This window comes from Rissa tridactyla, chromosome 1 (genome assembly GCF_028500815.1).
Source record: "Rissa tridactyla isolate bRisTri1 chromosome 1, bRisTri1.patW.cur.20221130, whole genome shotgun sequence".
In the NCBI taxonomy this organism is placed as follows: Eukaryota; Metazoa; Chordata; class Aves; order Charadriiformes; family Laridae; genus Rissa; species Rissa tridactyla.
Window position 1 is genome coordinate 77,763,384 of NC_071466.1, and position 72,089 is coordinate 77,835,472.

At 43.5% G+C, this 72,089-nt stretch overlaps 1 protein-coding gene across 4 annotated transcripts; it reads right to left on the reverse strand.

Annotated features, from left to right (window-relative positions):
* Window positions 1–19,381: 19,381 nt before the first annotated feature.
* Window positions 19,382–55,831, reverse strand: P2RY8 (P2Y receptor family member 8). Of its 4 annotated transcripts, XM_054183494.1 has the most exons (4): window positions 55,737–55,785; window positions 54,018–54,143; window positions 52,114–52,200; window positions 19,382–23,899 (listed from the first exon to the last, which is right to left on the reverse strand). In XM_054183494.1, the coding sequence occupies exon 4, from the start codon at window positions 23,834–23,836 to the stop codon at window positions 22,763–22,765; it is 1,074 nt and encodes a 357-aa protein (XP_054039469.1). In that variant the 5' UTR covers window positions 23,837–23,899; window positions 52,114–52,200; window positions 54,018–54,143; window positions 55,737–55,785; the 3' UTR covers window positions 19,382–22,762. The 4 variants fall into 4 exon arrangements, with proteins under 4 accessions (XP_054039469.1, XP_054039460.1, XP_054039485.1 ...); XM_054183485.1 differs by lacking the exon at window positions 54,018–54,143 and having other exon boundaries at window positions 55,737–55,831; XM_054183510.1 differs by lacking the exons at window positions 54,018–54,143; window positions 55,737–55,785 and adding an exon at window positions 54,825–54,849.
* Between the last annotated feature and the right edge of the window lie 16,258 nt (window positions 55,832–72,089).

Here is a 72,089-nt window from a genome sequence, read left to right on the forward strand (position 1 = left end):
CCCTGGAGGTGTTCAAGGGAAGGCTGGCTGGGGCTTTGAGCAGCCTGGTCTAGTGGGAGGTGTCCCTGCCCAAGGCAGGCGGCTTGGAACAAGATGATCTTTAAGGTCCCTTCCAACCCAAACCATTCTGTGATTAAAACGGCAGTTTCACAGAATCATAGAATTGTCTAGGTTAGAAGGGACCTTTCAGATTATCAAGTCCAACCATCAACCTAACACTGAAAAAAACACCACTAAACCATGTGCCTCAGCACATCTTAAATACTTCGAGGGATGGTGATTCCACCACTTCCCTGGGCAGCCTGTTCCAATGTTTGATAACCCTTTTGGTGTAGAAATTTTTCCTAATATCCAATCTAAACCTCCCCTGGCACAACTTGAGGCCATTTCCTTTTGTCCTATCGGCTGTTACTTGGGAGAAGGGACCAACACCCAACTCACTACAACCTCCTTTCAGGTAGTTGTAGGGGGTGATAAGGTCTTCCCTCAGCCTCCTTTTCTCCAGGCTAAACAACCCCAGCTCCCTCAGCCTCTCCTCATAAGAGCTGTGCTCCAGACCCCTCAACAGCTTTGTTGCCCTTCTCTGGTCACGCTCCAACACCTCAATGTCCCTCTTGTGGCGAGGGGCCCAAAACTGAACACAGTATTTGAGGTGGGGCCTCACCAGTGCTGAGTACAGGGGGACGATCACTTCCCTAGTCCGGCTGGCCACACTATTGCATTGAATAATCAAGTCTCTTGACATCAGTTTTATGGCCTGTATCTCCCATGGGTTGTGTGAGGGGTTGCCCAATCTGGTAGCCCAATGGAGGGGAGGCTGCAGCAGCTCCATGCCCCCAGGCCCCGCTGCTGGGTGTGCGTTGCCAGCAGGCACACACGTGCACACACCATGCAGCACGTGTACATGGATGCACGGCAAAAACCACCCAGAGCAACCGCTCCAACACGGACAGGAACAGCACCACGGGCCTCTTCCTGTTCCCCTCGCTGGCTGGTCAGGGTGAAGGTCTGTTGGTGGGAAATATACATGTACGCACATGTACATACCTACCTACCTATACACAGTGCGGACCCCTCCAGCAGCAGACCCGAGGCAAGGCTCCTGGAACAGGGGGCTCTGGAGCCCCTGTGGGGCTACTGTGCCCCCCCTCCACCATGGCCTCCTGCTCCTGTCACAATGCACGGGGATCGATCGGCCTTTTGTCACTGTAACCTAACAGGTTGTACATCGTTCTAAGTATCAGAATTTAAATTTTTGAAATTAGATTTTTTTTTTTTATGCGTGGCCGTGACTTGAGAGCAGAACTGAAAATTTATCTTTGAAGACATTTTTGCTTGAATAATTAAAAAATTCTAGGAACCTAGGGATAGTATACTGATTTGAAAGTGGAAATAAAATGCTTAGATTAAAAACAACTGTGAATGTGGACAACTGTCCTCTGCAAATCCATAATACTGAAAATAGTTCTGGGATAGCTGGAGAGCCAACTAGGAAAAAAGGGCCTGTGTGAAACAGAGAAAGGAATAGTCTGTGCTTGTCATAGAGCTTATCAGAACAAAGTCACTGCTCTCTTTTCAGGGCTGTGAACTGTGACGCTGCTCCTTGCCAACAAAAAGACTTGAAAGACACTACAGAAATGGAAACCAGAGTATCTTGCATATGATACTAATACAATTTTTGACTGAATAAAAACACAAGGATCTCATCAAGTAACAGAAACACATGTTTCCTGGCACACATAGGACAAAACTGTGGAGTTATATGGAGTTATTCCTCTTGGAAAAATATTACATCCCTACCCCTAATGCCTGCAAGTTTACATAATTGTAAATCCTAATACAAGTACATCTTCAACGGGACTGCAATACTAACCAAAGAAAATGAAATGGCAGTTGTATGGATGCTCCTAGAACTTGGGACGTACTTCTTATCCAAAGTCATCTTTCTATATTGTGCCTTGCTTTGTGTGGGATATAAACTAAATTCAGACACTTCAGAGGAGTAAGACGATAATGCAAAGTTTTCCAGCTCAAACCAATGGGCCTGATTTTCTTCTTTTTCTCATTTTATTCTGTCTTCCGGTAGTGTTTCACTGGCATAGAAACAAAGCAATGAAGTGGTGACTCCAGCCCAACGTGTATATGTATAAAGAACAGACTTGACAAAAAAGAATGCCTTTTGTTCCTGACAGCTTGTTTTCTTGTTTTGATAGACAGTAGCAGAACACGGATCTGTCTCGAGTCATCTGTAGAGCCTGTAGAGATGCGTGCAACATAACTCATCTTTCTCACACGTGGCATCCCATTAACTCCTGAGTAAGACAAGCATGACTTGCCTCCCTTGGCTGAATTTTACTTGTATACTGCTCCTCTGAATTACACAACAGACTTTTTGAAGGTAAAACAAGTAAGTAATTAATTAAATAAATAGAAGACATATGTGGAATTTCTATAGAGTCTTTTCCATGAAAGTTCAGACAATGTCCAAAAATGGTGATCACATAAAGAATTTTTGTTGTGAAGAAAATGAGATGTAGCTTTTTGATTATTATTTTTAATGAGTGGTAATTAATAAATTTGTTATTCTGATAAACTTACACAACAAAGAGTGATTTAGTTTATTTAAAAGGCAAAAATGTGGAGCTGTTAAAATACACATTTTCATTTACCTCTGTGTAATTTTTTGCTGGTCCAAATGTGAGTAAGCTAAACAAAATCCCATAAGCTACCACAGCTGTGAGAGGTTTGACAAGTAATCACTATTAACTGCTCCATAGCAGCCTGCAAAAGTCAGGCGGGACAAGTGTGAGGCTGCCGCAAGCTGACTGAGGTGAAGATCAATGACACCAGCAGTTATCAGAAAAGTTTCTGTCTTGGCTGACTATGCTAGTCAAATATTAGCTTGTCCAAGGTTGGTTATGAAACTGTTGACTTTTTCAAATATCTGAGTTATTTTGAACAAAAGCAAAATAGCAATTAGAGCTCTGAACTGCAGAGACCTTTCCTCGATATTTTTTTTCTGGACTTTTCCACTTTTCTGCCTACACATTTACACTATGGCCATCACAGTAGTACCTTCTAGCATGTAAAGAATACTGTGATAATCAAATTCTTGTGCCTACTTTTATGTATATCGCAATGAGTGTAGGTATTCAACCTGGATGTTTTATTTGGCTGAGTCATCTGTGCAAGCACAAGATCAACTTGTTTGGGGAGCAATTGTGAAGAAGTTAGCGAATCCCAGGGATATTGCTATGAAGGGAATGAATGTTTCACCTTCCACAAGGCAGCTTGGCTTTTCTAGGATAACTTCATTAATTCTGACAGCTCACACATGTTTTTCAAGGACCCTCTTTCTGCCGTTGAAATCCTTGCGATAGTCCAATGTGTCTGCAGAGTTCATGAATTAATACCTCTTGTTTCTATTACAATAGGGAAAAGAGCATTAGTGGTTTACAGATGGATTCTATTTCACCAGCTAATCACCAGGAACTCTCCTCTGTTTAAAAACATTATTGTATCATTTAACATCACCTGTGCTATGTTTTATTTTTGTCTTTTTATGTGCAACTGGTATTTAACTAGCAGTCTTCCGAGCAGAGTTACCTGCTTCATGTAGCACTATATCTCCTTGATCTCTTTAAGATTGCTTTACATGTTCAGGTAGATTTGTGAGTTATGAAGGGGGTATTCTAGGATTTTAAAAGAAATTCAGATCCTTGCAAGGTGTGTAAAATGGAAGTACATGTTGGCTCTCAAATTATTTTGTCATTGCTTTTTGCAGAGTACTGCTGAAGTTTTACTGGAAAATCATAAGACTTTCAAGAGCCATTTTTCCAGACTCGGGGAGTGCTTTCAGAGCGGGTACCCTAGATTTCTTTCACCAGTCTTATTGTTTAGCTCTGTGTTCTCATATTCCATTTTTAAGAACCCTTGTCAATTCAGTTTTCTTCAGCTCAGGTCGAAATTCTGCTTCCTCCTCTTTTATCCAGCTTGGAGAGCCTGCAAAAGCCTAGTGTGTCCACACAATCAGTTCTCATAACTTCCTTTCTATTTGAAGTAGAGTGGTGTTACAAGCCTATAGAGGTATTTTGGGGAAACCACAGGAGGTCAGATTAAATTAGATTTTAAGTTAAATACATGGGCTGTGTATTACGTAATGTCCCTGTAAATGTTTTTACATATACTTAATTGGAAGGTGTTTAACCTACATAGCTATCAAATGACATTATACCTTGTGTGTGAGGAAACTTCACAACTGCTGAGGGAGTGCTGTATATCTAGTACCAGAGGAATACCAGCCCGTCTCTCAGGCAGCTCCATGTCCTTGTCATGGGACAAGGAGAAGCAGCTACATCAAACATGGATGTAGCAATGGGCAGGAGGAGAACCTGACCATTCAGAGGGTTGTGATCAGCGGCACAGAGTCTAGTTGCAGGCCTGTAGCTAGAGGTGTTCCCCAGGGATCAGTACTGCATCCAGTCTTGTTCAACGTATTTATCAATGACCTGAGGGGGCAGAGCGTACCCTCAGCAAATTTGCTGATGACACAAAACTGGGAGGGGTGGCTGACACAACAGAAGGCTGTGCTGCCATTCATGGAGACCTGGACAAGCTCAAGAGTTGGGCGGAGAAGAACCTAATGAAATTCCACAAGGACAAGTGTCGGGTCTTGCACTTAGGGAGAAATGACTCCACACTCTGGTACAGGTTAGGGGCTGACCTGCTGGAAAGCAGTTTTGCATAGAGGGACTTGTGAGTCCTGGTGGACAACAAGTTTACCATGAGTCAGCAGTGTGCCCTTGTGGCCAAGAAGGCCAATGGTCTCCTAGGGTGCATCAAGAAGAGTGTGGCCAGCAGGTCGAGGGTGGTCATCCTCCCCCTCTACTCTGCCCTGGTGAGGTCACATCTGGAGTACTGTGTCCAATTCTGGGCTCCCCAGTTCAAGAAGGACAAGGAACTACTAGAGAGAGTCCAGCAGAGGGCTACGAAGACCATCAAGGGACTGGAACATCTCTCTTATGAGGAAAGACTGAGCCATCTGGGTCTGTTTAGCCTGGAGAAGAGAAGACTGAGAGGGGATCTCATCAATGCTTATAAATCAAAGGATGGCTGTCAAAAAGATGGGGCCAGACTCTTCATTGGTGCTCAGTGACAGGACTAGGGGCAACAGGCACAAACTGGAACACAGGAAATTCCATCTCAACATGAGGAGGAACTTATTTACTTTGAGGGTGGCAGAGCACTGGAACAGGCTGCCCAGGGAGGTTGTGGAGTCTCCTTCTCTGGAGATGTTCAAAACCTGCCTGGATGCGTTCCTGTCTAGCCTGCTCTAGGTGAACCTGCTCTGGCCAGGGGGGTGATCTCCAGAGGTCTCTTCCAACCCTTACCACTCTGTGATTCACAAAGCATCTCTTAGCAACACAGAAAGCATTTTCCAAGCCCCGGTGAAGTATCCTTGGCCAGCATATTTAAATAGTGTAAAGAGGTTCCTTCCAAGAATCATTAAAGAAAGGGTGTCAGGGATTCATTAACTGCTTTGCATCTGGCCTCTGCCACAAGAGAAGGTGTTGCAAGTTGGAGAACCCTAGAAATCTCACTGTGAACACAACTAAATCCTCATGAAAGGAGCACAGAATGACAGGTTTTGTCCAAGAGGATGGGCTGCCAGGTCCATAGCAGCAGCACAGGGCAGAAGAAAGAAAAGAACTCTTCCTTGCTGCTAGTTTCCTCTGATATCAAATGTGGCCTATAGCCCCTATATCCCCCTTCTGGGATGAAACGATGTGCTGCAAGCACATCCCAATATTTGTGACATAGAAGCAGTATCGCAGTTACACGTGCTTCCAGGGCTGTCTTTTCCAGCTGTTGCCACAGCCCAGTGTCTGCGCCGAAAGCAACTTCTGATCTGTGTCTTGCTTTCTCCGTGCTGTTATCTTGAGGCCAGCAATCAGCCTCAGAGGAAGAAGTCCACGCAGTGCCTAATAACCCAGGGACAGGAGGGTAAGTGTTTACTGACAACATCCCTAGTTATCCGTGTCTTTGAGGGGCAGCAGATTATATTGAATCCCTCTCTTAAAGTCACCTGTCTGGCTGTTGCTGCAGGGATAGTTCCACCTCTAATCTCAGCATTGCCCCAGTCTCACTCCGGTTCACACTTATATAATCTCTAGAGGAAAATAAATAGTTTATCAAACCATAAAGACCCCTCTTTCTGAATTGTTTATATTTGGAAAACACATAAACGAGGTCATAAAATGTTGGGGGATACGGCGGGTCCGTAGACCCCTTGTCAGAAGACACAGAGATTGCAGTGTACCCATAAGAAGGCCACGAGTTGCGTCATATAAGGACAATGTAACAAAAAGGAGAAAGAAGAAGATCGCTTCAGAGAACAAGGAGAGTTAGGCTGTGAGAAAGCCAGATTTTGAGCAATGTGAACAGGGTTTCAATAACCAATCGTATTATAGCTACGAGCGCGTGTGCTATGTAACCTAACCAATTGAATGCGTAGAAAGAACACGTGAACGGAGCGTGAACAAAAGATTAGATATATAAGAAAGCCAAGTTTGTAATAAAGAGGGAGCTTAACTTAACCCTTCAAGGAGAGTCTTGTCGTTTGTCCGTCCTGACTGAAACGACAATAAAATATTTTCAGGAAGTGTGTGTGTGTACATAATTGCATACACAACATGCACATGCTATATATTTGTGTGTATTTATAAAAAACACATGTATACATATATAATGTAAGATACAAATACGTATTTGCCTGAGTATGAAAACCAAGGCTTTCTACTTGTACAGTATAATGATTACTGCAAAGAAAACGGTATAATGTTAGGGAAAATGAAGATAAGATTCCGAGAAGAGAAGGTTTGTGGGCTCAGTTGGAATCCCAGCTCTTCCAGAAAATTACTTCCGAGGTCAAGAACATTTGTAGAGCGCTTAAGAATATGTTCATTATTTAAATCTCCACAAGAGGGCAGTACATCCCAAATTTTTTCTCCGTATTTGCTCGCATACTTTAATTTACAAGTAGCTGTAGAGCTGTGACTTGTAAGGACTACAGACCACTCGAAGTCCTGGCTTTAAGTATAAAGATTACTTAATATAACTGGGTGTGCATGCATGTGGGAACTTATAGGGATAACCATATATATATATATATATAAAAAACCCAACTATATAGGGATAATGTTAATATCAAAAGGTCTATCAATATCTTGAAAGAGATGCATTCAGATTGGAGCTATAAAGGGACACCATAACCCTATTAATAGGTGCTAATATATGTTTGTAACAGAGTTTAAGGCCCCTCCAACAAATTTGCATGGTTTTAAGAACAGGAATAATTCCACCCTGTGACCCAAATTGAATACTAAACTAAAAATTTAGAGCAAATATTGTCAGATTAAAGGCTTTATTTTTCTCTTCAATCTTGTCAATCATCTGATCAGATTTATCAATTGAAGAAAAGTTATTTGCTGTTTCTTGTCTTATTTTTGTACTCCTTTAAAGGTTTAGTTTTAGCAGCACTATGTGGGAACACTTGCCTTGTTAAAAAAGCTCAAATATATTGACATTTTAGGTAAAAGTGTACAGAGTGGTTTACATCAGAATGAGGTGAGATGCTGCTGCATTCTGCATATACTATGGAAAGCAAGGTGAAATAGGGAAAGGAAAAATGTCAGCCTGTGGACAGTAATGAGGAACTGAGGAAACAGAACCATCAGTGTTGCAGCGCTGAAACTTTTTGAAGGAGAAAAAGCCATTGCATCTCCACAGAAGGTTTCTAGATGAGAAGGTGGTACAGTCTCTTTGTAGAGGTAAATGATAGTAAGAGTCTTCCAGTCACTTAACTTACATATTTGCCTTTATTTTCTGAAGCCATGAGTCTGGGGAGGTGAGAAAGACCTGCAGCCTATTTAAGTGTTTGCTGATGTCCCCAGGAGTATTATTTCCCAGGTCATGGGCTAGCATGGCTTTCCCTCAGATGAACAAGCTGCTGTTATGAGCATGAAGATGGCAAAGTCCAAAGACAGCTGTCAAGAAGAAGGTGGTAAGAGTACTGGGATACCAACATTGCTTTTGTGGTGTGGGTCCATGGTTACACGTAAGTCTACCAACATTTGGATGTGTGAGTGCAACCAACAGCAGCTATCATGGAGGTTTCGGAAATGGAGGAGGCAGTCAATATGAACACTGCCAAGCAATAAGATCCTTAGCACAGAACTTGATATCTACTTTTGATCAGAGAAGTTGCACTTTTTGTGCCTGGCAAAGCCACATTTCCAGAGATCTGAGTCCCTCGGTACAATGTGTACTCAGTACCTGAGTAGTGGTTTATTTGTCTGTTAATCACAGCAGAGATCTGGAGATTTGCAGCTGCTTCCAGCTTTCACACTGAAAGGGCTCCACGTTTCTAAAACAAAACTGCGTGTTTATGAAGAAAACTATTTACAGACATTTTCTAACTGCAGTTGGCCTCTTGCAGAGACTGACTTTCTGGATTTTTTTCCAAACTGTCACTGTATTTCCCCCACACACATCTCCCGCCCCGGCTGCCACAGAGGTTACTTCTTCAGTCTCTCTCCCGTCTCTATTTTGAAACTGTTTTTACCTCCCTTAAGTCTGTTGTCCTTTCTTCTTTGATGAGGCTGCTCAGGCATACAGCAGAGGAGCCAAACCTTTGAGTTTCCTCAGATTTAAGTCACTCAACACTTCCCCATTTTTCTGGTACCTCACTATATCCAACAAGCAGTTAAGAGTGTGGAAGATATTGGAGAAAGCTTCAAAGGGAGCTCTCAAAGGGAGAAAGCTCCCAGCCAGACAACACGTATACTTACTTTCTGCATCTGAGTAATTCTGGCGTGTCAGAGCCAGGTCATGTGGGCAGTGGTGCAGAAACTGGGGAAAGAGGACCATCAGTGTCCCAGTGCTGAACGTTTCTGCAGAAGGAAAGGAAAAAGACAGACTGTAGGCCATCGTCGTGAGCCAAGATAGTCAAGCAGGGGGTTGAGGTATTTATTTATGCTAAAGGCTAGAAAGGTATTCTGTCTGGCAGCTCTGAACTTCTTGTTTTATAAAGAGGCCTGAGAGTCTCCTCATTTGGTAACATATTCCAGCTGTTTAGACTTTAAGGAGTAATACTAGAAGTCATCAGACTTTCAACCAAGTCATGAAAGACCAGGAGTTCAGCAGGAGTCCAGACTTCAGACAGGCAGGGGTTTTTTTTTTTGTCAGATAAAAAAGCAAGCTTTAAAAAAGATATTTCATCTAAGCATTATACTCTGTTAGGTGCTCCATAATTATACTTTATAGGTTTGACAAAAGAACACTTGCAAAAAATTAATTCAGAATGAATGTAATCTAAATATATCAAGATGAATAGTATGATTGAAATTTTGCTCTCAATAACTCCTTTGAAGACTATGAACTGCAGCATAAATGAGTGCCGTGGTTTAGCCTCAGACGGCAACAAAGAACCACGTGTCGCTCGCTCGTGCCTTCCAAACACAGGAAGAATCGTAAGAAAAGGCAAGACTCTTGGGTTGAGACAAAGGCAGTTTAACAGAACAGCAAAGGGGACAGGCAGGCAAACAACAACAACAACAACACGGATAGGGGAATATACAAACGTGATTACGGAACCGCCGCTCCCCCCGCCGCTCGCCGCTCGCCGGCCGGACCCGGGCCGCCCCAGCCCGCTTTTAAGCAGCAACTTCCTGCCCCCTCCCCCGGCAGCTCAGGGTGGGCGTGGCTCACATGGCATGGAATACCAGGAAAAGTTAACCCTATCCCCACCGGAACCAGGACATTATCCACCCCTTATTCCATACCATCTATGCCATGCCCGGCAGGTTCCAATGAATTGCCACCACTTTCCCCTGTTATATATATATATATATACACACATATAATACCCTTAGTTTATGGGTCATCCCTCCAAAGTGTCCGTTGAGTTCTTTTAATCCACGGCTTTGGGCTCCATCTGTTAGAACAGTCTCTCAGGGCAGGTGAGATGCTGGGTAGTGCTGGTCTGTTGCATGCTGTATTTTTCGGAGCTTGTGACTGGTGCACCTGGTGTGGCTCATGCACGCAGTCTGTAGGCTGAAGATGTAGATCTTGAGGAAACTGCTAGGCGCCGGCTGCTGAGATCAGTTCTTATCCCATCACCCCTGTGCCTTACTTGTAGTACAACTGATAGCAATGAGGACATACAGTGACAGTGCTACTTAGCAATTAACAGCACACAATCTGATTCATTGGCTATTCTCGCCCAAAATCAGATCTCCATGAGGTACACATCGGACTTCCCCATCCTTCCGCATCACCCACCAAGTGCACCCAGGTCCTTGGGCAAAAGCAATCCCACGGATGGGTTTGCCTTTGCCTGAGGCAGGACTAACCCAGACTGTCTTCCCTAGCATATTCTTCATGTGCACTACGGGGACTTTATCCCCTTCTACAGTACGTGGAAGTTTTGATTGGGCAGGGCCAGCCCGATTGTTAGATCCCCTGGTGTTAACTAGCCAGGTAGCTTTTGCTAAATGCGTATCCCAGTGTTTGAAAGTCCCACCACCCATTGCTCTCAGTGTAGTTTTTAACAGTCCATTGTATCGTTCTATCTTCCCAGAGGCTGGGGCGTGATAGGGGATGTGATACACCCACTCGATACCATGCTCTTTGGCCCAGGTGTCTATGAGGCTGTTTCGGAAATGAGTCCCATTGTCCGACTCAATTCTCTCTGGGGTACCATGTCGCCACAGGACTTGCTTTTCAAGGCCCAGGATAGTGTTCCGGGCAGTGGCATGGGGCACAGGGTATGTTTCCAGCCATCCAGTGGTTGCTTCCACCATTGTGAGCACATAGCGCTTGCCTTGACGGGTTTGTGGCAGCGTGATATAATCAATCTGCCAGGCCTCCCCATATTTGTATTTCAGCCATCGCCCTCCATACCAAAGAGGCTTCAAACGCTTGGCTTGTTTGATCGCAGCGCATGTCTCACATTCATGGATGACCTGTGCAATAGTGTCCATGGTCAAGTCCACCCCTCGGTCACGAGCCCATCTATATGTCGCATCTCTCCCTTGATGGCCTGAGGAGTCATGGGCCCACCGAGCTATGAATAGTTCACCCTTATGTTGCCAGTCCAGATCCACCTGAGCCACTTCAATCCTAGCAGCCCGATCCACCTGCTGGTTGTTCTGATGTTCCTCCGTGGCCCGATTCTTTGGTACGTGGGCATCTACATGGCGTACTTTCACAACCAGATTCTCTATCCGGGCAGCAATATCTTGCCATAGGTCAGCAGCCCAGATGGGTTTGCCTCTGCGCTGCCAGTTGCCCTGCTTCCACTGCTGTAACCATCCCCACAGAGCATTTGCCACCATCCATGAGTCAGTGTAGAGATAAAGTACTGGCCATTTTTCTCGCTCAGCAATGTCCAAAGCCAGCTGAATAGCCTTCACCTCTGCAAACTGGCTCGATTCACCCTGTCCCTCACTGGCTTCTGCAACCCGTCGTGTAGGACTCCACACAGCAGCCTTCCACTTTCGATGCTTTCCCACAATACGGCAGGACCCATCAGTGAACAGGGCATATTTCTTCTCATTTTCTGGCAGTTTATTATATGGTGGGGCCTCTTCTGCACGCGTCACCTCCTCCTCTGGTGACATTCCGAAATCCTTGCCTTCTGGCCAGTCCATGATCACTTCCAGAATTCCCGGGCGACTGGGGTTTCCCATTCGAGTTCGCTGCGTGATCAGTGCAATCCACTTACTCCATGTAGCATCGGTTGCATGATGTGTGGTGGGGACCCTTTCTTTGAACATCCAACCCAGCACCGGCAGTCGAGGTGCTAAGAGGAGCTGTGCTTCTGTACCAACCACTTCCGAAGCAGCTCGAACCCCTTCATATGCTGCCAATATCTCTTTTTCTGTTGGAGTGTAGCGGGCTTCGGATCCTCTGTATCCACGACTCCAAAACCCTAGGGGTCGACCTCGAGTCTCCCCTGGTGCTTTCTGCCAGAGGCTCCAGGTAGGGCCGTTCTCCCCGGCTGCGGTGTAGAGCACATTTTTAACATCTTGTCCTGCCCGGACTGGCCCCAGGGCCACTGCATGGACTATTTCCTGTTTGATTTGTTCAAAAGCTTGTCGTTGCTCAGGACCCCATTTAAAGTCATTTTTCTTCCGGGTTACTTGATACAGAGGGCTTACAATTTGACTGTAATCTGGGATATGCATTCTCCAAAAACCCACAATACCTAAGAAAGCCTGTGTTTCCTTTTTACTAGTTGGTGGAGACATAGCTGCTATTTTGTTGATCACATCCATTGGAATCTGACGGCGTCCATCTTGCCATTTTATTCCTAAAAACTGGATCTCCTGCGCAGGTCCCTTGACCTTACTTCGCTTTATAGCAAAACCAGCGTTCAGAAGGATTTGGACTATTTTACTCCCTTTCTCAAAAACTTCTTCTGCTGTGTTTCCCCATACAATGATGTCATCAATGTACTGCAGATGTTCTGGAGCTTCACCCTGTTCCAGTGCAGTCTGGATCAGTCCATGGCAAATGGTGGGGCTGTGTTTCCACCCCTGGGGCAGTCGATTCCAGGTGTATTGGATGCCCCTCCAAGTGAAAGCAAACTGTGGCCTGCACTCTGCTGCCAAAGGGATTGAGAAAAATGCATTCGCTATATCAATCGTGGCATACCACTTGGCTGCCTTGGACTCCAGTTCGTACTGGAGTTCTAGCATGTCCGGCACAGCAGCACTCAGCGGTGGCGTGACTTCATTCAGACCACGATAGTCTACAGTTAGCCTCCACTCTCCATTAGATTTTCGCACCGGCCATATGGGACTGTTAAAGGGTGAGTGAGTCTTGCTGATCACTCCTTGAACCTCTAGTTGACGAATCAGCTCATGGATGGGAATCAGAGAGTCTCGGTTAGTGCGATACTGCCGCCGATGCACCGTTGTGGTAGCAATCGGCACCTGTTGTTCTTTGACCCTCAACAACCCCACAACAGAAGAATCCTCTGAGAGACCAGGCAAGGCAGACAACTGTTTAACTTCCTCTGTCTCCAAAGCAGCTATGCCAAAGGCCCAGCGGTACCCTTTTGGGTCCTTAAAATACCCTCTCCTGAGGTAATCTATACCAAGGATGCATGGAGCCTCTGGGCCAGTCACAATGGGATGCTTTTGCCACTCATTCCCAGTTAGGCTCACTTCTGCCTCCAGTACAGTCAACTCTTGGGATCCCCCTGTCACCCCAGAAATACAAATGGGTTCTGCCCCTCTATAGCTTGATGGTATTAAAGTACACTGCGCACCCGTGTCCACTAGAGCCTTATACTCCTGTGGGTCTGATGTGCCAGGCCATCGAATCCACACCGTCCAATAAACCCGGTTATCCCTTTCCTCCACCTGGCCGGAGGCAGGGCCCCCCTAATACTGGTCATAGTATCCATTACTCACTTCTTGCATAAATGACTTGGAAGTTCCTTCAAGAGGATCAGAAGCAAGATCAAGCCTTCTGCTTTGTCTGGGGAACGGCCCACTGGAAACTGGGGCGGCACTTTTCCTGGAGGGATCCCCTTTTGTGGTTGTCCTTCCTTGCAACTCCTGTACCCGTGTCCGCAGGATCGAAGTAGGTTGTCCGTCCCACTTCCTCATGTCCTCTCCGTGGTCCCGCAGGTAGAACCACAGGGTGCCTCGTGGTGTGTACCCTCTGTACTCTCTCTCTTGAGTGGGGAAATGCCTGCTTCTAATAGCTGAGATGCTGGCCCGTGCAGGTGGGGAGTAGGACATATTCTCTTCAAGTTGCTGGACCTTCCGCGACAGTTTCTCCACAGCTGAAACAAGGGGGGAAGAGAGACTTTCTTCATATCGCCGGAGCCGGCCAGCTACCTCATCCACCGTTGGTCCCTCTTCACCTTTCCATTCCATTACTGCCAGGGAGTTGGCATATGACGATGGTGCGCTCCGTACAAACTTCCGCCACATGGGCCTTGTGCATCGCACCTCATCAGGGTCTGTGGGTAAGTCTGCATTGTCCAAGTCATAATAAATCATCTCCCGCACGGCTAATTCTCTCAGGTACTGGATACCTCTTTCCATGGTAGTCCACTTGCTTGGCTGACATACAACATCCTCGCTGAAGGGGTACCTCTCCCTCACGCCTGACAGGAGTCGTTTCCAGAGGCTGAGGGCTTGGGTCTTTTTCCCGATCGCCTTGTCAATGCCGCCTTCCCTAGACAGGGATCCCAGCTGCCTGGCCTCCCTACCCTCTAATTCCAGGCTACTGGCCCCATTATCCCAGCACCGGAGCAGCCAGGTGACAATGTGCTCGCCTGAAAGTCGGCTAAAATCTTTTCGCATATCCCGCAGCTCACTCAAGGATAGGGATCGAGTAATTATCTCTGGTTCTGCCTCTTCCTCCTGCTCTCGTGATGGCCCTGGTTCATCATCATCTCTTACTAAGCGAACTGATTTCTTTGTGTACTTCTTCTTCTGTATGGGGGCAACTGATACTGGCATGGGTTGGTTCCCTGGTTCAGTGGCAGTGGCTACCACGGGGGTTGCAGTAGCCGCAGTGTCTGTCGCAAGGATTGCAGTAGCCGCAGTGTCCGTCGCAAGGATTGCAGTAGCCGCAGTGTCCGTCGCAAGGGCTGCAGCAGCCGCAGGGGCCGCCGCAAGGGCTGCAGCAGCCGCAGGGGCCGCCGCAGGGGCCGCCGCAGGTCTGGTTTCCATCTCTTCCCCTTGAGGGTGCTGCATAATTCTGAGCAGTGCCTGGTAGATACTGGCCAGGGCCCAGCACAGCGCGGTGAGTTGTGCCTCTCTAGAATAGCCACAGCATTTTCCCTTCAAATATTCTACCACTTTATCAGGGTCCTGTAATTGTTCAGGGGTGAAGTCCCAGACCATTGGAGGTGAGTAGTTCTCTAGGTACCTGCCCATGCTCTCCCACATGCCATGCCACCCCTGACTATCCAGCCTCGGAGCAGATCTCCGGGTGGTAGTCTTAAATAGTCGCTTAACCCAAAACAAGACCTGGAACGTATTCAGGAGACATAGCACTACGAACACGCTAGTTTGAGTATCCCAAGGATATTCAAAATTCTCAAAAGCTGTCATACCTGACCCGAAGGAGAAAAGGGAGGCAAAAGGGCTGGGGAAATTATTAACAAATTCTGAGAGACGGTGTCCAATGTACGGACAGGACAGCAAAACCGCATAAACACCCCAAAATAGCCGTCTGAACAATGATGTTATCATATCATAAACAGATATCGCACAGGACAGCAGAATGATAATCCTCATCCCTGTTCCAGACATGGTAAACAGCATCGCAGGGAGTACATAAGCCATATAGGAATTTATGTAACACAGCCATGAGAACAAACCAAGCAACATGATGACCAGTGACTACTTACCTAATAAAATAAATGCATACAAAAAAAAAAACCAAAACCGTTTTTTCCACGTTCTAGTTGGATTCTGTCGTTATCTCAACCCTTCGAGCCCCACGTTGGGCGCCAAAAAGACTGCCGTGGTTTAGCCTCAGACGGCAACAAAGAACCACGTGTCGCTCGCTCGTGCCTTCCAAACACAGGAAGAATCGTAAGAAAAGGCAAGACTCTTGGGTTGAGACAAAGGCAGTTTAACAGAACAGCAAAGGGGACAGGCAGGCAAACAACAACAACAACAACACGGATAGGGGAATATACAAACGTGATTACGGAACCGCCGCTCCCCCCGCCGCTCGCCGCTCGCCGGCCGGACCCGGGCCGCCCCAGCCCGCTTTTAAGCAGCAACTTCCTGCCCCCTCCCCCGGCAGCTCAGGGTGGGCGTGGCTCACATGGCATGGAATACCAGGAAAAGTTAACCCTATCCCCACCGGAACCAGGACAATGAGGAAAGACAGTACAAGATTTATTCCAATAGAGAATTCCTCTTTTTTTCAGGATGGAATTAATTACGAAGTACAGTAACCAAGGCTTATATCCTAGTCGTTCTTGTGAGAGTCGTTTTATATTACAAATTTCATTTTCAGCACTTAAAAGAACTGCAGCTTTAGATAAATCTGAAAAAATTGCCATTAAAACTGGTTCTCCTAATGGACTTTGCCAGGACAAGATACTGTGTGAATATCTTAAATCAGCTTCTCTGGAGGAACTTGTCAGGTCATTGAAAAAGACTAGTGTTACATGATCTTTCAGCAAAGGGACACGAGAGATCTTGCCAGAGTATTTGTGACAGTTCAGGCCAGGGGATCATATTCTTGCCTAATGCAGCCGCAGCTTTTAAGAGTAGACTGGGCTGCTAGGTGAGAAGTTGAAAGAGAGACAGTAACTGCGAATGGCCCTGCCCCAAGAGGACAATGAGGTCTGCTTCCAGTAAGCTCTTAACAGTAGCAGCCTTCAGGAGAGTCAGGTGGTGGAAAAATGAGAACGAAGGTGAGAAAAGATGTTAGAAATGGAATTCATAATTATATGCTTTGAAGCAAAATGCTTTGAAGCAAAATGTTACCAGCAGCCAGAGGGGTTTGTTGAAGGGCAATAGACGAGTTCATCTTTACCTGAACGTGAGGGACTGCTTGATCAGGAGGGTTGGACAAGGTGACCTTCAGAGGACTCTTCCAACCTCAATCATCCTGTGATTCTGTGACTTGTCAACAGGGCTAAGTGACAGAGGGGCTTCCCCTGGGGAACTCTCAGCTCCTTCCGTCCCTCCCTAACACTGGGACAGCCTCTTTCAAGACAGCAACAGGCAATGCTCCCTGCTGAATCCCCACTGGCAGCACCTCAGCAGGGAGGGTGGGAGAGGTAAGGCCCCAGGGCAGTTCTGGCAGGCCTTACATGGAAGCATGAGAGTGACTAGAGTGGGACCAAGGGGCTGTTTAGCTCATGGTGTCCTGCCTCGAGCACTGTCAAGAACAGGAAGAACGGGGCAATACCATAATGTCACTTCCCATTAATACCCCTCCAGCCTCTGACCATTTTAAGCTTAGGGGTTTTCCTGACTCTGTTGTTGTTTGCCTATTTTGTAACCTACAGCGGATTCCCCAATTATACTATGAGGTATGAGAAGAGATGCTAACTTTTCCCAGTTTTGAGCCTGGATCTCATTAGCTTATGTATTAGGTTTGCATGGCAAGGTTTTGGTAGCTGTGGGGCTACAGGGGTGGCTTCTGTGAGAAGCTGCTAGAAGCTTCCCCCATGTCCGATAGAGCCGATGCCAGCCATCTCCACGATGGACCCGCCACTGGCCAAGGCCGACCCCATCAGTGATGGTGGTAGCACCTCTGTGGTAACATATTTAAGAAGGGGAAAAAAACTGTGCAACACCACCAGCAGTCCGAAGGGAGGAATGAGAATATGTGAGAGCAACAACTCTGCAGACACCAAGGTCAGTGAAGGAGTGGGAGGAGGTGCTCCAGGTGCTGCAGCCCATGCTGAAGACCATGGTAAGGCAGGCTGTCCCCCTGCGGCCCATGGAGGTAATGGTGGAGCAGATATCCACCTGCAGCCTGTGGAGAACCCCATGCCAGAGCAGGTGGATGTGTCCGAAGGAGGCTGTGACCCCGTGGAGAGCCCATGCTGGAGAAGGCTCCTGGGAGGACCTGTTGCCTGTGGACAGAGAAGCCTATGCTGGAGCAGGGAAAGAGTGTGAGGAGTCTTCCCGCTGAGGAGGAAGGAGCAGCAGAGACAACGTGTGATGAACTGACCTCAACCCCCATTTCCCGTCCCCCTGCACTGCTCGGGGGGAGGAGGAAGAGAATTTGGGATTGAAGTTAAGCCTGCGAAGAAGGGAAAGGTGGGGGGAAGTTTTAAGATTTAGTTTTTATTTCTCATTATCCTACTCTGTTTTGATTGGTAACAAATTAAACTAATTTCCCCAAGTCAAGCCTGTTTTGCCTGTGACAGCAATTGGTGAACAATCTCTCTCTATCCTTATCTCAACTCATGAGCTTTTCATTACATCTTTCTCTCCCCTGTCCAACTGAGGAGGGGAGTGATAGAGCAGGTTGGTGGGCACCTGGTCTTCAGCCAGGGTCAACCCACCACAGCTTAATAAATTATTCCCTGCTTCTTGCTTGGGCAAAGGCAGTGAAACTCATCCCTGTCAGCTTCTGCACTCCATTGAGGATTTTGTAGATCTCTTTCATACCTACCTTACATTGTCTTTTTTTCTGAGCTGAAGAGCCCTATGTAATTTAACTCAAGGTTTTAAATTCATACCTTAGATCATCCCACATGCCCTTCTCTTGACATTTTCCAGTTCTTGTAGAGCCTATCTTTGATGACGAAACCAGAAGTGCACAAAGTAAACAAGGTGTGGGTGAACCATGGATTTCTACAATGCTGAGCTGATGCATGGAATTATATATTATGATTCATCGTGGTCACCACTGAGCAACATCATTTTGTACACAAAGCTATGACTGGATTTCCCCATGTGCATTACTTCACACTTGCCAACACTGAATTTCACCCTCATTGACGCTATCATGCACATCTTCGGGTATATAACATACACCCTAAGCATCTCCTTAGAGAAACACCACTCAGTGTAGACTTCATGTTATTTTACACCCTTTGAACTAGAGAAAACAACAAAAAAATGTTTGAGTGACTTTAGGATGCACTCTGGCCCTCTCATGTATCAGCATAGATGTGGCCAAAGAGACCGTGAACCCCAAATGGAGCATAGACAGTCTAGGGAACGTTTATCAAGGCACCAGCAGCCCTGACTGTATCTGCCCAACCCCCTGGGACTCCCCCACCCTGCCCAGGGCCCAGTACCCCATGTCAGCCCCCCAGGGCCGTCAGCCCTTGCTCCAGCAATGCCCCAGCAGGGCTGGTCTCCAGCTCCCCACAGCCCTCTCCTGCCTAGCCATGGGTCTCCTGAGCTGGGCCCACCCTCCCAGCCTCAACCTGTTCCCATCCCCAGGGAGGTGCCCGATGCCCGGGGCTGGGGCTGCCCCGGTGCCTCTGGCTGTCCTGTGCCTGGATGGGGGTGGGATGGGCCCTGGTTGCCAGCCCCCTTCAGAAATGCATTGAAATTTAAAAATATATGTATTTGGTACACTTGTTAGGCAAGAAGAAGGATTCCAAATTAGCCAACATCTCATTCAAGTATTGCTGCTTTTAAAATTTGTGTGAAGGGTGGATGCCAGTGCCAGCTTCTAAGACATCCATAAAAAAAGAAAAAAATGAACAGGCATGCAAAGAAAAAAAAATCAGTCTTCAAAATGGTTGGAAAATATAAGAGACTTAAAATGATACAGAAATCTAAAAAAGGCTCAATAGCAATGGGAACCAGATTAATTTTATTTCATAACTTGGTTTCCCTGCCCTCTTCTAAGCTTGGAAGTTTCTCACGCATGGCAGGTGCAAACAAAGGATGTCTTTTTTTATGGTGGGTTTTTTATTATTATATATACAGAAAAATCCAAATACATTAATGGATTAAATTGCCAAACAATAATTAAAACAAAAAACACAAAAAAGTAAATCCCAGAATGAAACATATTTACGTCTTCTATATACATTCATGTCTTGCAGTAAAATCACATTAACGACAGAGGCAATCAAGTAAGCATGTTGCCCAGGACCCGTATTCCCCAAACCAAAGGCAATATAGACATGAACTTCTTGATAACATCTCAAATGGCAATGTATATTTATGTGTATATATTTTTTATATATATATATATACATACACACACATGTATGTCAATTCATACCCACCGACCAAGGAGGGTAGAAGTCTTGCTACCTTGTGGTTCCCCAGAAGGACATTTCCAGTATTAAAAAACAGTATGTTGGGTCACTTTAATGATTTCTCCTCCTCCTCTCTAAAAAAACGCCTCGAAAACTTCACAGTCTACACCATTGGACTCAAAAGACTTCAGTCGTTGTGTTCATTTCTGTATTCTTTTCTCAAGGAACAATCCTGCTGGGATTCCCAAATAGGAATTTTGCCTAATCTGAGCTAACTAGAGATTACTTAATAAAATGGCATGAAGAGGCACCTGAAGGACGCATCCTTCCTATTCCTTTTCAGACAATGATGTCAGAAGAGGAATGAAGGGCTATGAAGAGCTGCATGAGGCTGGAGAGAAGAAAATTTTCAGTCAGTTGTGATCATCATTTCCCTCTTGCAAAAAGAGCAATTCAGTATTTTTCAAAATATAGCAGTTGGTGTCCAAAGTGCAAAGTTTCTGCCCTTTGGGCTCTGTTTGGTGTCAGTTACAGTTCAGGCACATTGCAGCGCTTGAGGATCAAGTTCAAGATAAAACAGAGTGAAAATCTGCATTAGAGCTAAGAGAAGTAATGATTTTTATTGTAAAAATATTTGCAAGTTAAAAAAAAAAGAAAAAAGGAGATTTCAGTATAACCTCCAAAAAAAGTTTCTGCCACAGCAAAATGCCGAAAACAGTTTTGATGGTGAGAAAAGTGGAATTCTGTGGAAGTGGATGGTGAAGGGACTTGAACAGCAAGGTGAAGCCACACACTGCCTTTTGCAGTGCGGGTTTGCAAAACATAAGTAAACTAACTGAATTTCTCCCTGACAGCTGTGGGACAGCTTAGGAAGAGCCACCGTTCTTTCTTTGGAGGTCCTGGCGCAAGCAGGCACTTTGGAGCATGAGCGAGAACTGACACAGGAGCTCAGAGCCCCGGGCTCACACAGGGACGTGTTCAGTGGGCTCCTCTCTTTCAGCACATACAAGGTGACCCAAAGTAGCAAGCCCACCTCACCGCACACAGGCTGGTAGTGCAGGGTAGCTTCCAGGCAAGTTGACGAGAAGGTTTGGACGCGTTGGCCTTGTGGGCAGAAAATGTGCAGATCAATTAAAACTACCACTGTGAAACGCCACAAAACACTTCAGATGGCTTTTGAAAGGTTTTACGAGGTTCACTCACATTTATCCTGCTCCACTTGAATATAAATTGAATATAAATTGAATTTACGAGGTTCACTCACACTTATCCTGCTCCAATTGAATATAAATTGAATATAAATACAATAAAAGACAACACTTCAGCAGAAGATAGGATGTGCAAACATGTCACAGCTGATTTTGTGTTATCCAGCCTCTATCGTGAAGAAATTTGTGGTGATTAGTGGTAGAAAACTGTGTTTTAATCATCTCATATATAAAGGAAAAAGGCAGATTTTAAGGGCCTTGGGTGTTGTCTTTTACTTAAGCACAGGAGCTCAGAAATCAGGATAGCATGTGATGTCTGAACCAACTTTCCACAATGTCAAAGACAACCTCCTACTCAGCGTTGGATGGAGTCACAGCACAGCAAAAGGTCACCATATAGCTTTGTCTCGCTTGTGAGGGGAAACTTGTCTGGCTCTGTCGGGTGTTTTTTGGCTTTTCACTGTCAATGAGGGCCAAAGGTAGGTAAAAAGTTGTAAATACTACAGGAAGAACTTTTCCTTTGTCTGTTCCCACTACAGATTCTGTAGCAGTCATCTTTCCAAGCACACAGGCAGTTGTTGTGATGTGAGAAGAATTAAAACATGACCCATGATATGCAAACAAGCTGGAGAGGGATATTTCAGAGAGGAGTCCCAAACACAGGACTGCACAATCAACCTGCCATAACCTATTTCCAGGGCATTTGGTACATTTTTCTTCTTCGTTCTGTTTGCCTGCTTGAAAGAAGTATATTTCTGACATCTGGCCATAGGGACAGGTTTTCATCTTGTTTCTGCTGGCATACAATCACTCCAGTCTGTGGTTGAATTCTCATATACCCGGCTGAAAATCTGGTTAATAATCCACACCATTGCCATAAGGAAGATAAACTCACTGCCCGAGCATTATATAAAGCTAAATTCTCTGCTGAGGTGGATGGTGCTTCTGCGTATAGCCTATAGTGAATTGGTGAAAACGGCTTGTTGATACCAATCACATACAAGCAGCAGCGTTATTACTGTAGTAGGTTGATAGGAGAAAATCTGTCTTCCTAAATGAACCGCACCCCACTGTCCTGAGTAATTAATAACTTCAAGAAATGAAAATATAATCCGCTCAGCAGCTGAAGTAGTCTCAAACATCGTAAGTGCTAGCGTCCCTTTCATTGTATGAGATATTTTCCTATATAAAATTGAAATAAATAATATGAGTCAACCTAACCTTTTCAAAGGTTAGTGTGGTTTGGTTCTGATAAACAGTAGGGTGAGTGTTGTGGTGAATTCACAGTGGCTGTGCATTATGCATTAATGGTAAAATGACAAGCTATTTTTACTCATTCTTTTATAGAGATACAACAGGAGAGAAAGAAATGTATTTAAAAAAACCCAAAAAACAACAAAAAAAATATGCAGCACATTGCTTAGAAAAATAACTACCTCAAATCCAACTTCAGTGTATGCTCTAATTCATATACAGTTTCACATTCAGTGAGAATCACAAACTTTTGGTTAAACACTGAGATAATACAAACTGAAAGTAATTTTCCTTCTAAACTTATCCCTTGGTTTCATATAGTAGGACTAATTTCAGGCCAACTCCTAATTATCAATGTTGGGTTTGCTTCAGTGCCTTCTTGAATAAAATCAGTTCCTATAACACTTCCATTTCTTACCGGAAAATACTGAAGTAGGATGCGCAATGTAAGTATGGCTTGAGTTCTCTCGCTGGAGCAAGGTATTTTGAGGGTAGCCATTCAAAAAGAAATGTTTTCTGTGTCTACCCATGGATCTCAAACGTGCCTTTCTTCTGGGGATGTCTAAGGCTAAAAAACGCTTTCCTGCCTTTGCAAATAGACCTTCACTCCCTCTAACCCATCCATAGGTCCACTTGACATCGACCTGGCTGACATGGTCCTGCCAGAGAATAAGCTTTCCCTTCTGGTTTCCAAACTGTCGCTGACCAGTACCTTAGGGCGAAACACTTGCATGAATTTCTGGTAAAATTCTTTGGATGCAAAATAATAAATGAAGGGATCTATGCAGTTGTTGAGGCAACTGAGGCACAAGGTGAGCTTGTAGGCAGGGTACAAACTCCTGCCATAAAATAGGCGGATGATCATATGCACGAGTAGGATAAAGTTATTTGGGGCGAAGCAAGTGATGAATACCAGAAGGACTATCATCGCCAGGTATATGGATCTTGTCTTCTGCCTGTTACCATATCTGTTCGATGTCTGAATAAGCTTCCGAATGATGCCAATATAGCATACAACCGTTACAACAAAAGGGATCAGGAAGAGCACAACAAACAGTGTGAGGAGAAACGCTACCCAGGCTGCAAAGTTGGGCAGCATATCCCATTTGAGGACGTCAAAACAGGTTATAATCCCCAGTTCTTTCACTTCATAGGTCAGATCTGTGCTTTCTAGTGGGTAGAAGGCCAGTAGCAAGAAAATCCACATACCTAGGCAGGCAGCCAGGGCATATCTTTTCCTTCTCCACTTGATCAACTTCATGGGATATACCACACCCATGTACCGCTCGATGCTGATACAAGTCATGGTCAGTATGGAAGAATACATGTTGGAGTAGAACATCACGGTCACAAGGCTGCAAAGAGTCTTGCCAAAGGTCCAGTGATTGCTTTGGATGTGATAAGAAATTTGGAAGGGAAAGCAGCAGGCCAGCATGAGATCTGTGATGCTCAGGTTGATCATGAAGATAACAGAAGGTGTTTTGGGTTTGATGTGCCAGCAGAGCACCCAAAGTGAGAACAAGTTGCCAGGGATACTGATCATTGCCACCAGTGAATACACAACTGGGAGGGTGATGGAGATAGCTTTATTCTGCAGCATTGTCAGGGTTTCAGCATCCAGGTGGGATACGTTTTTAACCATTATTCACCAGGGGGTTGTTGATCCCACTGAGCCAGCTGGATCATGAACACTTGGCTTAAAAACCTAGAGGACAAAGTCAAGAGAGCAACACACTATGTCAAAACAGAAATTAAGAACACACTTCTATTAATCAAACTAAGAAAAAGCCCTACGTAGTTTGACAGATTATCTCAGAATGAACAGGATCCATTAAAATCATCTCCTCAAAACTCTCTCCTTCTTCCAAATGATGGTAATGTTTTACCAGTCTCACTTCTTCCTAGCTTTGCTTTTTCCTTGCTGACTGGTTTTCTGATACTTTTTGCAGTCTACATGCTGTCACACCACTTATGTTTTTGTAACATAAAGAAAACCACATATCACAAATAGAAATTAAATTGATGTCTGCATGAGAACACTATGCCATAGGATCTCTGTAAGCTAAAGCCATCCTATCTGTTCTAGATGGCATGACCTTGCTTCTTGTAATGCACAATTCCTCTTTTTTCCTCTCAACTAAATGGTGATCCATTCCAAGTAAGTGCTGGGTATTTATTTATTTATTTATTCGTTCATTCATTCATTCAACAGGGTAAAGGAGAACATGCAATCAATTGTTCTTGGTGTACTCATGATGTAAAAAGAATGTAAGGAAAACACCATGTATAATCGAGAACCAGGGACAGATTGCAGTTGCTTGGACTGGTTTACAGGCTGAAGAGACCAGGGTAAAGAAGTAACAAGCCCCCTTCTAACAAAAAGAAAAGCTATTGAGTTTCAATTTCTGCAAGATGTATGTTATTAAAAAACGTTCTGTTTGCAGCTGTCTTACTGGCATCACCTGTAATTCTGCAAAATTAGTTTCAGTTTTGCAGTCTGCAAAGCAAAACCATGCTTTCACTGTCTGGCCTATATAGATCTTTCTTGGCAGACACAATAGCTCATGGTTTAGCTTATTTATTTTATACAGCGTAGCAGCATTTAGCAGTTGCAAGCAAGAACTCATTCCTCAATGTGCTACAGGCATGCGTGTTTGCTTTCATTAAGCTGCAAGTACAAGGATTCGGTGTCATAAAAGAATATGGTCGAAAAAGCAAAGAAATGGCCATGAATGACCAGAAAGACGGAGGATAAAGCAACAGTAAGTTTTGTGAAGAATGGCAATGGGGGCCTGAAAAGGCTGCCAGGCCAAGCCAGCCTGTAACTCTGGGCACATCTGTGCTGTTTAATAAAAAAGGGACAGAGAGTGGGTTCAGGCACACGCTCCTACTTGTGGACTCTGGTCACATACACTGTTTAATCCAAGCATCTCTTTGCAAGACACACGTCCTGTAAGTGGTTAGATTAAAAAAACGTATGTGCCAGTCAGTTGGTGTCACTTAACCTAACCTCAGATCTAGTTAAATAAGACTTTTAATTTAGTTGCGTGGCTGTACCCATGAGCAGTGTAACGGGCCAGTCCATCAGACACGTCAGCCCTCAGTGCTAACTAGCTGGAAGCAGCCATTCTGATAACAGCTGTGATTTCTGACAGAGGCTCTTACAGGATAACTTGCTACACCTTTCACAAAATAACTGTTGATGGTTCCCGAGACCTGGCAAAGGTGAAGTCTCTGCTGAAGGCTGTAGTGTAGTAGAGAGATACTCCCAAAATAAACTGAGTGCAGGTCCAGAAAAAACACAACTCCAGCAGCAAGAAGCTCAGTCGGGGCTTATTTCTGTTGTTTCTTGATCTGATCAATTTGACATAGTGTTTCGAATGTCAGCTAAAAATATTCAGAAGTAGTGAGAGGCAGAATCAAACACGTGACATTAACTAACATTGCCAGTCTTTCAGGAGCTTCTAGCTGAGCTGTTGGAAGCCCAGAAAAAGGTACAAGAAAACAGGAGTTGCAAATAAGTCAGACATGTTCCTAATACATCAGGCACGTGACACACAGCAAACATGTTCCACGTAATGAGCACATCACATGATCACAACTGCAAAAATCCCATTAAGCCAAATCCATTGCAGATGAAATTCTGCTCTTGCCAGTGGAGCTATATCAGGAATGAAACTAACTCTTCAGTTTTCAGAAGAACTTGAAAAAGCACTCACTGACACAAAGCTCTTGGAAAAAAATAATAGAATCATAGAACTGCCTAGGTTGGAAGGGACCTTTCAGATCACCTAGTCCAACCGTCAACCTAACACTGACAAAAACCATCACTAAACCATGTCCCTAAATGCTATTTCAACTCTTCTATCTATGACTTGCATAATAAATACCTATTCATGAACTCCATTGCCTCAAAAATCCTTCCCAAATAGCACCCCTTTATGCCTAGTAACCCTAAACTTCCCAAAACAAATAGAAAATTTCTATCTATGTCGAAGTATCTAGAGACCTCTAATAAGAAGCCTTTGCAAGTGAAAGATATTTGCTCTCACACGCCAAGGAATCTCACCCCTAGATACTGTCCCTATAGAAATTGCATGTACTTGGGAGGTAAGAATATAGGTGAAAATTTCAGTTAAATGTGTCACATTGGTCATAAAGCTATTGAATACCTCTTACATTTGGTTTGTTGTTAGGGCTAACCACAAACATATTTCTTCTAAACTTGCTTTTTCTGAGAGCACATCCTGATAAGAAGGAGATTAAAAAAAAATGCACACATAGATGCTGCAGTGTGCAAAACAGTGTCAGGATTCATGGCCTGGCTACTGGCAAATCTTATGCACTTGTGGAACACTACCTTCAGAAAAAGATAAGCGCCTCCTAAATTTAGGCACCTCTTGAATAGGGGCTGAAAGGCACCAGACTTTGTGGTTAAGTGCCTACAAGAGCTCTCCAAAAAAGGGTAGGTCCCCTTGGAACGGTTTTCAAATAAGAAGATGTCCATCGCAAGGAGCAAAAGAAGAATTGATGCAGTGGCTCCCTAGTGTCTTCTGCAGGGGAGGGGGGGGCATGCAAAGGACACAAGACTGTTGTTGCAAGTCATTCTCAAGGGCAAATATCCTCTTGGGGAAATGTAGAGTACAGAAAATCCTCCTTCCAGTTTTGCCTTTTGTTTTGACAAATCCTTCTGGGGCTCTAATCCTGAATTCCTTGTTCAGGAAAGCCTGGGCCAGCAGAAATTCCTGTTCTGAGTCACCCTTACTTGCGATGCTTTGCGTTTTAGATGCCCAAGTTAAGCTGCTGGACCCACAATATAGAATTACAACGTACTTTACCTCTCCCATTATTGCACCTACCTGGGTTTAGTTAATACTGTATTTATATTTTCATCTTGTTCAGGTTAACTTTACGTCCTTCCCCCACTGCAACCACAGTCCCTGTCTCTTGTGGTTTAACTTGAAAATGTCATAAACCAAACGAGAAAGTAATCTTTATGAGGATTAGAATTAGATTCCCCTTAGATTTTATGAGTTACTTCCTTTCAATTTCAGGTTTCCAATGCAATTCAAATCAGTGGAGCTTGCATGCATTCTCTGCATGAGAAACTTTACTGCAGGATAATTTAAAAATATCAACCCTCAGCTAAGGTTTCATATGCATAATCTGTAAAAATATAGTTCTGTTACATAAATATCCCTGTTAGAAAGACATGATTTTGCTTTTATTTTGGGGAGAGCTATATTTAATCTACAACAGACAGATGGACATACTGGTAGACAGAAACAAAAACTCAGTAAGGATTCTTCAAGTGAGAAGATCCGGTCTTATTGTCATTTACGTCAGTCCTCAAGAATCTGATGCAGAAAGAGAAAAGTTAAGCTTTTCTGCTTGCCTCATTTCTGAAATATTTAGTGGATAGATGTATTTTAGTTTTATATTCGGTACTAAGAGCACCTACAGCCATGAAGTAACCCTCGCTAAATCCAGGCAGGGTTTTTTTGCTTCTCTTTGTACTCACTGGCTCATGGCACTCTGCACAGAAAGCTCATTTGGAAATTCAGTAACGCCAGGTTTTCATCCGAGCTGTAACCATAAGCAAAGGTGACATCTGCTTAGTGCCTTTTTGGCAGGAATGGTGATTCCTTTCCCTTCAATTGGCAAAAGATGACAAATAAAACATTAAAGGATATACTGAAAGTCAAATGGTAAAAAAATCAGAAGAGGATTGTGTTATTTCTTGGCCGTGGAAGAGTAACAATAGAGATGTGTCTACTTTCTTTTTAGGGGACTACTAAATAAAACTGATGTGTTTCCTGACTTACATCTATTCTCTTCCTGTTGTCAGTGTCAAGTGCACCTGTCAAGTGCACAGGCAAGAAGCCTGTAAGCCAAATGAAAACCAGAACTACCATTTCATAAAAAGTTTTGTGATTTGTTTTGTGATTTGAGGTGGAAAAATAAATCTCAAAACATATCATGCAGCAGAAAGCCTTCCAAAACCTATTCTGGTTCGTAATTTTTGGTTCATTACCTGTCAAAGCACTATTGTGTAAAATAAAAATGTCTTATTTCATAAATTCTTTGATGTTGTTACACTTTTGGAAAGACACCCTTCCAGCTGAAGAAGGTAGGATGGCATATTTCAGATTACAGGAAAACCAAACTGAAATGCAATTTCAACTCAATTGCAAACTGATTCAGAATGAAGCAAAATGAAAGCACAGATTTTATTGTAAGCACTTAGAGAAGTCATATTCACAGTTTTTAATCAACATAAATGTGGCTGAAGGATGTATTTTTTTCTCAAAAAAATGCATTTTTTGAAATTTTTTTTTTTACTTGCTCAATTTAATACTGTTACAAAGCAGTAACAAGAGCTAAAGGGTTAGGATAGTTTATATTTACCTAAATGTAGCTAAAATTGCTGAAAACTTAAGGATCCTCAGTGTGCAGTGTTCCTGCTGGGGATTCAACCCCTCCTGGAGTGTCTGAATTGCTAGTGAGATGAAAGAATGTTAGACAAGCACAGAAAACAGACATTTAATTTCGATGTAGACTGAGTATGAGGCGAAGGAGGAGCCAGGAAGGCAAGGAGCCAGCAGCCAGTCATCTTCAGTTGTGGGAAAAGTGACAAACACTTTGATATTTAGATAGAGTAGGGGGTTTTATCAGAGGAACAAGAAGAAAAAGTGCCCTTTTGTAGCGCGTCTCAGTTATTGTTTGTAAAGCATCGTTGATACAATTCAGAGAAACACTTCTGCAAATGTTCAGGTTCACCAAACTGAGGAATGTAAATGAGCGCATCTCTGACTGCGTGTTCCTTAAACTGATCACAGGCTTTACCGAAAGAGGCTGCAGGTTTTGTCTGGATGATTCTTTCTCACCCTTGCAATAAACTTTCATGCAAATTTTAGCTTGTAAGGTTACATGTCTACATCTCTAAAAGCCAAGGGTTTGGTTCACTCAGTCAAGATCTGAACTTAAGTCTTCTAAGAAACTTCTTTGTATTGGGCCTTCCCTGTTCTTTTTGCTGATTTCTTTTTTTTTTGGTATCTGTTGTTTTGTTCTGAGTATTGCTACTGCAAAGATCAGAAACTGTTGCTGAGCCCGTAGTTATGTTATCACAAAGGCACGATTTCACACTAGGCTTTAGCTTATCTTCTTTTACGAATAAACACATTTGGGAAATGAGACTTCTCTGTGCACTTGCGTGTACAAGTATTTCTGAGCAAACAAAACAACTCTGAAAATATCTAACTAGCTGCCATATTCCTGACCTCCTATGTCATTAAGCTTTAGAAAAATAAAACTGTTCTTTATTTCTTATTTTTCACCAAAGATTATTCAACTCAAGGACATAAGAAAACCATATGCAGGCCTTCACTGCAAAAGATGGTGTAGATTTTACAATGAAAGGGTTATATTATAATCACTGTGTTAATCAAAAACTCTTGCGGACACAAACTTCAGTCTTTATCTCAGTACACCTAGTCAAAGTAAACCCTATGGTGGTTATAGCTTTGACCTCAAAGAGTTAGGGCAAGGTAAAAGAAGAGTGTCTTCTCTCCACAAGGATTTCACATGGAAAGGTAAAAAACCTCTCTATTTTTTCAGTAAGAAAATGTAGAAGCATTACCAGCTGTAGTGTCACAGGGGTACGTGTCTGTTGAGCTTGTTTGCTATATCAGTCTAGAAGAAAGCAGCTTTATTCAAAAGTGAATAAAAATAATCCTATCATTTCTGCCTGTTAGAGAGTGTTTCCCTTCTCCAGCCTGAGAGAGTGCAATTGGGAGTTTCCCAGATTCAACCAAAGAAGTCTTTCTAAGTGTGAAATCTAAATATACAGGTGAGAGACAAGGAAACATCAAAAGGAAATACTGTACCGATTCTTCAGAACTAGCTAAGTAGTAAAATTAACTGTACATAGCTACCTTTGCATTTCCTGTGTCTGTCCTGGACTATGCAGTTTTGCTTATAGTTGAATTTTCGTTCACTTGAACCTTCATCTTTGCTAACCATAAATTAGCAAAGTCAGGATTCTGTCCTGGTGTTAGCAACGTTCATCCTAATTTAGATAAGGTTTGCATAAACACAGCCACTATCATCTGTGTCAATAACCCCATTCAGACTGAAACTAGTCAATGTGGTCTTTAAAAAGTTCATTTCTGCAGTAGTCAGGTTTATGGAAATAGTAAGGCTGTGGGCCAGTATTGACAAAAACCTCTCCGCGTCTGAACTGTGATTCTATGACTTTACGTGCTAGTTAGACTACAAAATGAAGCAGTTTGCACTTTTCTTTATTGGTGAGCAAGATACTCAGCTTTTAAGAATTCTGTGAGCAAAACCTTAGGTCAATTGAAACCCAACTTGTGTAACTCCACTGATCGATTTTCTAGGCAGGTTGAAATTTCAGTCAGAGTCAGCATCCTCAACTGGATTTAAAGAGGTTCCAGTTTATGGGCTAATAGCTAGACTATTATATATGTATGTTGGTCTTTCCTACATAGGCAGACTTTATTTTTTTCCAAGTCTGATATTTTAAAAAGGATTAGCAAAGCTAGGGCAACCCCTTTTAAGAATTCAAAATAAACAGCCCAGGAATTCATTCTATAGGGCTTACACTCTTCTGCGGTCGCTGCCCATGTGTGTGCTCTTATTTCCCAACAGCACAAGGTAACTTGCCTCTCGGTGAAATAATGCTGTCTTGCACGTATCATGGAGGAAGAGCATGTGTACAAGCCGTTACTGAAATATTGCTGACGCCTGGCGGGGAACCTTGAACTCATTAGACCACAGTTTTTTGTCAGGTGGTGCGTGGCCATGGACAACCAGCTTGCAAAGCTCCTTTTAACCATTCTGGCAGACATACTGGGTAGCGTGGAGTTCCCCTGTGCCAGAGGGCCCTCCTGCAGGTAGCTTGCCCTTGAGTTATGGAAAGATGGTGAAGATTGGTTTTGTAGAACTTTGACCACAGAAAGTGCCCGATCGAGTATAAATTTAAATAACACGAGTTGATTTCCTTTATAACTTTAAATCTTTCAAATATTATCTATGTTCAGGATTGACAGACAATGAGTTCCGATCTGCAATTATTTCCTCCTACAAGTAATTGCCTCACATAGCAGTTGTGAAAGTCAGAGGAAAAAGCGTAGTCGATCATTTCCCTTCTGACCTAAAATGCCAGGAAAAGAAGTAACAGTTTGTTGGCACAAGGTGTTTGTGGTGAACAATATGGCAGATCCCCAACAGGGAATCCCTCAATCTTCAGAAAACTTGATGATATTATATTGAATCTGCATGGTCTGATTGGAATTTTTGAGCAAACATATACATATATTCTATTTGAAATGTGTACTTTTGATCTTATCATCTCTCTTTTCTGTGAAACTCTTTCTGAATGTTTCCTCTCCTGTTCAGTCCACAAAGGAATTGAGGTAGAACTGTGTGCATGTTTTTTAAAGATTATCTTTAGAGATTAAAAAAGAAAAAAAGGCAAAAAAGCTCACACATTGCTTTTTATTGCACTTGCACTAAGGATTTGACAGTCTGTAGCTGTTGATTGATTTAACATGGAGTCCATAAACAGGACAGCCAACCAAGATTTGTGGGTGTAGCTGAAAGGATAATTTGACATGGCATTTGGGAAATGTCTTGTGCAAAGAATGTAGGGTAATTCTAACCTAATTCATGTAACGTACTGAGGCCAGAAACTGGAAACAGTATTGTTAGGAGTGAATCAAAGAACTTGGCTGTGCATGTAGGCCGTCTTCAGAAAGGCCTTCTTCCACTACTTCCACTAGCTGGTCTCAGAATCTACAAAACCTCTTACTACCTCCTAGATAAATAGCTATGTCCCCAGAAAGCCCATGCTGGATCCATAACAACTGGTGACTTTTAAATACAGGCTGAATTATTATTCCTCTTGTTAAGTAAGATCTATACGGATATGCAACTCTTTTTCCAGAGCAGTATCATGAAGTAGCAGGATTCACTGGTGCCTTTCTTGCCTGATCTTTGCTACAGCCGTGGATTTAGCATCCGTAGAAATCTAAGTGTCTGTTTTAGGGTGAGTCGGAAAGTGTGGATGCTGCTGACTGTACTGGGCAGATCTCCAGTGACTGCAACAGGCTCATATATAGTCATTTCCATTGTAAATGCAGGTGTTTGAAGCTGAATCCAGCCCATTCAGATCCTGGTTTCCTGGAGGCTTGTAATTGCCTGGGTTCTGCCAAAATCTGAACTAGTCCACTAAAACATAATTGTCCCCTTTCACACTTGGGCCTCTCAGCTGCAACTTTAAAATGGCCAGGCCGGCTTCCATGTGAAAATGATTTGGCACAGAATAGGACCAAATGCATGATTTTACCTGTACCTGTCTTCCTCCACCTGTGTGTCAAAACCTACAGTCAGTTTTACATGATTGTAAAACTCTTTGTGTAGCAGAGGTGCCACAGCTTGGACTCAGAATAAAAAAATATTTTATCTTCTGTTGGTCCTGCTGCGGTACTTGCTGAGCATATCTAATTTAGCCTTTATTGACAGTCCACCTACAGGACTGACTGCTCTTCTGTCTCCCCAGATGCCTTCTGCAATGTACTGGTGGTGAACTCCTGGCAGACTGGGCCTTTTCCTGGCTTACACATCAGTTAGAAGCGATTCTCACATCAGCACTCGTGAAAACGGTCTTTGCTGAAAAACACATGAGCCCAGGGGCTCTGTAGGAGCTAAATTGACACACACTTGGCAGCTTTCTTGTATATCCAATTCTCTGCTTCTGAAAGGGCAAGAAGAACTAGACATACAGAAAGAAGGAGCCTTGCTTCCTGTCAAACTGTGCCTCTTACTGGAAGGCTTTGATACAAAAAATGGGCTGCTGGAAGCACTGTTGCGTGTCTGGAATGGATATTATGTCCACTCATTCCCCTGGACCCCCTGTCAACAAAATAGGTGGCCACATGTATTTCAGCAGAAGAGTGCCCAGGCTGACGAAGGGCCAGTAGGCAGCGATGTATGCAAACCAAGACACTGGGAAACATGTCAGCTCTGTGGTTGTCTTCTCATTCCTGAGCACTTTGGACAATGCTTCCCAGCCTTGCCTGAAAGGAGGAGTGGTTGGGGCTCACCTCAGGTGATCTCCATGAGAGATCTTGCACTGTCACAACTCTTTCCTTTGCACGGTGTCTTTTACTGCTTATTGTCACAGCTCTGAGCGCGAACCTTGAATTGTATCTGTACTCCGGAGCTATATATCACTGCATTTTTTCCTGAGTGATGTTCTGTTGCCCATGTATATGGTCTCAGAAGTGGTTGTTATTCTCTGCTAGAGAAAGTTTCTTCATTTTTTCAACATCGCCATCAGCAATCAATAGTATTCAAGCTACAATCATGGGGTACCCTGGCTGATTCTGCCTTTAATTGTAGTCATTTCATGACCAGGGCATGTTTCACTAGGACAGCAATGTATCGTCTGCATCTGTCTTGAGAGGAGCAACATGCAGTACCGCTACAGAGCTCAGATGGCATGACCAGGGTTCGTTTATCTTGGGACCGGTCCTGCAGGTCGGGTATTCAAGCAACTCCCAGTGAAGTCTGAGGCAGCTCTGTGTGCTGCGTGCACCTCAGAGCTCTTTGCTCAGTAGATAGAACCCAGCTCACCCTGTCCGAGCTCATGCAAACTCATTCACATGCTGAAAGAACCGAAAGTTGGCTTCTCTGCAAAAGTTCAAGGCTTATGTTGAGCACTGATAATTGTAGCAGTGCTGCTCGTGGCCGGCACAGGGCACAGTATAAATTCACATGTGCCTGAACGATGCTGAGCAGATGTACCCAAAGGCACAGTGCACAGGTAACAGAAACCTCAGAAAGAGCTAACTACAGGAGCAGATATACTGTATGACCTAGTTTTAAAAGCAGTGCTATACATGCACACAAAGGAAAAAGAAAGAGCCAACGTAATTATTATTTTTTCCCTGACTTAACACTTACAACGTTTTTTCCTGACTTCTCTTCAATTTGGCAATTTGATACCAGTTAGAGTTATGACTGGTAACATATAAGAAGTGAAGATTACAAAATGGGAAAAAAAGAAAGAGATTTCTAACGAAAGCTTCATCTCGTTCAGTTTCTTTGTGACTACTTAAGCTATCACACTAATACAAAGAGATACAACAGGAATAGCACCCTGAAACCACATCTGCTATTGTTTCATTATTCTGAAAGTCCTCGAGTGCAGGTGACACTGTAGGCCAAAGTTCAGCTCTTCAGCTGAACCAAACTGCAAGTGCCTCGTATTCAGGCATAAATAAGACCAAAATTGGATTCTTTCCTTGTCTAACATACTCCTTCTGCATTGAGAAGTATGTAAGTGCCCTAATTATAGTCAAGATACATGCTGATATTTTATTATGTGAATGTTACCTATGAAATAATCACAGGCAGAAGTCAAGCGTGTTCAGCAGCTGTTTTGGTGGGGGAACTAGTCTCCGCTCTTATCAACTGACAATACATTGCAACAGCTTGTTATTGGCTTTACTTGAGTTCCTCTTTATTGCTAGCAAAATGCCCTGAGATATCTGGATCATCACTGCTCTGCAAATCATTACTGAAGTCTTGACATCTTCAGAAAAAATAATGAAAGTGAAGATGCTGTGCTTTGAAGGGTGTAATTTGTTGACCTGTGCACTAAAAATTAGTGTCTTAACTATAATTTTTAAGACCTTGGCATTTAGCTCCAACTTAACAGAGCATTTGTAAAAGGTCTGTGTCTCATAGTGTCTTCTCTCATACTGCATCTGTGGTCTGCTATTTTTAAACGTATGGGCAAACAAACATTCTTGCAATGTATGTGAAGGTGTGAATCCATATCTTATCAGACAGTCTATGTATTTGATCTCACTCATACAGACAGAGGAGGCTGCTTACCGCTCTGGGATAGAGTTTTGCAAAACAGCTCCTGATTACCATGTAAGAAAGGGTATTCATTACTATACCATAGGACATATTATACCACAGCTGATATACTACTGCCTTATGCCCTGCTTTGTCTCTGCCGTGAGCTGTCTGCTTGCCCACGTGCTTAAGGTAAATAAACATAGCTGTGAAATTTTAAATGGTGACCACATGAAAGCGGCACAGGCCAGTATGAGGCGAGAGCAGCCTTAGCGTGATTCTGATGCAGGCAGCCCTCACAGCAGGGTACACCGGCAAAGTAAAGGAGAGGTGGGAAGCCATCATGAGGACACATAAGCATTCTTATTTATCCAGCTTGTAAAACGAATATTGTGTATGAGATATTATTAGGATAATATACTAATATAATATAGTATATTAAATATTATATATTAAACATCATTTATGATGATATATGTATGCTATAAATATTTTTCACTGGTACCACAAACTGAAATACCTATAAAATCCATAACCAACATCCCAAGCACTAGAATTTCTCTCTTTTTCATCAGATGATGTTTTAGCCTGTGTTACTGATTCATCACATATATATGTGTCTGTGTAAATATATATGCGCCCAATACTATATATCTTATATTATATTGTAGGATCATATATAATAATATATGATATTATTTTCTTGTTTCATAGTATAGCTACGATTGATAACATTCTTCTGTTTTAAAACTTTTTTTCGTGACTACAAGGGAAATTTCAGCTATTTGGACATTAAGTGTTAGTAGGATAAACCTTTACGTGAGAGGAAAGCAATCCTACTGTAAAGGAGCTCCAAGTCCTAATGTAAAAAGTGCTCGGACAACATTTAAAGTTTCAGTTTCACTGGGTCCAAAACACTATAGAGCAAAATGTGGGCTCCAGAGCTCAGCCAGTCTTAAAGACAATTTCCTTGTAAGGTGACACCTAAAACTCAACCACCTGGAAAATTATACTAAGTCTGTGAAATGCAGTGACAAGGACAAATATACAAAACCGCATTAGTTTTTTAAAATTTGTTTAGCTTCACCCCCAGACTGGAGAACTTAGCACTTTTAATGTTCTCTCATAAAACAAATGCACAAATTTAAATGCAAGCTTTTGCTGACTCCAGATGTAGCTATATACATAAGGTCTGGTGCGACTCAGTCTTCAGTGAGGTGCCACACACTGTGACAGCTAATTAATTGCCCTTAATTAATCATCTCCTGGCCGTGGATCAAACTATTGAGGTTTAGTTGAGGTCTAGCTGAGGCTGGGATCTAACCTCAAGCGAAATATATGGCTTTGTCAGAACACAAAGGGGGGCCCTGGGTGGCATGAGCTCTCAAAATGAGTCTACAGGACAGAGAGGAACTTGACTGTGGTACAAATTCAGGTGTGGGAAAAGCAAACACAATAGTCTTACCCTCTGGCACTTGAAAATGACAAAACAAATACTCTTGCCTTCACCCAAGTAGTTTAAAAGGAAGAGGAAATTAAACTCCTCCAGTTCCGCTAAAACCTAATAACACAGTAAAACGAATGTAATAATCCTGCAGAAAAAAATATGCTGAAAGAAAAGAAAGAAAGAAAAGAAATCAGCCCTTGGGGAGCTGATTATGGGCTTTATAGATATTTCAGCCTGCGTGAAAACTGCCCATTGGAGATGAAGACTGTGAGACTCATGGGATACGTAAAGACAAACTGTGAGGTAGTTTTGAAGACTGGCACAATTATGCACTGATAAGATACTAATAATGATAGAGCAGTCAGAGACACTTCTTTGGAGGCAAAATTTGGGTTGTTAGGAGCCCTGGAGACCTCTAAGTGACATGTTCTGAAATATTACTGGATTCCTGCAGCTTCAGTGTGAAACTTGAAAACAGGTACATAGGAAAATGATACAAATGTACTGAGAATAAAGGAAGAGTTCAGTGCAGATGGCTCCTGTTCAGGAAAATATGGTTTGACCCTGGACCAAAACAGGGAAAGGCTTCTGTTACTAGAAGTTAAGGTTATAGTTTTTAAACTAAAAACTAGAGAAAGCCAACTGGCACAGAAAAGCATGTAGTTCAGGATGACACATACTTACGGGTGGGAATGTTATTAAATCCTCTGTATTCTTAGAAAAAAGGACAGGAAAAGGTATTAATAAAGTCCAGGAAGGAACCAGACAAACAGTTTCTACATGAGAAGTGTATGAAGCAGATCACGTAAAACAGTCAGCCAGAAAAAAAACCCGGATATTTCTGTCTCTATAGATATGTAAAAATGCTGAGGCTGATTGTCCTGGTTTTCGGGTGGGAATCTGACCTAATTTAGGCATCTGAGAACTCTGATGAAAGAAAGTAAGTGTTAAAAATGGTATGGCCAGGGCACATGCTGATATAGCCCTGCTGAAATAGGCCATGTCGCTGAAGGATCGGAACTATCGTATTACAGGAAGCTTTGTGTCACATCCAGTAAACAATTCAGCTGCATCAACAGATGTGAAAGAATTTCCATGGGCTGAAGGCTGTAACTGCAGGACTGTACCATTGATCACATAACGAGGATAGTAAACGTGGCAGCGACGTGCTTGGGGTAGAAAGAGAGCTGTGAGAGCAAACAATACAGAAATAACAAAACCCTTCAAGTACAGCTAAACAAACGGGGCAAATGTGCCGAGGTGTGAGGTGTGTGTTCAGGCTCCACAAGTGTGACTCCTCATGGAAACCACGCGTTCAAGATCCAGAGGGGAGGTCCTCGCAAGACGAGGAGAAGCAGCTCTTGACTCAGGCCTGTGTCATCCTGAGCCTCCGCAGCAGGGGTCTCCTGGGGGCTGGGGTCTCCTGCTCCCCATCAGGACACCCAAGAGCTTTGGCCTGTAGCCTATTGCAAATAACCTTCTACAACTTCAGCTGCTTAATTAAAAAAGTAACATTGCATGTCTGTATGTGAGGTTTGACCCTACCTGTGTTTAGCGGATATGTCTAAGGAGCTTCTCCTTTGCTTTTTTTTTTTCTGGATCCTTAAAGTGCTTAGCTGGAAGACACGCACCAGGTTGTCCCAGCTGTTGCTTTGGGCCATTGACACAAGCAGCACCAGATACTGGCACAGCCCAGCAGAGAGGGGAGCCTACGGATGAGCCTGGCCCTTTGCTACACAGCTACAGAATTAGGTCTTGGAGAAATACCATAGGAAATTCCAATATCGCTGAAGAATCCCTTTTCTTTTTTAAAAACACCTTCTCCTGTCCCCAGAAGAGCAGTTGCTCTGACTGAAGGTAGAGAGGGCCCTTAGCTGGTACTCCAAGTGTTGCTTGGTACTAATAAACCACATGCACTTGGGGCGGTTCTCTGCTATGGAGGTCAGCTGGCCAGGGACAGCCTCTGCCCACACCACCAGACCTCTTCATCAGGGCGACGGCATGCAGCCTGCCTGCTCGCAGTGGTCCTGGCTGCTGACCCATGCCTGGGAGCCAGTGGGGAGAAGTCAGCTAGCACAAACCAAATCTGCACCAGGGAGCCTGCTTGTGAGTTAGTGGTGAAAGAGAAACGCATTCCAGTGACCAAAAGCTTTCCCTGGAGCTGATTAATCTATTAGCACCGATGTAAATTAAAAATACAACTTGTTGGCCCCAAAGGAATGCATAATACATGGAAATATTTGATGAGAAAACGGCAAGCTTGAAACCTGGGCTCTCGTGAGGGCTTCCCTATCGAAAGGTTTTGGTTCCCTTTTTCACTCTCTTGCAGTGCCATAGATCTCGAAGGAGAATTTGCCGCTGGGAGCTCCTTCGCTGGCAGGTACCTGGTGCTTTGGCAGAGGCTGAAACATGCTTGCAGCCCCCACAGCAGCCACCTTCTCTTCTGAAACTCCAAGGATGCCCTCAGCTTCTTGGGAGTAGGGATGGGATGGTTCTTTTGAAACCACAACCTGCCCCCCGCCCCCCTCCCTTCTTCTGAAGGAAGATCAGCACCAACTACATTCTCGCTTCTCATTTTGAGAGTAGCAGAGGTCATTTAATGTTTGCTACTACTTAGTTCCCAGCTCTGTTTCGGGACCCATGGCTCATGCTTGCTCATGGGAAGTTCAAGGGCTTGGGGACATCTCAGGGTTTTCCCACAGACCTGCCAAGCCTACACTCTCCCCAGTGCTCAGCCCAATGGTGCCCAATGGAGTCACCAATGCTCATGGTAGCATTACAGCCCGTGCGGGCATTAAAAATGTGGTTCGGCAAGCAAATAATGGAAAAAGACAGTGTTTTGAAACTCATTCAGGGAACTGAAGGAAACAGGTCCAAGTCCTTTCTATTTTAACATCTCAGCAAATCTTTTATAAAAACATAAAGGCAACATAAATTCCAGGAGAGCAGCTTTAGTATTCTTTCTTTTTCTGTGTGTGTTTCTCTGTCTCGCTTTGCAGAATTGTCACACACATATACAGAGAGGGAGAGAGGAAGAAAAGAAAAGCAGAGTTTGACGCTTCAAATCAAATCCATTTTCTTGAGGATTGGGGTTTGGTAAAGGTCGCGCATTACATTTTCACAAAAAAGCCTGGAAAGGCGAAATAAATTCTCACAACCCCTTCTCGCACCATCCAGCCAGCCATGCAGGTGAGCAAAGGCATAGTGCTCTAACATCTCAGATACCAAAGATAAGAGTGCACTGATAAAAGACGTTTCATCACATGATGTGGGGAAAGTTTTGTACAAGTTAGGACTAGCTGCTCAGTGCAGGTTCCTCTTTCAATTCTCTGAAACGCTTTAAAAACAAAATTATAGACACACAAAAAAAAAACCAAATTTCAGAAGCGGTTTCCTCAGTTCAAACCTCCCACCACTCCCACACCATCTCTATAGATGTTACTTCTAAGACGTAGTATAAACTACACATAAAAGTTACTTGTGCTTGCACGCATAGACTGGTAGTTGATAGTTTTTAGAGCATTCTGTTATATCATGTTATAAACTACCCTACACAAAAAAAATGAGGCTTGTTATTTTGTTTTGTTTACTTGTTTCTTTAATGTAAAAGAAATCTTTTTTTTTTTTTACCAACACTAGCAGAAAGAGAAGACACTTAGCAATTCATCAGCTAAAACCTATCCTTTCTTTTTAAAGGCTATACAATCACAACAGGAAATATTTTGAAATGGTCACACTAATCACAAGACAGACTAGTCTTTTAGGCTGAACATGTGTTTATATTAGTCTCCTATTTTTAGGTCACATCACATGCCAACTTTTTGCCATTGCTATTTGTATTTTAATTATAAATGTAATAATTTTTTCAGCCTTTATGAATAATAGGATCATACTTCATTCTTGCTTCATTTTTACTTGCTATACTCAAATTCATAATCTGACAGAAGCAAAGAGTGATAACTAGCTAGTTCACATTAAATTAAATGTCTGCCTTTTGTTTGCCTCTTAGTTATTGCCTTTTTTTTCCTTGTTTCTTTAAGCACCTGCAGCAAAACAATATTTGGGGAAGATACTAATTTTGGTCTAAGTCCTCAAAAGGAATTAGGCATCCAATATTTTTGGGGAATCAGTCCTTAGGAGGAGCATTCCTGACAGTTTTCCATGCTCCTTTCTGCAAAAGCAAAAGCAAAAGCAAAAGCAAGCTTGTCTCCTGCTGCCAAAACTGTCAATGAAATGTAGCAACGATACTTTGACCAGGAGATCAGTATGTCAGTGACCTCTCTGCAATGGCACGATAGCCAAAACGCTCTGGCTTTCTAGATTAGAGCAAGGATCCACCTTCTTGAACATGCCTGTGTAAAAGGATGGCTCTGGCACTCCAAGAGCACTTTGGAAGTGCTGGGATGAAGTGGCCTGAGGACAACACCCACAATGAGCTTCTTCATTATGACTCCTGCAGGAAGCCATGTCAATAAGGAGATGAAAATGCTATCGACTTCTCTGTATCTTTTTGTGAAGAAGTCTCCTTGCAATAACAAGAGATAGATGATTAAGAAGCAGGACTTTTCTGAGAGCTGACAAGACTGTGGGTGTGTTCTTGAGGATGATAATCAGATCATCTTCAGTTCCAGTGCGCTCTCTCTCACTTGCTCAATGCCTTTAAAAAAGTCACTTTCCTACTCTGGTTTAATTTTCTTCTTTTTTTTTTTTTTATAATACGAATATGTTTGCACTGCTCAGCTACCTTGCTGATGATGGTTTAAGAAATATTAGTGTCTTGCTTTGTAAAGGCTCCAAGAGTTAAAAGGAGAACAAGCAGCGTTTGAAATTGCCAACATAGCACCTGCTTTTATTTAAGTGAAGAAGCAATCTGTAAAAAACATACTTGCATGCTTACTCTAAGGTGAAAACTGTTGCTGTAATGGACTACCCATTTACTTAGAAGATTTTCCATTCTTTTTCAGAATGCTTCCAGAAGTTAGATATGTTCTGTGTCCAGTTTTACAGAAAGTATCAATCCAATTAATTCACATTAATTTACTGGAATCAGTGGACTTGTTCTCATGGTCCATTAACTACATTTTTCCCAGACAAAGCAACAAGATCTCTTATGCTATCATCTCTGCAAACCTTTCAGTGATTTCTTAAAACAATGAAGTAAGCTTGATGAAATCATTCAAAAGTTATGACTCTTGAATGAGTGAGGTTTTGTGCCTTTTTTTTGAATGTCCAGTTCAAGCCATATTCAAGGGACTGCATTTGTCAAAACTGCGTTCAGACATTTTTCTTTCTAAATTGAGCACTTCCTTGTACCTTAAATTGGGATACCCAAATAATGAGACTTCCCAAACCTATTATATTATCCAAACAGAAAATTATTTCTTTACAGGGAGTGGGTTTTTTCTGCCCAAATAACGCAATAATACCCTAAGGGGAAAAATCTCCACAAACTGCAAGGTACAATAGGATTTTCTGGTTCTCAAATGACTGAATAGCTCATATTATGAAAGACAGGGTATGGCTTTGTACACTGGGTTTCTGATGTTTTGTTCTTGCTACTAGTCAAGCTCAAGAAAGCTACAGTTCAGCTGAAAACCAGTTAAGAGTTTCTTTAGAAACTGGGTGTAAAATGAGATTGTGGTTAGTTTTGCTCAATCACAAAAAAAGACAGAGACACAGGAAAGCAACCAGTACCTAGAAGCAGTCAATACAGAATGCAAGCCCACGGAGAGAGCCTAGAGCACACACCATCCACACCTCCTCTACTCCCCAGGTTGTGGAAACAGAAGTAGACAGAGGCACCTGCCTGCCCAGGCATCTCCATGACCCCAGCTGACAAGTCCCATACCTCGCTGGCTCACAAGTAGGCATTTTAGAATGAGATCCAGAAAGCCAGGACACCAAGCAGCAAGCAAGCTAGACAACAGGAAACACCTTGGTCCCCGAGAAAGCTGCAGCTTTTGACATTTTGCTGAGGGTTTCAAGGAGGCCTCTAGCTATAACCATGTATTACGACTAACATTTCTCCTGGAGTGAGGTGCTTGCATCAGTCTTATCTCACAAAAAATGGAAGGATCCAAACCAGCAACAACAGTACTGCTCACATTCTCCAAATATCACTCAATGGGGATGTGGGAGATAGGAACTTATTTCTCTCTTCAGAGTCATGAGATTTGAATCTATACCTCCCACTACGCAAAAAGATTTTCTATTAGTTGCTTCATCTAAAACATATAAATTACATCATTGAAATAGGAACTGCAGTTCAGATGTCTTCTCCTCTCAGGTACTGAACAAAACACTACAGTCTTTTTTTCTCACCCATGGACTTTATATCCCAGTTGCACCATGCAAACTGGAACGAATTCAGGTGCAAGAGTAAAGATAAGCTATAGATAAATAACTTCAACGTGGTGGTTAATGCATTTCTGCAAGAATGGTTGATTCCAATCAGATTAGATAAACATCTCTAGTCTGTAGAGACCGCTCTAAGCATCCACAGGATTAAAGGGCACATGGAATTGCTACCTTTCTTCTGGCTGTATCCCATGCAGGATCTACTCCAGTAAGTTTCAAATAAGTGCTTTGACTATTTATGGTATACTGGGTCCTCAAAATGATACAGCATAAGGAACAGTATTTCCCCACACCACAACTGTGGATCATTTCAGGACTTCACTCTGAGTTGGGTATTAGGATATATGTGCTTATGAGCACTTAGTGACTGGGCTTCATAGTTTTGGTATTGGGCACCCTTAGCAAAAACTGAGCAGTTGAAGGCCTCAGTCTTGAGTTTTAGCACTTACAGTTACGACAAGAGAGTATTTAGGCTCCCTAAAGCCTTTTTTCAATGCAAGCATTAAGGTCGGATATTGGAAATTCCACCTTTTCTCCTTTAGTGTGAGGTTGGGGTGAATGCCAACAAGTAGGTCAGGCATATGAACATGCAGAGGCCTGATGTTGGGCATATTTGTGGTGAGCCACAAATACACATTTGCCTTGCTCTGCCTTCTGGGATCGTGCCCCTTTTGCAGAAGAGTCTCCTTGGCTTATACAACTAAATCACCCTTTTGGTGAGCATAGTCCGACCCCAGATGGATTGCCGGCGCTGTCTGTTGTAAGCCTCAGTGGCAGTCGAGTAAAAGTACTTGCCTTTCCTGCTTTTGCAGCAGTACCAATGGCTTTTCTCTAGGTCAAAAATCCTGGCAGGTATTCCATACTGTAGTGCCACTCAATCAGCATCCCAGTCTTCCCAGATCATGGTATGTCCACAGACATTTTAACTTTTCGCTTGCCAAACTCCTTGAGAACACATATCCTGTCCATATATCTTGTCCCAGCAGACTGGGGAAGGAAAAAAAGCTACCTGGCTCAACTCTGCTTTTTTGTAGCGTTCTTCCAGACACAGTAGTCTGGACATAAGGGATTTGTGGGGGTGGACGAGGGTGAGTCTGGCAGGTGGGTATGGTGCCTTCACTGCTAATCACCGGGTCGAGTGCGAGTGCTTCCTTTCCTCCCGACAGCAGGAGTGAAGTCAGGATGTTTCTTGTTGCACAAACGCGCCTGATTTCCTGGGTTGTTTAGAGAAGGATGATGCGCCTCAGCTCACAGGGCTATAGGTATCTACTTGCTCTACCACTTACTGAGGTCCTTTACATATCCAGCCCCCCGCCCCGGCTGGGATGGGAGAACAATATAAAGATCCTGTGCTTACATTGACTACATTTACCTACTAAGAGGGGCGATTACACAGGGAGATACCTAGGAAGCTGTTTTTCCCACTTGAAGATCAGAGAGAAAGACTTCAGTAAAAATGAAAGCTGGGCTCATGGAGTTACAACACGGGGCAGGTTGGCCTCAGAGCAGAGACCAACCTAATGCTTTTGTAACATAACTAGGCTCACAGGACATACATGGAGTAGTTTACTCCCATCTCCTCACCCCAGCACGAGACCTCAGCTCTCTCTTGCGACATCCTTTCATTGCTGGTATGACTGAATCACATCAGTGGGTCTATGGATGCCTCACTGTGAAGGACAGGGTTTGAGGAAAGTAGCAGATATCAGGTCATTTTTAGTGGTGTGTGGTGTCAGATAGCAGGAAATCCTGATATTTACAATCAATGTGTGATGTTGGCTTCTCAAAATAAAACTCTATCAGAAGGATGAATGAGAAGACCATAAGATTCTGCCTGACAAAACCACTTCTACCAAACTGTTGTCACCTCTTCAACCCTGTCGTGCTTTTCTGATGAGAAGCTACCTGAAGGTTTGCTTGGCTTTCATACTCCCAATTGGTTGGAAAGATGGATAGATCAACTTATTCATAGACTGTAAATGAAGAAGAAAAGCACGAGTGTCTAAAAGATTGTGTATTAAAGAGTTAAGAGGAAGGGAGGAGAAATAAGGAAGTAGTGGTTGAAACAATCTGCTTTTAAGCATACAAAAACTTAAAAAAGACTTGATAACATTTTAAACGGAGTGTATAAACAACACAGAAGAGCTCCAAACTAGGTGTTTTTTTCTGGGGGATGGGGACATCCAGAGCTGGTGGAAACTGTAATGGGAATTTCAGAAATGGAAGTCTGCACTTTTAGCCAAAGAACAAGCACAGGTTTCTCACCCACCCAGACTGAAACATGAAGTGAAGTGACTGTTTCTAATAATAAGGGAGGTTGGTTTCTGAACCTTTCCATTGTAGAGTAGCGCCATTTTTTCTACCCAGTTATTTCGTTGGAGATCTATTAGATCAAAAGTACATAAAACACAGCAAGTGCTGTGAAGTACTGTATCTTGGGGTTTGCCACTAAGGGCAGCTGGACTGTCAGCGTCACAAAGAGAAATACAAACTGATTTGCAAAGAACATTTACATACTCTCTAATTCTGATCTAAGAATGCTATGCTGGCTTTTTAAAAATTATACTATATTTTGCTGTCTCTCCACTGGGGAAAAACTCTTGTCATTTTTCATCATTGACAGTAGTGATTGACCAGCATTACAGACTTTGTAGCCCTCACATAGAAAAAAAGTTCTAACTGTAAAGTCACTGTGTCTTGCAGATGTGTGTTCAAAAAAGTGCTGTCATTTGCAACTGTCTGTACAAACGGTATTGCCAAAACGTACGGCACCGTGTTTCCCCAGTGTGCGTGGTCGTGGAAAAAGACTTAGTTTAAGGATGTTAGGGGTGGTCTAGGATACATTTATTTCAGAAGTGAAATAAATATGTACAAAATTAATATAAAATAAATATATATAATTGAAAATATTTCATCTTTATCTTCAGAGCTATTTAGTAGTTAATGGTTGCAAGCTTAACTTTCTGTTTCTATATAACCCCATTTAACATTTGTGCATGGAGCAATAAGACAGCATGTAACAGTTTGTAAGATTTTTATTTACCAGCATCACTGCAAGTTGTCTATCTTCACTGCCTTTGATGGCTACGCATCAAGAGAATTAAGCTTTGGCTCAGAAAAAGGAAATAAGCACCCACAAGACAGTCTCTAGAGCGCATTTCTCCTCCTCCGGAGGAGAGCATTGAGGCATTAATGTTGACATAGAAAGTGCAGACTATTTCAGGGGAGACTTTGATGTTTGTCTTCTTCCCAGAAGAAAGTAAAAGGGCACAATGGCACTGGGCTGCAGAAAAGGAAGGCGAAGGCCAAGTCTCTTTGGACCACCATGGGGATAATGTGCACCGAGATGCTGGGCCAGGCAAGGCTTTCTATGAGCCAATCAATAAATATGGTTCATAGAAACACTGTAGGCTGCTTGAATTTAAATGTGAGATTCTTTTTTTTCACTACCTGTTCTTACCTGGCAAATGAGGTTTGTGGATGGGCATGTGGCCTCATCTGGAGGGGAAGGATGTGATATGGGAGTGATGCGTTGTTCACTTTATCATTAATTTAGAGGCAAGAATATAAAGAAAAACCAAACAACTGCTGAGCCCAGCTGCTGTTCAGCTTTGTTTGAAAAGGATCTTTGGTCTATATTCACAGGTCTGTATTTCCCCTCTCTCCCTCAATAAGGTGAATGTGTTGGTTAATTCTTGCCAAATTCGATAAAGGGTGAAGGTTAACTAAGTTTCTGTGCGTTGCATAAAAATATTTGGATGAAAGCCTGGGATTCAGGCATTTACAATTCCACCTAATGTTTTTAGTTCCTTTCCCTGATTTCTGCAACTGCATATGGTTTTCTGTGCATTATGGCCATAATAACACAGGAGAAGGTTGTAGACATGTGCAATGACAATAATGACAACCTTCATTATATAGTAATCCACCACAAGTCACAGAATTTTAGGAAGAAAATAGACTACTGTTTTCTACTGCCCCCAGAGCCACTAGAGAACTTGTTGGTGTTATCTCCCCTTCTGGGAAAGTGTCACTGCCAGTCTCATGCTAACTGCTCAAAATGCCTTTTTCAGCCTGGGATCAAAGCAATAAAATTGTACCTCAGAATAAATGGCAGAGTATTTCATGTGGTTAAAAAAGACAGTCTGCAAATCCTACACCAAATCCTGCTTGACTCAACACATGACAGACCCAATTTATGAATGGTCCAAGTCCCGGTGAATACATTTATCTTCCATTGAAGGCAACAGGAAGTGAGAGCATTTAGCATTCGGCTCTCTTGGGCCCACAGGTGGACACCAAAATATCTTTCATCTAGAAGCATGACTTTATTTCTAACACCTGGCATACTTTGAATTTCTGGCTAGTCCTTTGTGAACAAACCTCTACTTATTAATTTATTTTCTTCAGATTTATTTGAAAAGTTTAAGCTGATGATACGTGGAAGATGAAAACATTTTTCTTTGCTGAAGCAGGTGGGGGTAGAGGAGCATTTACAGCTCCTGTAGCATGTTAGCCTGAACCGTGAAATTGTTGGCAATGGCAAGATGCAACAATATGTTTTTTATTTCAAACGTGAGGAAGTCAAATCCCTAGGTGCCCCCATGCTCCTTAAAACTAGGCAAAGATGTTTCTGACCACCTATTTTTCCTTCTATACTCATGACTACACTAGTCCCTAGACAAGTTAGAGCGGCCAGAAGAGCAGGAACAACCAAAGGAGCTGGTATTTCTGTAGTACAATTTGTCTCTCTCTCTGCTCTCCTACTGCTAACTGGCATAGGAATAATGTTTCCACATGCTGGTGTTCCCCGTATAACAAAGTGATCCCCAGGCACTGCTGTGAGAGACTTCAGAGTTTATTTTTGCAGTACTGCAGCAGCAAAAACTGGGAGGTGCTGAGAATTTACTCCACTCAGTGTAAACATTTTCCAGCCGAGGGTAGACCAATCATCTATGTTACTGATATTCAGATGGGTTGTGATCTCTGCCTCTCTCATGTATTCATGTACTCATATTCATGTATTCAGCCCACAAACATTAGCAGGAATAGACACGTGAGTTGAGCAAACCTATCAGACTACTATAACATGTAAACCTGTGACGTGTCCTGTTAGTTTCTTTGAGAAGTGTTGTTGATGGAAGATTTTGCACTTCAAAAGCTGTAAAAAAGTTTTCACAGGTATATATGATTTAAAATCTCAAACATTTAACGTATGCTCAACCTGAAATGTCTCAGTGATGAGTTTGTGAGGCTAATTTATCCACCAACAGCAGATTTTAAGGTTATGTATCTACACAGCAGAGAATTTCTGAGATCACTAAAGCCAGGCACTTAGCAGGAGGTGTTAACACCTAGAGGTGTTAACAATACCTTTATGCCCCATGCAAGAAATTCATGACCAAAAAGGCAAGTCTTCATCTGAAAGAGTGGGTTACAAATATTTTATTTGGCAAGTATGTACAGACTTAGGTCACGAATTGGGCTCATAAAGAGATGCTGTACGCAATGTGTAAAGCAGTGTTTAGCTCAACTTGAGGGCTTGATCTTGCTCCTGCTTAATTCAGTCTCACATTGTCATACTGGCAGTCAACTTCTGTTAGCTGCAATAATGGATAAGCTGCCAACTTTTTGACTGTGTATTTCTAATGACCACAACAGCTCTGATCATCGCACTGATTATTTAAGCACTGAATAACTGAGACCATCAGCTTTGCAGAGACTTGGGATTGAGGGGAGGGGAAGGTGTCCATAATGAAGGACTAATAATAATTCCTTCCTTGCCAAAATACTCACAATGCTTGTATACCTCAGGAAGGTTACTGCTCTAGCATCTTGGACAAATAAACATCTGAAGAACCTGGGAGCCAGAGTTTCATCAGCATGTTCCCCTGGTTGCTTTGCAGTTTAGTGATCAAACTAGTGAAAAGCTGGAAGTCAACAAGCTGAAGAGAGCCAGCTGCCAAGAAACTTCACAAGTCATCTGGCTGGAAAATGGACAAGTTTAAACCCGCCCATTTCCCTTTGATCTTTGCTGGAACCAATGCCCTCCCATCAATTTTCCAAAGGCAAAATACCCCATTAGAAAGCTTTAGCTCTTTTCTCGTCATTGTTCAATGAGTGACGCTATGCCCTATGTACAGTGCATTGTTCAAACTCTTGTCCTCAATACCAAATAAATTATTTATTTATGGGCATTTTTCTGGCATCCAAAAATAATTTATGTATGGGCATTTGTCGTAGCATCAAAGTGCTTCAAAAAGACCCACCATTTTTTTTCTTTGCAGCCCTCCTTTAATATGAAGATTATTTAACCCCGTATTACAAACAGAAAAGCGAGGAATGGAGGCCCTGAGTTGCCTAGGACCTGACTTCTAAGAGCTTTTGGCATTATGTAAAATGTTACTGTTTCAAAGCCACATTTCTATTGACTGTATCTGGATCTGTGAGTACTAAATACTTCTGCAAGTTACACCCAGGTGTCTTTTAATAAGCATTTGAAAATGAGGAACTCGGAGTTGGCGTCTCTTTCTGAAAGCCAGAACCCCTTAACCCCTTAATCTGAAACAGGATTTCAGGCTGTTGATAAAATGAGCATCACATGGGTGAAAGGATTAAAACACCAATGATGACTTAGGTGTCTCAGAACGGGATCTGAAAGAGTCAGCAAAATGCTGAGATACAGTGTGAAGTCAGCACTCTTCACATGCTACATACCTAAATCATCCAGAAGAGATTATGGATGAGTCTTGGAAACATGAAAACTTGGAAAAAAATATTATTAAGTCTCACAGAACATCTCTCACACAGGAAAACTACTGGGAGACCTGAGCCTTGAACCTTCCTTTTATGAAGATTCCCTGTTGCCTTTTCTTTCTGGGGACTGAATATGATTTGCTAGAATCTTTTAAGATGGTTGATATAAGAGAAACACTTCTCTTCCCTGTCTAAATGATAGAGTAGCGGTTAAGGTCAGGAAATAAATGCCTTAAGTTGCCTCCCAAGTCTGACCATGTAACTTATTATCTGACCAGCAGGTTGTTTTAACCACAAAACTGCTGGGTACTACCCATATTTCACATCAAAGATGTGCAATAAAAATTATAGATATGACAGCTCAGGGAAAGATGAAAATGCCATGCAGGAGGGCAAGAGATTCTCTAGCCTAGTGACAGGGGCAGTCATCTGTAAGGGAATGGACATGGCCTGGTCTCTACTCTTTTGATTGGCCCTTGCGGCTATCCAGTGACTACTTAATGCGAAAGAGTGTCCTTAAAGACGAGACTATAGATCAGGTATTTTGCTTTCTAGATGAACGATATTTCAGGCGTCTGCTCCTTTTTTGTCCAATGACCACTGCTTTCTCTTCCAGCTTCAACTGGCCAGGTGCAAATCAGACCAGACTGTGGTAGCTGGCATACTAGCTAGCTAGCAAGGAAGGAGGTGGATAAGGCTTTAAATACTTTCCAAAGAGAGTGTTGAATGGGCATGCTCTTTCTCCTAGGAGAGTGGTCTAGAGAAGTAACGCTATTTCCTCCTCCTTCACTGTGTTTGAAAAGAAAGCACTTGTATTACTAAAGAAGAAACCCAGTCTTACTGATGTGCTTTAAGCATGCTCCTTACTGGCACGAGGCCAGCTCTCTCAGTCCTGTCAAAATCCAATTGCTCTATCATTACAACTGAATATCTGCTCTATACTTGTCCTTAAGTATCTTAAGTACTGCTATCTTAAGTACTATTATCTTGTGTTATGAGAAGCAACGACTAGGGTGTAATTCCCTAGTAGACAGACCCTGTATGAGAATCGCCCCCACTTCGAGCTGAAGCTTTGAAGTTCCACCCCACCTCCATTTCAGGCATTTCTCATGTATCTATTTCTTAAGGAGAAGCCCTCTTCTCAGCATCACACAAGACTTTTAGATGGAATCAGTGGCAGGATCTCATTTCCCAGGACATCACTCAGTCACCAAAATCACAAGGCTACTTTGCCTTTTCCTGCAGCCCTACCTCTCAGTCAGCGTGTGTCCTTCAGCAGCAACAGTCTCCCTCTGAATTAACTGTTGATTGATATTCTGTGCTGAAGTTTACATCTGTAATATTTACTCTTAGATGACTGAAGGCTACACCATAGTCCACATGCACAAGGGAGCTGTTACTACACAAAGGATATGTCAATATTAGTAAATTAAATGCTGTCAGAATCTAGGCTCAGGCCATAAAATTCACTTCCTTGGGCTGTTACAATTCTGGCACAGTTTTGATTCCCTCTCTCAAGCAACTCTGTGCCCCACACAACCATCTTGTGCAGTCTAGGAGTTATGATAGACCAAAGACCATTCCAAAAAGTATTTCAGAGGCTAAGAACAATTGTTGTTACAGATGTGTCAGATAAGCTAAAGACCAGAATATGACAGGTCCCAGCAAATGGATGCAGTGCAAAATTAGTTGGGTAAAAACGTATTTTCTGTGTAGACCACTAGAGGGTGCAGACAAACCTACTTTCCCCTGAAGATTATTTTTAGGTTACTGAGACCTGGATATTGCAGGTTTTTTCTCCAGAGTCTTTGAGGAAAAGAGCTGAAAGGATCATGCCTTGCTGTCCTCTACAACCCACTTACGTCATGTGTAGCATGTAACCCAAAGTCTATCTTCCTTCCCTTAACTGCTGTCCAGACACCACCCTCTGTCCTCATCTACCTCAATTTCGTACTACCATTTTTCCTCTTCTCTTTCCCCCCCCCCCCCCTTTCCTTCACCATTTCTGTTCCTGCGTATCCACAGTTTCCTGCTCCCCGCCACTCCTCTGTGCTCCAGGAGGACTTCCCTTTGATCCCAGCACTGCCTGACTGTCACAAGATGAAGCAATAAAAGTACGAAAGGCTTATTCTCCCAGCCTTCAGCTGCTGCACCATTGTAGCCCAGAAGTAGTGTCTACTCAGAGAACCCAGGATCCTGGGAGAACAAGATTTCAATTGGGCATGCTTTAGAGAGTCTGAAAGACCGATCATATTTTTGAGAAGTTATGGGGGGAAAAAAAAAAGAAAGAAAAAGTCTTTACAAGATGATTCCTGTCTTTGTGCTTACTCACCTACTCAAAGCAAAGGCTTGTGTTCCTGAATATTCCCTTATTGCCTCAGCAATTGCCTCATACAGCTAAACTCTGCGTGTAACATCCTGCCAAAGAAAACGCAAAACTTTTCATCTTAAATGTTGATCAGACTTACAGGCAGCTCCCTAAGGAATTTGTCACGCTGTGGCCACCACTGATGTTTCCGTGCTGCAGCAGATCAGATTTCCTCTATGAGTAAGAGCTGCAGAAAAGACCAAAGAAAAATCTTTTAAGGATCAGTTGTTATAAAAAAAAATAAAAATTAGAAGAAGCACATCTAAAGATAACACCAAACAGTGATAACTACTGATAACGCTGCCTTTTATAGCTTTAAAACACAGTTTACTAGCTGTAATACGTACCTGTGTAGGTTTACTAAAAATGCATAATATCCACATCTGAAGACGAAGAGAAGATAAAAGACCACATAGTTTTTGGTGACTTGATGTTTTCCCTTCTTATTTTTGCAGATCTGAATCAGAGGCAGTGTTATCTAGCAAGTAACCCTAGCTGCTTCATAATGACTGTACCGGTGCGTAGTTTCTGTTGTTATTTCAAGACTTAACCAGTAGCTGGGAGAGCGAGGATGTGAGGGTAAAATTCTTTTCAATTCATCAACTACTGAGACTGAATTCCTCATGCAGCGGTGGGAAAATGTGACAAAAAAATGTGCAGCTTTTGATGAACAAGCTTATAGATGCCTTGCCCCAGACTGATCAACGCCTGGGCCCTCATCAGTCTGTGCGCAAAAAGGCAGAACGTCTCTGTCACGATATCAATGACAGCTAAAATCCAGCATTTTAAAAAAATTGAGCTGTTTCATGAAGCTTGTGCAGATGTCTCTCTCTCTTCCTCTCCCTGAGCTTTTGTTAAATACTCAACACTGAAAAATAAGACTAACAGTGGAAAATTTCAGCAAGGGCGGAAGGATTCTGATCAAAAACGTGTGAAAAGAGACCAGATCAAACTGACATTACCAGATTCAAAGGATGTAGAAAATTAACGCTGTGTGATATTTCTTATTGATTAGCACCTAAATTTAGACAAAAATTGGATTATATTACTCATTTTAAACCTATTTTAAACTAACAACCCTAACTCTCAGGCTGAGTCCCTCTCAGGTTTCCTGCATATAAACAGTAAGCCCAGGAGGAACACCAACTTGGCCTTCCCATTTGAGAGCTGTCAGTAAGAGAAAACAAGCCCAAACAACAGTCCCAAAGACATTTCCTTATAAAATGAGCTCATTTTGTCCCGAAATTTTTGAGGCAGTTGTCAAGGACCAAGCTCTCCCATTTCTGTAAAGTAATTTTTCAGGGGAGAGCTCTGTTTTCAAGCTCATTTTTTCTGTGAAAAACATGAGAACAGTGTCAATAAATATCCTGATACAAAAAATGTCCTTCTGTCCTTTTGAAGGCTTTGCAAAAATTAGATGCAGCAGTGAAACCCCCTGGACTTCTGCTTCAAAACCACTTTTTTTTTTTTTAATCTGGAAACTATGCAAATATGAAATAAAGTTGTTAGACGGCAATACGTGTGCAAAACACCACCACATCTTTTAAGCACATCGAGAAATAGTCTCGCTGCCCCTTCATTTCTGAGCAGGACCTAGGGAGCCCACCACAGGATAACTTCTTGAGGCCAGATTGTGGGCTGCTGGGTTTCTCCCCTCTAGCCACTCGACCAGAACACAGCAGTTACTGGGGGAGACCACATTTACCATACAAGGAATGGCTTTTCTAGGGTTTGTTTCTTTTCCATCCTATTATGCCGCTACATATAACGTATGGCTCCCTCCGACGGAGAGCTGAGGAGCACACCCTTTTCCCAGACCAAACAAAGATACTCATGCTGAAAGAGAGTGCTGAGGGCAAACATTTTAAATCACCTCAGCTGGCCTTTTCTGCATTCACAGTCATCAGTGTGAGCAAAATTGCCTGCACAGGCAGATACATCTGAGTTGAACCCAAACCCACTCTGAAAGACAGAAGATGAATACACATTTTTCCATAAATGTACCTGTAGGGAGGCTAAAAACTGAAGGCTGAAGCAGTGGGTGAGCTGCTGGTTGGTGACGGGGGAGGCCTGGGTTCAGTTTGCTCTTCCCGCACCAAGCTGGTGAGTACTTTCCCTTGAGCTGTGCCCCTGCAGAAACGGGGAAATGTGACTGCAGGATGAGTAGGCACACCTCAGCCAGCTTTCATCGGCAAGCTGTGGCACAGGCTGCAAGTATTTAGCAGCTCAGGCCATCCAGAGCTGTAAGGAACAGCAAATTGCTGAGCATCGGTACTCCAACTGAGAAGACCAAGGCTGATGTAAGTGCTCCTACCCATGCCATAGCCTCTTCCCGAGCGGAACGGTGACATGCTCTTTGGCTGTATCTAAACTGACATACAGCTGTTTGCAAGGGAAAGCTTGGGAATTTTGATCAGATCACCTGCACTGTTGAGCTGCGAAAATCAGGGCATAAGTCTGGCATCAACTGGGATTCATCCGCGTTCCCCACGTGTAGGTGACTGTGACAAAACGTCTGTGGCTCACAGCGTCTTTTAAGGGTGAAATTCATTACAGCGGTCTAAGGGCTGCCGTAGTAGCAATCTCACAAGTAAGGTGGAAGTGATTTAGGAATGGAGTCCAAACATTGATGGGGCTTAACGTGTCTGAATCAAACGAATGCTTTTGAAAACCCTAGCTAAATTCTCCCACCCAGTATGAATAAAATCCAGAAAGTGCTTATAGCAAACGCTGGGCACACTCAAGCAGCCAGTGTCCAAACATTAAAACTGATTACAAGCAAATACTTAAAAAAAATTAAATGCCAAAAACCTGACTCTCCAGTGTATGACTTCACCCAGCGATCCTCATGGCACGTAGAATTTCACTTTCTGTAGGGCAACCTGGTGACAGCACATTGTTACAATAACTGCCCTACGGATGGCTATTTTGTGCTTGTTTCTGAACTATTAAAAAAAAACTTCACGCAAATAGTCTCTCTCCCTGTCTATTAAGAGACAACAAATGCAGTATGCAAGAGTGCACTCTGTTACAAGACTTCCTTCTGGTGCCTGTCTGTCTGAGTTCAGTTTTTATGCATCAAAAGACGCCGATAAAATTACATCGGTTTATGACATGGTTCCACAGTCACTCCTGTGTGTATGTTTCCTTGCTGCAAACCTCAGGAACAGTCTCAGGATGACTACAATACGTGACTCTGCAATAGCTAAAGACAGGTATCAGGTCCAGATTTACAAATAAAACTGTTCCAAAATGATCTGTGTTTTTTTTCTCTCCCAATATGTAGAAGCTCATTCTTCCTCCTTTTAAAAATACCATTGAAGACGCGCTATGATTTTTACTACTCTCCTTACTAAAGCAAACTGTACCCCTGATAACCCCTTATTTTGATAGTGGTTTGTGCAGAGTGAACTCCTTAAAACTGGCGGTAAGGGCTTTCTTTCTCTTTTACTGCAGTATTTGCTGTAATAATTCTGACTACATGTAACATAACTTCTTCGTTATCATTGCTGTATTATTAACCCATACAGTTCGTTCTTTATTTCTACAGCTTACAGTCGTCTGGCACAAAGACACACATGTACTTCTTTGATTGCAGTGAACTTTGTTCTCCCTTCAGATGTAAATAATAGGAGGGAGAACAAATGAGTCCTGACTGAGTCTGACTCCACTGAAAAACAATTTTGAATAAACAATCAAGAAGTGAAAAGCTGTACTCCTTACCTGATCTGGGATGTGCACCTTGAAAGCCTCTTAAATGACAGAGAAGAATTAGAAATAGTTGAAAGTTTGTACTCATCCAACCACAGGGCTCAGGAAATGACCGCGTATTTTTGCAACGATTTAACTCCTTCCTTACTTCTAATCGTCTCCGCTTTTTCAAGTACAGTAAAAAAATCCATCTTACCCTTCTACTGCAGTTTGGCACCTAGTGCCATGCCCTAGGCATGATTTCTGTTTCACACTGAGAATATGCAGGTGGCCAGAGGAGATGACTCTGATCGCCTCTATGGAAGAGAGAATTCGCAGTGTCTTCTACATCACTGTGGCCAAGTACATTTTACTGTTGAGTGAAGCTTCTCTGATGAAGTGTAGAAATGACTAAGTAATGGCTTGAGCACCTAACCCTCATTTTTAGAAGAGGCTTAGAGCAATATTCTAAGCATGATTTCGGTGTTGCAGTGCCCAACAGAGGAAAAGAAAAAAAGTTATTTAAAGGAGCAGGATCCATTGCAGTCTGGACAGGCATTTGATGTACATATGGTGTATGCACAGGGAGTGTCTAGGTGAAAGTCAGGCATGCTGGAACATCAGGAGTTAGGTTTTCTGCACATAAAAACCCTTCTGCCCCTAAAAGCCTATTTCCTTTGGCTGAATGTACCCATTCAACTGAAAGGCATTTCTGAGCCTGAGCAATATATAAAACCATTAGCCTGAAAGCTAGTAGAGGCAAGTTCCACACAAGAGCACAGGCAAGAGGACAGGCTGCCTTTGAGGAGCAGGCATCTCCACGCAGAGCCCCAGGTGGCACCCGGGCTCTCTGCATGCAGGTGAAGAGGGGATTGGCACCCCAAAGTGGATCCCCTCCAGCCAAAACAGCAGGCTGAGAAAGAAAACACTTCCAACCATATGGACTGCAACACTGAATACAGACCTGTGTTTTGCATTCTTGTCCTTCTATCATGATTTAGAAAACGAGTCCTAGACATATATGGATACATGTCCTTTCCACAGCCTTGAAGTCTCTTCCCCTAGGCATGTGTGTGTTTAATTTTAAAAACCTTATGGGGGAGGGAAGTGTCACTCCCTGCACTTGGGATGTTGGTAGCAGAAGAGGAATAGAAATGTCACCAACATGCACTTTTATAAAACAGTCTCATAGCTCAAGCACTCAGCTATGATGGTTTGGGCTTAATCTTCTCTATAAGAGCTAAATCTGTGTTTTGAGCACAAAACACGTCAAAAGTCTGCGGAAGCTGGAAGAGATAGGAATCTAATCCATTCTTCTCAGCAAATCTGAGTCGAAAAAGCAGGACTTGACGTGTCAGCGAGCCTGTGCTCCATACTTTTCCATGGGAGACGCATTGTATGAACTACATAAATGACTTTAGTAGCAAGGACCAAAGCTCAGCGTTGTCCAGCTCTCAGTGGATAGTGGGTTTCAGAAATAGATTTCTTCTTACAAGACCTGGTCACTCAGACCTTGGTCTCATCTCAGCAGAGTGGTCCAGCTTCACCAAAAGGACAGGAAAGGGTACACATTCCAGCTGTGTGCTTAGAGGATTATCCCAGAAAGTGGGAATAGGGAGACTGAACCTGTCCAGACTGAAGGGTCTTCCACTGTCTGGGCCAATATTCTGTACTACTGCACCGAGGGTGGCTAGGACCTCCTCCCCCAGCACTGCGCACAGCCACCCTGCTGTGTGCAGAGAGCACTGTTGGGCCCGTTCAGGTTCCTGGACAGGTTTCAGGTTCCTCCGGGCAGGCAGACATCATCACAGGGTGCTTCCTCCATCCCCCAGACGACAGCAGATCTGATAGCTCAGCCCGCAGCCTGCAGAGCTTCTGACCCTGTGGAGAGACCTCATGTTTGGTTTATCTGAGGCAGGGGTGGGCTTGTCTTACCTAGCTCTGGGCATTCGCACTGCGGATGTCTACACCAGAGCTAGTCATTCACAGCACTCTTGACCTTAGGCAATGGAGAGAAACAGACCTTTACAAGGTTCTTTATCTGTGAGTTTTAACAAGGAAGAGTTCCTTTTGCTATATATGTATGCTTGCATAATTTTTTATGCAATCAAGATTTTTTAGAAACAACAAATAAAATCCTTATTCTCTTGAAGTTAAGTTCTTCCATTGACTTCCCAGGGATTATTTCCAGGAATAATGACTCCCGAGGCATGCTCCTGAGACAATGAATGAGGAGTGTGATCTGCACTTGATGTTCATCCTTTCAGAGTCTACCACAAAAATAATGGGAATACTCAGGATGCTCAGTGTAAGCAGGTACTTGGTTGCTTTTTTTTTTAATGGTGGACAAAACATTCGGGTGATTCCTCAAGCTAGAGCTACTAATTATATTGTTTTATATGCAGAAGCATTGGGGAGTTTTATATTAAACATGGTTGCAGGACAGAGGCTCAAGTTCTTCTTGCCCTGACTCCTCTCACTTTCACATACAAAAACTGAATCAACTGTCAGTCCTTGTCAGCTGCCGGAGTCACTTCTCACCATGAGCCTACAGGTAAACAGGAAGGAGTTTCAGTCTCACAACCTCAAAGCATGCAAAAACTATTGAATCAGGCCTCCTAAAAACTAATGACATTTGGTTTGCTTCCTAGATTGTTATTTTTTAAACAACAATTGCCTTTCAGTTCAAATATAGCAGGTTAGAAATAGAGCTGTTTTTCCACTTTTTGATCCTTTAGGCTATAAATATTTAAAATTTTACCACTTTTATTCACTACCATTTTAAAAGAACCTTTTCCTTCAAAAACTGGGGAAAGGAACTTTCCGAACAAAAAAAAACCAGCATTCACTTTTGGTAAAAAACTATGGAATTTGACAGTCCTGGGGTATTTCATTATATAATGAGTATAAGCAGTAATTAATGCTACTGTACAATATAATATGGTATAACATAACATAATAAAAAAAGTTGTTGTTGTTGTTATTATTATTACCACTACTACTACTACTGCTACTACCACCACAAGGTAATCAATTTGATGGGACTCAACTGGCCATGTTAAAATATCCTCAGAAAGCAATTAGGTGCTAAGAAAGTGTCACTCTGAAGACTGATCATGTCTTTCAGAATGATTAGGAGCAATACCGTGAATTTTTGTAGATCATTTTCCTTTGGTTGAAGTGCTATCCCTCTCTAAGTCCATAGCTAGCTTCTAACTGAGCTCAGTAGGGTCAGGAGCTCATCTTGCCAGTCCTCCCTGGAGCCCTCTCAAGCAGTCTATGAGTATTTGGATTCCTGCTTCTGTTGGTAAGAATCTGCACTTTGACTATGTTCTTCCTGGGAAAAGGACATAACGTTTGTTTAAGACATTTTAGACTACTCTGGCACTATTTTAGACTTTTTTGTTTGTTTGTTTTTTTAAAAAGTGATGTTAGAAAGCTCCTCAGTAAATCTCCAGTGCAGAGATCTTCCTCTGGGGTGAATCTACACCAACCTTGAGGGTGACCCGAATGTAGGTCTGGCTCCTTGTGCCTGGAGGGAGCAGATGCAGATGGGGATCTGATTTGCACAAGGCCCTGAGGGCTCCCCAGCCTCAAGACGGACCAACCCCTTGCACAAAAATAGAGAAAAAGTAAATGATCTTGGGGAGCTGCACTAAGGCTAAATGTGGTTATTTATTAACAGCAATGTTATTCCCAGAGAAGCAAACGCTAGCTTCTCTTCTGCAGCTGAGGAGGGGCTGAGGTAATGCACAATTGCAAGCTAAATACAGGATCTGCTTTGGGTGCCTCTGATGGACCCATCCTGGCAGCCGATGAACAGAGGAATGCCTAACCGCTGGAGGGCCTGACACAATGTTAGCTGTAACATGAAAACAAGCAAGAGGTGCAAGCTGTCATTGCACTCTTCCTACAAGGTTCTTCATCTCAGCTTGAAGTGCATTGGGAGGCAAAGGGAGCTTGCACATGTGGTGGTGGAGGGGTCTGTAAGGACAGTGATATAGGAGTGTGAACAAGGTGGTGGAGGGTGGGCAACCTCAAGAAAGAGGTCCTGTGCTTTGGGAGTGACAAGATGGAAAGGTAAATCTGTATGGAAAGAAGGAGGAGACGGGAGGGCTGGAGAAGTAAGGGAAGGTGGTAGGAGCGAGGGATGCCGAGAGAATGAGTCCCTTAGCTGTGGAAGGCAGTCAATCAGAACAAAGTGGAGGAAGGAAGGTCTGGTGCTGTCCATCTTGTATCATAGCAGATGGGAAGGGAAGGGAAGAAAAGGAGAATAGTGTTCTGTGAGACTTCTGCTTCTCTGTCATCCAGCACCAGAAGGTCTTAGGCAGGTCTCTAGGGCTCAGGCACTTGGTCCGTTCTAGGCAGGCAACATCACTATGGCATGAAGTGTCCCACAGCAAGGTGAGCTTTGCAGAGGGATGGAGGGAACGCAGGCAACCAGTGAAAAGCGCGAGGAGACCACTGCCTCACAGTCAACCTCATATCTCCAGGCTCCCTAACAGCCACCCACCTCCAGAGCTCAGAACTGAGTTGCGATGCCAACAGTGACAAGGACAAACAGAATACATTACTTCAGCACTCATTGTCTGGGTGGCAAAACTCATTTTTGCCCATTCCATTGATCTGGCTATGACGACATTACACATCTGATGAAGCTCCAGACTCCAGCTATGACTGATTGTCCATTTCAGTGCTAACATGCAACCACCTGTGGAGCTCTCCAGAAAGAAGACACTTGTCCTAACTCTCCAGTGAATAAGCAGACAATCTCGGTCAATTACTTCTAAAGTTAGACTCAGTATCCAGATGTCCTGGGCCCATGAAGGGATGGTATGATGAGAAAGAAAACCTGCCTAACAGTTTTTCTTTTCACAAGGAGGTGTGACCTGCTTCCTTGTCCAACGGCACGGTCTTCATAGGGTCAAAACATTTCAACTGATACTTATTCATCCCCAAACTGCAGGCTCATGTAATTCTGTCCAAGAGAAAACAAAAGGAAAAAAATCAAAGCCGAAAAGATTCTTTTCAGTGTTCTCAAACTGACATATTTTCATTTCAGCATAGGAAATTTCTGTCATAGGAAAGGAGTGCTGCCTAATTCGGTGGCCGTGGTGGTAGTACATGATATGGGTCTTTGCTTTGCTTGAGATGGACCTTGCATTTCAGTCACTGGACTACAGTGTAGTTTGGGGTCAGGATCTCTCCAACTAGATCTGTTCTGTCACATCCAGGGAAACTTTCTACTTCTTACATTGAAGTGAGTGTCCTGGTTACAACCCAGAACCAAACTGTCTCAAAACTTTGAGACTCTCAACATCTCTTCCCCCTCCAAACACACTCACACATGTCCCTTGGTTTCTGTGCAAAACTGGAGGCATTCTCCAAATGAGACTCCTGGCATGTGTTTTTCTTGCGGTCTGAACAAGGGCTCCTGTTCTGTGTGGAAGGAGAGTGTGACCTTACTGCATGCAGGGGAGTGAGACCTTACTGCAAGCAAGGGGTGAGGAAAAGTATGAAAAAAAAGAGAAGGAGAGTGAAGAGAGATGGCAGAGGGGAGCGAATACGATGTGCAAGGGGCAGGGAGAAGCAGGGGAGCAGGGAAAAGGGGAAAGAGCCCTCAGGTAGGGGTTGGCAGGAGGCGCAGCCTGCCCATCATGAATAACTAGGCTCATCAGATGCACTGTGGCATGCAACAAAGTGCAAGTCCAGATGCAGAATTTGTCTTTCCTGTTGTATAAAATATTGAACTATTTTCTGTGCAGAACAAATCTGCAGTCTGGTGACAGTTCCTGGGAGGGAAGTGATGCTTGGATTGAGAACCAAGAAGTGCCTCAGTTTCCTGCAGCTGAAACTAAAGCCCACTTTGTGAAGCACCAGAGCTCTGCTTCAGGTCCGTGGCTGCCACCTCACAGAGCCCCTGTGAATCTAGTACTGACTTTTTAAGAAAAAGATTCCCAAATAAAAAGATGTATTTGGGCAGAAAATAAAATTTTCATCAGCTCAAAATAAAATACACATTTCTTGATTCACTGAAAATGTTTTTTATCCCCGATCCCCAGTATGCCAGGGGTTTCAAGGTTTTGACTACCCCACCATTGCAGTTTTGATCACTGCCTCCTTGCAGGCTGTAGTGAAGTGCAGCAGTACACAAGCGCACTCTGAAAAAAACCACCTGCAGAACACAAAGTGGCTACAGCCTTAGCTTGAATTGACTCAGCTTCGAGAAAACTAATAACTGCTTTTGAAATCATTTAGAAAACTGCATGTTTTCTGACTGCTGGTCTGACTAACCCCCACTAGGCAGATTTCAGTTTGATAATCCCAGTACTCAGTCAAACTTTAAAAGTGACTTCCCCTTGCTAGTATTTCTGTTTAAGGGTATGATCCCCACATAAGTGGGTCTCCGTTTATTTTTCCAGGCAGTGTAAATGGGCCATTAGGCAAAAAAGAAACAAAGCAGGGATCAGAATTTCTTCCTTTGTATTTAATTACTGGAGGTATTTTTCCATGTCATATAAAGCCCAATTCTATTTGCCATTTGTCTTTGTTAAAGATATATTTAAATTTCAGCCTAAGGACTGGCCTCAGGACTGAGCACCGTGTTATTTCTGTGGGAGAAGGGTTGGGAGGAGGCAGGACCCAGACCTCAGTCCGTCAGGTTACTGCATTTTGCAGAGGGAGCTTTCTCCTGAACAGAGAGAAGCAGAGTGATCAGAAGCTCAGGTCACTTGGTTTGGAGGAAAATGCACTCACTTGTTGCCATTCTCCAAACACCTGCTTGAGCTGGGCCCCCAAGATTAGACAGACACGATGCTCTCTGCTGACATGGCCACACATCCATTTCTCTGAAGCCCTCCCAAGGAGTGGGTCAGCTCAAGAGAGAAATCTCTATGGTTCTTCAGGAGGCAGTGGTCTGGTAGTCCCTCTACACTCTTATGGCTGAAGCAATTGAGTGTTGCCCCAGAACTGAACTCTGTCTTGGTCCTCTGCCCCATAGTTCTTAGGAGGTGCTAGTAAGACAACTTCAAACAAAGTCCTCCCAAAGCAGACATTCTTGGTTCTCAGTTTCTGGGAGCATGCCTTGAAACACCTGGGAACCGACAAACTGAAGTCAGCACGGGCAAGGCTTTGGTCAAAAACTGTTTTACTAGGGTCATATAGGTTCCAGCAAAACTTTTGCTGGTGGTCATCAAGGTTGTTTACCTTAGCCACAAGCAAGGCTTGTTTCCTGACAGACCTCAGCCAACCCAGACACTTGAGTGACTGGTGGGCAGACTGGCAGGAAACCAATGCTTCCTGTCTGCCTGTTCCCTTATTGATCAAGGTCATGGATATATCACAGAATAGTTTGGGTTGGAAGGGACCTTTAAAGATCATCTGGTCCAACCCCAAATGAAGGATGAGCAAGTGGGAAAGCCTTTCTTCAGACTGCCCAGCTTCCTAGTTCCTTGTAACCATGCTTTCTACCGCTTGGACAAAACAGGAAGGAAAATGGTCAGCTCCTGCAAAGGTCAATGTACTCATCTTATGGAAGCAAAGTGTTTTTCAGTGGTTAAAAATAATAGTTTTTTAATGCTTTGTGTTTCTTTTTGGAAAGTGGATTTTTTTGGTTTTGTTGCCCAGGTGTAGGACATGACAAATTGGAATATGCCAAGTAGATCTGTCAGAGCAGCCGTCAGCTCTAGAGCAGCGCGTGCTGAAAAATGAAGCTGTGGCTGTCTCATCCGGGACGGTGGGATCCCTGGAGCTTTTTATAGTTTTTTGTTGTTTTTCCCCTCCCCCCCCCTTCTTGCATCACACAGCTGCTGGGAAAATATATTAACCCACGTTTGGGTAGGCAGATGCTGTCAAGTCTTGACTGCCACCAAAAATCCCTTGAAGACACTTTTACCTCTACCCCCAACAGTAGGCGTGCAAGAAACAAGCTTTCCTACTGAACAAGAAGGGGAAACAAAAGATGAAAGAGCACCAGCAATTCCACCTGCCGAGGCAGGGAGACCGTCATCCAGGCCTTTAAGAGGCCTCAGGATTAGGCCCACCTGGGAGGTAGGAAAGCCTGTTTTTTTTTTTTTTTAACTGTAAAAAGGTTGTTTTTCAGATGTTATGTAAGGCGTCCTATTTGTCTCTCAACTTCTCACTGATTACAAACGGATTACAGGAAGGAAGCACTCCACCCAGTTTCTTAATTTATCATGCACCATTGCTTAAAGGTGTCATCCGTGTCTCAACAGAAATCTGTATTTCCCCCTCCTTTTTAAGAAAGAAAAAGGGCAAAAAAAAAAAGTTGATCTTACTGATCATTAATTATTAATGGTATGGCGGTTACACCCAGAAAAGCTTTTGATTTTTCCAGCCACATATTTGCTAAGAAATCCTTTCAGAAAGCTACAGAAAGATTTAGCGTTATTTCTTGCAGAAAGGAAATGGCGCATGAGATGATAGCGAGAAGTTAGGAGGTGCGTATGTCCAAGAGGGTTCTGTATTGCAGCTCAAATCAGAAACCTGCATCCTACTCCTATGATAACGAGAATCAGTCAGTACTTTTCATCTTGTAATTATTCCTGCAGACCACCAGGTAAAAAAAGCGAGGGTCTAATTGTGTTCCCAGTTGTGCCGAGGTGGGAGTAACGCTGTTGCAGCTCCTGGACGGATTCCACCCTTACTGCCATCCCCACGGGGCTACAGCTTAGCTCCTTACGTCCTTGCTTGCAAAGCTGTCCATGCAAAATGCTCCCGCTCGGGGCAGGGAAGCTGTCACTTCGGGGTGACTCAGGGAAGAACCCCGCTCACACATGGCTCTTGGGATGCTCAGGGGCCACAGGGAGCCAGCGAAGATGGAGTGTGAGGGGTGCAGCACTTCCGGAGGTGCAGTGAGCACCAAGGGCGATGGAAGGGGAAGGAAGCAAGGAAGGAAGCAGGAGGGCTCGGGAAGCCTCTACAGGAGTGCCCAAGCAGCTGGGGGAGGAGAGCCGTCCGGGGTGTTTGCTGTGGCAGGTGTCCTCTCAGCTGCAGCTTTCCAGAGGAGCAGCAGCCTGACACGCAAACCTGCCGGCTCAGCGCTCCAGCTGCGGCACCATCGGGCTCCCACGGGGCACGGCCGGGGCCCACGGCCCCGCTCTTGTGGCTGGTGCTCCTGGGCAGCAGGCACGGACCCAGGGACAAACTCTGGGCAGCAGGTGAGGCTGTCAGGGAAGCCTGGAGTGTGGCAAGGATTCATGCTCCAGTGCCTGGAGGGAAGAGAGAGGCGAAGCACCAGGTTGATTTTCTGGTGCGCTATGCTACGCCATACACCTCAGACACCAGGAGCTACGTAAGAAGATGGGCCGTGCCCGTAAACCGCTGATAAAAGCACCGACACCGTCAGAAAAAGCACCAACACTGTTAGAAAACATACATACAATGTGTTAACACTGGATGTGTCAACAATGCAAATACTGATTGCAAAGAAGAAACCAAATTTACGCAAATTTACAGATTAAAGCTAATCTATGTGTCTTTCTGCCATTCAGTTTTTAACTGTGGGCTCTGTCAACCCATCTGTGCTTACCCTTGACCCAGGCAACAATGAATTTTGCACTCAGTCTAGCTATTTCTTTGCTGCATGACTGAATGTTTATTGTATTGTCTTCAGTCATTTCCTTTAACAATGCGAACGGGAAAGAAGCTTCAGAAGAATTTTTTTAAGACCAAGAAATGTAGTCCAGCAGCGTGCAGGGCCCCTGCACTAATGTATGCCTTGCATTTCTAATTCATATGCCGGAGTATCCTGATGCCAAAGAAGATCAGTTCCTTTCTTGCCGTTCACACTGAGCTGTATTTAGTGCCAATAATTGTCTCCCAACAAAGTTGCAATCATGTTCTGGCAGAGAGCAGCGTGCGCTTTTCTGTGGTTTTTGCAATCTGAGCTCTAAAATAGCAGTCTTTTCAGGTCCCAAATAAAACTGTAATGTGTATCTATTCCAGATTAAATATATTTTCAGTTCTACAATTCTTTCAGGAAGTTCTTGGCATATCTTCATTTCCATTGCACATCTCAGGAATGCATCTGCAGATCTTCATTTGTGCCTTTTGTTGAAACTCTTTGCAGCACAATAATAAACAACAGGATCAAAGTGGAGACTGCTTAATGCCAGGAAAATCATATAACTCCCCAAAAAATTTTCAATTTGGCAATATAGGCTAACTGGATTACTGTTATCACTGTATCCAGCATATAGCACGTCATAAAAATCTTACACAAAACAAACTTGAAAGCACTAGTGCGCTTTTTGGTTTCCCCAAATTGTGTACGAGGGGAAGTAAGAAGTTTTCAGTAAGAAGTTTTTGACTAATTGCGGTGCCATTGCTAGTGAGGGGAGAGAAAGCACAAAAAGACCTGTGAGCCAATGCAGCGTCTCTAAGGTAAGCAGTGTTTCTTAAGAAAAACATCATTCAGGGCAACAAACACATCAAAGTCAGCTGCTGTCTGCCATTCCTGCGCTGAAAAGCGCGGTGTATCTTCCTAAGTGGAAGTAAAGAGCTGAAGAAGATGTGCACCAGAGGAGCAGTCCTGAACATCTCAAGCGTTTGCAGTATTGAGCGAGCAGTTCCCGGGCAGCACCCGAGGCTGCTGCCCGTGGCCAGAACCGGAGCATCGCCTCTTCCCGCAGAAGGCACCCGCCGCAGGGTGACAGAGCGCCGGGCCGAACAGCCCGGGGATGTTTCGTGGAGACAGCAGACAGCGTAGCCTCGCGTGCTGCTGGTCAGGTTAAGGGGGAATTTCGCAGAGGGAGCCCAAGGCATCCAGCAGCTGCAGGGGGACCTGCCAGGAGGCTGGGCTGACAGGGCAGCGGGCAAGCAGAGGGCAAGCAGAGGGCTGGCAGGGCAGCGCACAGCATTCGCTGTTGGGCATCTCCCCTGGTTTATTAGCTAATGCTGCCACGATGGTAGAACCGATTTGGTGAGCTCTTCTGAAATTACTCTTCTAGATAAGAATAGAAGCCCTTTTCTTTTATGGAAGAAGGCCAAATGGGTAAAGAATAAACCCATTTGATTTCTTCTGAAAATCTGTTTATTAGATATATTTAATCAGCAAGTTCCTTTACATGTCAGAAACCTTTTAACTTCTCTATTTTCATCTTAGTAAATACTACGCATTTTCATCCATAAATAAATTTTTTTAAAAAGCTATTTTCTGCAGTGTTTAGTATGTCTCCCAATTGTAATAGAATTTAGGCATTTGTACATAATGCATCAGAAAAGGATGTTATCTTAGGTACTCTGAATAGCTGTTCCACCAAATAAACATTTCCATTAATGTATGTTTTTACCCCCACTCAATTATTATTCCTCTCTCTTCTCTGAATCCCACCTTCTCTTGTCACCTTGGATCCAGTCCAGTTCTTGCTAAAAGGATTCTGGTTAGAAGGTTCTGGTTAGAAGGTGCTCCACGTGTTTAGGTTTCTTAAATGTAGTGGGATTTAAACCTATGCTTTTTTTTTTTTTTTGGAGGGTAGAAACCCGTTTGTTTACACAGGAAGGGATGGTTTGTATCACCGGGCACCAGTGCTGCAGGCAGCACTGCAAGGTGCCTTTTCCCCCCTCTCCCACCTGTGACTGGAGTATTTGCAGCTTTGCCGCTTGAAAAATGGCGTGGTGGCAGCGGGGAAACACAGAGCCCCATCACCAGCCTATTCTGGGGTCTTGCCAATTAATGTGCTGGTGGGGAAGCACTTCCCAACCCACCTGCTAGGAATACCTTTGCAGCACCTACCTTGCTTTATGCTAGAGGTGGGCAACCAACCTAAAGACAACCTCTGCTTTTAGCCCACCAGCTGCTCGTTTTCAGTGAACATCTCAGCCTCACCAATTCCTGTCACCCTCGTGAAGGTGTGTGGGGGGGGGGGGTCACTGCTTGCTGCTCCCCACCCCACAGCCTGCCAGGGTAGAAACCGGAGGAGAGGGGTGGGAGGAATTTGGAGGCTGAAATGCACCTTCCATGCATGAATGCAGCGAAGGTCCCACCTCCCCCCTCCCGGCTTTCCTCCCTGTGCCTTGTGTGGGTTTCCCTTTTTTGTCCCTCCTCCCAGGAGGAGCCACTCGCCACCTCAGAAAATTTAATTTTGCACCTGCCACGGCTCCTGCTGTTGCAAAGTTAGTGAGGCGTGAAGTGAGCCTCGGGATACAGCTAAGAGTGCCTCCTGGTGACTTCTGCCATGAGGCCAAGCTCCTGAACACAGATGTCCTCAATTACTTGATGGGCACTGAAATCCTCCTGCAGGCTGGATGCTGTCACACGCAAAATATCACAGGCCTGATGGCAGCACCCAAATGCCAGCTTGAACTGTCTTCCCGCTTCACTGAAGGCAAGGGAGCAGGTCACCGAGCGGGACCCACAGCTCCTTGACCGGCGGCAAGTGTGGGAGAATTTACCACAGCTGCAGTAAAACACACCCACGAGTGAGCAAATGAATCTGAAGACATTTGGACGAAGGCCCCAGCATATTTTCATCGCTCTAACGCAGACACCGAAAGCAGCAATAGCTATCCCAGTTAAGGTGGCCAACCTGCTGGACTGCTGTGAGCCGCTTCTTCTCCTACATGACCCGGACTCCTCTGGGGAAGCTGGATCCAGTGGCAGAGAAACAGGCCTGTTTGGCTGACTGAGAGTAAAAATTCAGTCTAAAAGCATCTGCAGCAGCATTTTCCTTGGTTCTCACTGACCAATTCAGCACTGAACAAACTCCTAAGAAGGATCTAGGAGCCAAATAAGAAAAGGGAAAATAATAATAATAATAAAAAATTAATTAATTTTTCAGGAATTCTTTGTTTTCTATGTAGCCTGGCACTATGGCTTTCTGAAAAGGCCCCTGCTAGGACCTGAAGCAAGCTTTTCTCTGTGTTTCTTTTTCCCAATCTGATGTTGAAGGATCTTTAACCTTAACTTTAAGGCTTTGTTGGGAAACCTAAGAGTTTTGATTTTGAACTTACAGTGGCAGCTAGATGGCAGGTAGATTTTCAAGCCTCTGAGCAGATGTAAGCCTCCAGATGATCAAAATATTTTGTGTTTCCCTGGTTCCCACAGCATGAACTAATTTGTACTGGATTTCCTATCCTGCAGATTCCTCCTGCTTCACCACAGATATGGGGCATATTATTCACCTTCCTTGTCGACTCCCACACACATAGATGAGGGGTAGCCTCAGCTTTTATTAATACGCAGTGACCTGTTTATAATTTCTGATTCTAGAAACATAGCTGCAACTGTGAGAGGCTGAGTCTTTAACGAGCCCGTGGCTGGGAATGATAAGGGATACTTCCTGTAGGTTTCAGCTCCATCTATTGTTTTTTGTAACAATGGGGAAAAATGAAATGTGTTTTCTAAATCAGCAATTTTATGACACAGTTAGTTTGGATTCCCTAATGAGGAAGCATTTGCTGATTTCAAAGTCTTTGCTCCTTATCCCCCCTCATCCCAGCTTCTTTCCCTGCAGCAGGCTCTGGCTGGATGCAATTTGGGGCTCTGTCCCGGGAAATACATTTTCCAACTGCTGCAGGGCCCGCGCTGCCCCGCTGCCCCAATGCAAAACTGAAGCGTGCGGCTCCCGGGGCAGCTGAGACAGCGACCGGGGGAGCCTGAGAGGTCTTCAGGAGCCTGTCCAGCCTCTACTTTGGCTGTCAGATGCAACAGAGAATAGGGAGCTTTGACCACCATCAGGGACCTGCCGCCTCTTGGCCAAAGCCTGGACACAGGCTAGCACCGAACTGCAGATGCGCAGAAGCAATCACAACCCAAACACTTCCCTCGGTCTCCTCTTCCCTGCCACCCTGACTTTGCTTGACACAGACTTGGCCAGTTGTACAAGATGGTCACATTATTCACACTTCTCTTGTTAGCTAAAATATCGTTTCCCTTTCATCTTCCCCTGCCCTGTCAGGCCGGATAAGTGTGAGTTTGAAGCTCCAGTGCTAATCAACTGACACTGCAACAGTTTTGTGGATAAGAATCCACAAAACACTAGCTGTATAAAAGCTGATGACCCTCGTTGGCTAGATTTCTATCCTTGAAGAGACAGGCATGACCCGCAGAGCAGTCTGTCCCATCTCCCTGATATAAAATGAAATCTCTTTCTAGAAGTGCCCATCTCTCCCCAGCTGACCAGATTAAGCCAGACACCTGCATTTTAGACTGTTTAATTTACATGAGCTGAATCCCATCCTTTGTGACTTACTCCAGAAAGGCAAGTCTTAATTCATGGGTATTTTAGTGAGTTAAACTCATTACTGCCATTGCTGAGCATATATTCAGCTTGTAGCTTCCCAAAACTGGCCTTGGTATACTCACTATATGAAAGTAAATTATTGTAGAGTGAAGCTTAAATGAAACGTGATAACAGATGAGTATAAAAGTGATTTTCTCCCCCACCGTTTCTCATAAAGAGATATAACTATTTCATTTCTACGGGTGTACAGGTTACAACAATTGAAAACATAAGTGCAAGTTAGTACCAGTTGGAGCAACTGATGGTCTACCAGATTATGTCTAGGGTATTGCTAGCTATGCATATAGATCTTTAAAATTAAATGTGGCAGAATTAGAGCATAGGACCAGAAAGTAACATTGTATTTTTATTCTTTAACACTTTTACCTGGAGGTCCTGCTGCCAGTCTCTAAATCTAGAAATACTAAATGTGAGAAATACTAAGAGATGGTTTTAAAAATCAGATTATTTCTCAAATACTTGCTTTCTGGGTTATCATTCACTGAGATTCATATCTTCAAGCATTTTTCTGCAACTATGGGGATGAAAAACTTTGAGAGCAAAAAAAGGGGAAGAAGAAAGTTCAAATTATAACTAAAAGGAACCAATTAATGCAATTTAAAAAGGATCTGAGGTGATCTCAAGTCAAACCTAAACCAGTTCCATTTACCCACAAAAAAAATGCCTTCTGGGAAAAAAGAGAAATCCAGCATCACCAGCCATTTCGAGTATGATCATGTGGAAGAATCCCAGGCAGCTGCACTGACACAGGAGGAGTCGCGCTGCTGCTGCAAGGTGTAGGTGAATCCTTCTCTGAAGGATGTTGTTGCAGCTGCAGCATGGAGATATAGGCCGCTAGCTAAATTTTTCCAGATCAACAGGAAAAAGCCAAAAGGAAGGCAATCATTTATTAAATGTAAAATGACATTTTAAAAAGTAGTTTGCAATGTCAAACTTGTGGGAACTAGGAGATAATAGCATGAAAATCACTCTCCCTCTGCACAAACATTGTGAGAAAGTTTGTTCTTTGACTACAAAACCATATTCCCCTTTTTCCTTTGTGCACCTGGCTCAGTCGGAGGGTGGCTACTGCTAGGCTACCTCGATTTTACTTGCCTGTAAGGATGTAAAGGAATATTAATGCCATGCATTATGCCATGCATGCCATAAAACCAGGTTTTGTTGATAGTGCTCATCAAAGCAGGAGCTGGGTTTATGCAGTCCCAGCCCCACAACCCCATTTCTTTTGTATCTGCATGTTAGCACGGCCACAGTTCTGGCTCCGTGTTTATGGATAACCAGACTCAAACATCAGCAAGGAGATGAGCCTGGAGTACACTTGACCTCACCTCTGCCCCGTCCTTCTGAAACCCAGAGAAGGGAGGGACACTGGGATAAAGGCTTGAGGACTCGGCTATGCCTATGCCTGTGCCTGTCCATGGGCTGGGGCGTGGGTGCATCTGGGATCGAGCGCAAGTCCAACTGTAGACAAAATGCAAAAAACTTGTCCAGCAATTGCCATCACGCATGTAGGATTTGGAAGCTGTAGTGATGCGTAGCTACCCACCAGGTGGTGCCATGCAAGCACAAGAGTTATCATCGCTGGTTTACAAGGTCCAGCAAAGACCTTGCGCTCGTCCAAACTCTGTGGAAATCTGAGTTATTCCACATATAAGCACTTTTTTTGTTGTAGTAGAAATCAACTCTAGGAGTTAATTCTTCCAACTGCATTGCTTCCCTGCTCTTTGCAGCTGTATTCTATTTTTCAGGAAGCAATGTAAACGTGAAGGAAAGAACAAGAAAGAAATTCTTGATATAATTAATACATTTTTTGACACTATCTCCATTGACTTTTTTCCCCCCTCAGTGTTGAAGAGCGTGTATTCAGTCCTGAGATAAAAGCTTCAGTTGATGTTTCAGTGTTGACAAGATTGTGCTTATCAGCAACGAGCAGGAAAACTGTTGTTATAATAATGAAAAAGTTTTGGGTTTTGGTCAGCAGATACCAAAACTGACAGCGCACAGCCTGGAAACATGTATATCTGCTGTCTTAGAGTGGGAGGTGATCTCTGACATCCAGTAATACTCTCTTTCTTCCACTTGTCCTCACAATTACTTTTACTAACATGCCCTTCCCCCCCCC

What these genes read in the sequence shown, in the direction of transcription:
- P2RY8 (XM_054183485.1), bottom strand. Translation starts at nt 23,836, where the DNA reads ATGGTTAAAAACGTATCCCACCTGGATGCTGAAACCCTGACAATGCTG.